The following is a 72,089-nucleotide window of genomic DNA, read 5'->3' as shown; positions in this document are numbered from 1 at the left end:
TCTGCAAGAATATAAATAAACAAATTATACGAAACTATGAACATATTCATATAGCAATATATATCTAAATATCATACCTCCATCATACATAGGAAATATTCCCAAAAATATAGAGAGAAGTCAACACGGTGAACCCTTCTTTATGCATTCGGTTAATTCTATGGTTGCATCACATTTTGTTATACACCTAGGGTTTGTAGCCTCAGACGAGTTTGGAAAGAACCCATCCAAAGTCGTGTATCCCAGTTGCTTAAACCGAAACCCATGATTTCTAATCATACTTATCACGAATATATATAAATTATCTACTAAAATGAATGGCATAATCTGCAAAGCGTCTGAGAAAATCATGCAAAAGAAATAACCTTCTGTAATCAACCAAATTTCAAAGCTCAACAAATGATTATACAGAAACTGGAATTTACATAAATAAAAACCCAAAATTCATTAACAGGTTTGTTATAACTATATTCCATCGAAATCAGTCTAGTTCGAAAAACATTATACAAAATTTATAAAAAATTTATGTCATGTGTTCGATGAGAACATGCAGGAAAAGACCTGAGCTATATCAACCCTGGGGTGGCTCATATAAGCATAAATAAACCAAAACCTCAAATATTACCACAATTCATAATTAATAGCACATCCTAGTCGTAGCCGCAATATCAACTATTACAACTCATGAAACCCTCTGTCACAGAAAGTGGTTCACTGAACCAAGGCACATAAACGAGGTTTCCAACACACTTGGAAAGTGTAGGAAGGAGCGGAGATTAGCAAGGGAGTCACCCTCGACAATGCACAAATCAAACGAGGGTTTCGAACCAGATCCAGAGACATTACCTACACAGCAAGAACTATGAGAGAGGCCACCTCTATAATAACTCGACAGCAACGAAAAACCGTGAAATGTAAGTATGGCTAACCTGTGCGTGAGCTATGTAACCATTGAAGCCACAACCAGACCTGTACGGAACTAGACTGCCTTAACCGAGGAAGGAATGGAAAATAAACACAAAAGGACTCAAAAAACATTATCATTAGTTGAACAGTGGTTACCTCAGAATGTCGGGGCAGTATTCCTTTCTTCAAGACTGCTAAGGACCAAGTTGGACTCTCCATTTTTTTCTAAAATGCCAATAACCCATCAAATAAACTCCAGACTCTCACAACCTACCATCAACAGAAGAAAATACCTAACAACATAATGTGAGCGAAAGTGGGTAGATATTATTATTATAATGATTAATGCATAATAGGAAAAAAATAAATAAATAAATAAATTATACATAGGTAAGATGTTACAAATGGTATTAGATCCCAGCCTTGAATACTGAGACCTCTGGGTTATTCTAACAGTCAATTAAGTTGTGATATTTCTATATATATATGAAATAAAATAAACTGAGTTTTGGTTGATTATGAACAAAGAAGGTGAATTAGCATCAAGGATAAAATGCATAGGAGCCCCAGATCGTCGAGCCAGCCGGAGGTGCCTTATGTAGAGGCCAACCCAAAACTATGGGTGCAATTGGGAGAAGAATTGAGACAGGCTAACGCTGCCTTACTTGAGACAGTACAGCAGCTTCGAGCAGAGATGATGAATCTCAGAATGGAAAATGAATGATTAAGATAGGAGTAGGAGAAGATTCTTAAAAGTTTGTCAGATTGGAAAAATCAGAGAGGACCAGACCCCAGTACAGAAAATAGAGAAAAGACCCCAACTGCTCATAATGAGGAAGATCATGCAAAATCCGCAGAAGGTCACAAAGAAGAAGATGAAGGGTGTTCAGATAACATTTTTGACCAAAGAAAGCCAAAAAGGCCAAAGATAGAATTACAAGGTGAGCTCAAAAAAATTAGACCCTCACTATTCGAAGGAGAGTCAAAAGAAGCAGCGGAAGCTTGGCTAATAGAGATGGGTAAATACTTCCATATTTATGAATATAATGAAAAACTTAAAGCAAGGATGGCAGTTTACCAATTACGTAGAAAATCCACCCTCTAGTGGGAAGAAATTAAAACTGTAAGAAAGATTGATGAAGAACAAGTAACATGGCAAGAATTACAGAAACACTTTAAAGATAAATATTTAACAAAACGTTATTATGACAAAAATGAAAAAGAGTTCCATGAGTTAAGACTGGGAACCCTGACCATGGATGAATATGTAGCACGCTTTACTTCTCTGTTGCGATATATCCCATATATGCAAGAAGAAAAAGCTAAGATCCAGCGGTTTATTAGCAGTTTGCCCAACTTCATGAAAGAAAAACTAGAATTTGACTATCCCAAAACCATGGACAATGCAGTCCGGAAGGCTCGCATCTGTTATCAGTAGATGAAGCAGAGAAATGAGGGATCTAAAGGAGTTTTTGCCAAGAAAATGAGGAATTTTCCACCAAACAGACATCAGAAAACCATACATGGCAGAAACAATCAGCAAAGGACTTTCGGAAAGTTTGCGAGAAACCCACCCAGAACTTAGATATTCACTGAGAATAGACAACCTAAAGGAATTAGTAGAATTGTTACTAAACAGCCATCAAAACTTCCACTACAATGTTGGGGATGCAGAGAAATGCATTATTAGAAAAATTTCCCACACAAAGCTCAAACTGAGCAACTTTCTAACATGCAAGGGGCCTCTATGGTAGGGGATATCGCAAGGAGCATGCCCATGATTAATGTTTCCTTGGATGATCATCAAGCGCAATATCAGCCCACCATGATCGAATGTGAAGATATGATTGATGATCAATCTGTTTCTGTTTTATTTGATCTGGGAGCTAGCCTGAGTTACATTAGTCCTAAAGTGGTAGAAAGACGCCAACTACAAAGAAATAAATATAAACAGTCGTGGCTAGTTCAACTAGTTACTGGAACCAAAAGAAAGGTGTCAGCTAAAATGGACAGCCTATCCAGGTCAATCTGAATATTCTTCCCCTAGGCTCATATGATGTATTAATAGGGATGGACTGGTTAGAAGGTCGATGGTCCCCGGTGGATTGCAAAGAAAATCCCAGAAGTTATCTTACTGAGTCAGGACAGTGGAAGGAAATTCAGGGAATTAAGAAAAATATGAAGTTGCACCCTATTACAGCCAATCATCTCAGAAAATGTATAAGAAAACGGTGCCAGATTTATGATGTCCGGGTAGGGTACAACAATGATAAAAATAAAATGACCTCTTTGGAGAATATCCCTGTAGTCCAGGATTTCTTAAACGTATTCCCTGAATCTATTCCAGGATTACAACCAAGGTGAGACATCAATTTTACCATTGAGCTAGTGCCCGGAGCAGCGCCTGTTTCGAAAGCCCCTTATCGTATGAGTGTTCCAGTGTTGACTAAACTTAAAATGTAGCTGCAGGAGTTGTTAGATAAAGGTGACATATGCTCAAGTGTGTCTCCTTTGGGAGCCTAAGTGTTATCTGTACACAAAAAGGATGGAACCTTACGAGTATGCATTGACTATCATTAGTTGAATAAGTTGACCATTAAGAACAAATATCCTCTACCTCGCATCAATGACTTATTTGAACAAGTGCAGGGAGCTAGTGTGTTCTCAAAAATAGATTTATGGTCCGGATACCACCAAATCATAATAAAGGATGAAGACATTTGTAAACCCGCATTCCAAACTTGCTATGGACATTACGAGTTCGTGGTACTGCCTTTTGGCCTTACCAATGCACCAGCCACATTCATGATCCTAATGCACGGTATTTTCCAACCATTTCTAGATAAATTTGTATTGATTTTTATCGTCGATATACTAATATACTCTAAAAACCAAGAGGAACATGAGCAGCACTTGAGAATGATACTACATATTTTGTGAGAAAACTAGTTGTACACGAAGTTTAGCAAGTGCGGTTTTTACAAAGATCAAATCTAGTACCTAGGCCATGTTATATCAGCAGAAGGGATAACAGTGGATCTAGAGAAAATCAAAACTATTATGGAATGGACCGCACCAAAAAACGTGGCAACCATAAGATCCTTCTTAGGCTTGGCAGGGTATTATTGCCAATTGCCTTCCTAGTGACTTCGCTTCAGAAAAAGGGACGAGCTTTCCACTGGACAACAAAATGCCAACAAAGTTTTTAGCAGCTAAAACAACTACTTACAACTGCTCGTGACTCATTGCTTATGAGTCACGAAAACTGAAGGATTATGAGTAGCGCTACTTTGCCTATGATCTGGAGTTGATCGCGGTAGTGCGTGCAGTAAAGATGTGGCGACACTACCATTTTGGGAACAAATTTCTGTTGTTAATTGACCATAGAGGTTTGACAAATTTCTTTAATCAATCTAATTTAAATTCACGCTAGGCCAGATGGACCACATTCCTAAGTGAATTTGATTTTGACTTGAAACACATCAAAGGAAAAGAAAATCAAGTAGCTGATGCTTTAAGTAGAAAATTACATTGCATCTATGAACTACATTTTAGTCAAGCACAATCTAACCTACCAAGGGTTATCTGAGAAGCCTCCCTCAAGGATCCAGAATAAGCATTCTTATGGTAGCAAGCTTCAGAATCTCAAGAAAGAGGGAAGCAATGTGAGTATGCAATCAATTCTGATAAAATGTTAACATTCAGAAATTGAATTTACATTCCTAATCAGATTTCCATGAAGCACATGATATTATATGAGTTTCATAGGAAACCTTATGCCGCCCACCCAAGATACCAGAAATTATATTCTGCCACTAAGAAAAGCTATTTCTGGCCTGGTTTACGAAAAGATGTGGCTGAATATTTATCCAAGTGCTTAGAGTGCCAATTGGTGAAAGTAGAACATCAGCATCCTGCGGGTCTATTGCAACTACTACCCATTCTGGAATGGAAATGGGAGACCATCACTCTAGATTTTATTATGGGATTACCTCGTACCAGAAAGCAACACGACTCAATCATGGTGGTTATAGACAAGCTGAGCAAGACTGCTCATTTCATTCCTATAAAATCCACCTATAAAACGGTAGAGATTGCAGACATATTTATGAGAGAAATCTTCCGCCTACACGGGATACCCCGAGTGGTGATCTCTGATAGGGATGTAAAATTTACATCCGCTTTTTGGAAAACTCTCTTTGCAGGACTGGGTACCCAAATCCATTTCAGTACTGCTTACCATTCATAGACATATGGTCAGACAGAGCGAGTAAATCAAGTTCTGGAGGATATGTTGTGAATGTTTGTAATGCAACAACCACAGAAGTGGGAAGATTACCTCCACTTGGTAGAATTCGCCTACAATAACGGGCATCACGAATCTTTGGGTATGAGTCCTTTCGAAGTACTTTATAGAAGAAAGTGTCGGGTACCCACAAACTGGAATAGTCCAGATAATAAATTAGCATTGGGTCCCGACATGCTAGCGGAAATGGAGGCTACCGTTAAGAAGGTTCGCCAAAACTTAAAGGCGACACAAGATAGGAAAAAATTGTATGCAGACAAGAAGAGAACTCATAAAGAATTCCAGTTGGGTGATCACGTGTATCTAAAGGTGAAACCTCAGAAGAGAACCTTGCAATGGAAAGGTTGTGCAAAATTGACACCATGATACTATGGGCCTTTCCAAATTTTGGAACGGATTGGGCCCATGGCATATAAACTAGCACTACCAGGCCACATCCAAGAACACAATGTCTTTCATGTGTCCTTGTTTAAAAAGTATATTTACGACCTTCGACATATTATTAACTGGGAAAATATTCAGGTAATGATAAATAGAAAGCAATATGATTAAAGAATTGTTGTTTTGGAATGTTCTGACAACATATTATAAATGTGTAAGTAGAACCCAAGGGAGAATTTCTGGCAGAGCCTCTTCGTATCCTCGATCAGAGAGAAACCACCTTGTAGAGGTGAGCCATCATCCAAGTTAAAGTGCAGTGGAATCACTTTGGCTCGGATGAGGTGTTAAGTTATGGTATGTTCTATGCTTATAACAGTTTACTTCTCTTTCTTATTATATTCCACAGATTAGAAATCACATGTACATAAAGTAAAGTGCAGATAGAACATTAAACGATCAATAGAAAACAAGCCAAGACAAGAGACACAAGATGTGGCGGCTAGCCAGGAACAAACCCCACAATGTGTGGGGAAACCCTTTGATCAAATCTTCTTTTATCTTCAATAATTTAGCAGAGAGAAATAGTACAATAAATCTGATTTATATCAACAGTAGCAAACCCTAGATCAGCAGCATTAGCATTAGCGACTTCATCATCAAAACTAGGGCAGTTGATATCTCGCAAACTGGTCGTCGGATCGGCTTGATTCCACCACCAAAAGTTGCGACCTTCAGACGAGGTCCAGATGAACCTATAGCACAATTTATAAGAGGAGGTTTGATGGTCCATGCTGGCCAAATTTTGGATCTGCAGTTGCAGCTTTAGTTTCAGTAGCTTCCTTCAAACTAGGGCAATCGATATCTCGCAAACCGACCGTCGGATCGGCTTGATTCCACCACCAAAAGTTGCGGCCTTCAGAGGAGGTCCAAATGAAACTACAACATAGTTCAGAAGAGGAGGTTTGATAGTCCATGCTGGTCAAAGTTTGGATCTGCAATTGCAGCTTCAGTTTCAGTAGCTTCCTTCAAACTAGGTGTGAGAAAGAGACTCTTTTCTGCGCAGTAGAGAAGAGCCTCTTTTCTACGCAGGAGAGAGAAAGAGATGTGATGAGATGAGTGAGTACAAGGAAAATTCCTCCTGTATTTATACACAACGCTGATGTTTGAATAGATGCGACTGTTGGGCTTCTGAGCCTACATGAGTTGTAGGTCGGCTTGATAATAATTCCATAATCAAAATAAATTCATATCTCCATAAATACTTATCGGAATGAGATGATGTTTAGATCAATCCTACACCTCTCGATGAGAGGAATCTAATAAAAATATTATCATCCATGAATAAGATGACCCACATGGAGTTTGGCCCTAGTTTCCAATTTAACACTCCCTCTCAACTAGGGAACTCCATCTGCAATCTGTCTGTCGGTCGCTACTATTCATCCATCAAATGCACTACCCTATACAGCTTGACCCTTGCCCCGCTCTGCTCTATTCTGCCTATTCTGCTTTGTCTTGTTCTGCCTTGTACCGATCTGTACTGCTCTGCTCTATTTTGCTCTGCTTTGCTTTATTCTGTTCTGCTCTGCTTTTTTCCGAATTATGAAGAAGAAGAAATGATCAAGGATGCATCATACTGACTAAAAGTCAGTCTCAGAGTATGTACCACTGGTCCTAGACCAGTCTCAATTGACCTGAAGTCAGCGTCATAGTGAGTACAACTCCTACCACTAGTCCCAGACTAGTATCATCCTCCACTGACTCAAAGTCAGTCTCAAAGTGCGTACCACTGGTCCCAGACTAGTCTCAACTGACCCGAAGTCAGCGTCATAGTATGTACCACTCCTACCACTGGTCCCAGACCAGTATCGCAGTCTCAGAGAGTGTGCCGCTGGTCCCAGACCAGTCTCAACTGACCCAAAGTTAGCATCATAGTATGTACCACTCTCACTGGTCCCAGACCAGTACTGCACTGACCCAAGGTCAGTCTCAGAGTATGTACCACTAGTCCCAGACCAGTCTCAAACAACCCGAAGTCAGCGTCATAGTGGGTACAACTCCTACCACTAGTCCCAGACTAGTATCATTGATCCCAGATCAATGAAGGTCATCCTAGTGTAGGGAGTATGGTAGATACAGCGATGCGTCCATCTGTACTATTATGGTCCCTAACTTTATTTCCCTGCTCATTGATCAGATGAGAGGTACTTCCCATGAGTCCCGGACTACATGGGTAGGATGCCTCAACAGGAGAACTTAATCAATCCCATCCTCACAGGAGAACTAATCATCCTGCTACACAAGCGCCATGGAGAACACATCATCTAGGCCTCACAAGAGAACTAATCATCCTACTACATAATCGTCATGGAGAACACATCATCCAAACCTCACAGGAGAACCAATCATCCTGCTACATAGGAGAGTGAATCATCCTGTCCCACAAGAGAGCGAATCATCCTGTCCCACAAGAGAGCGAATCATCTTGTCCCACAAGAGAGCGAATCATCGTGTCCACAGGAGAGCGAATCATCCTGTCCACAAGAGAGCGAATCATCTTGTCTTACAAGAGAGTGAATCATCTTGTCCCACAATAGAGTGAATCATCTTGTCCACAGGGGAGCGAATCATCTTGTCCACAAGAGAGCAAATCATCTTGTCCACAGGAGAGCGAATCATCCTGTCTCACAAGAGAGTGAATCATCTTGTCCCACAAGAGAGCGAATCATCTTGTTCACAGGAGAGTGAATCATCCTGTCCACAGGAAAGCAATCATCCTGTCTCACAAGAGAGCAAATCATCTTGTCCCACAAGAGAGCGAATCATCTTGTTCACAGGAGAGCAAATCATCCTGTCCACAAGAGAGTGAATCATCCTGTCTCACAAGAGAGTGAATCATCTTGTCCCACAAGAGAGTGAATCATTTTGTCCACAATGTGCACCACCAAGGGAGGGTGAGTCACCCTATGGTCGTATGTTGCTCCAGTAGGAACTGCAAGCCCCTGGAGCTCCCAGAGCTCAATGTATGCAACATGCAGAACCCTTTTACAAGAGTCTTTTGACGACTCCAAGTCGTTCAGGAAAATCACAAATATGATCTTTCCCCGGGGCTCTAACAAAGTGTAGCGACCTGTACATCATCTCAGTGCGATGGAGCCTCCTTGCTTATCGACTTACCATATCCCAAATAAGGCAGTATCTGATGTCTATCTGCTGGAGAAAACATTAAATACGATATTCCTCAATACTCGAATCCCATCTCTGGTTGTCATAGAGAATCACAGTGGCATTCATCATGCGTGCTTACTGAAGAGTTTCCACAACCAGGCAACTTCATACGAGGTCATACTCGTAGTTATGTATCTGGTCTCGGTGGTACTTATAATAATCGATTTCTGATTCCTACTCACCCATCACATTGAAGCAGAATCCAAATAGAACCAGCACTGAGAAGTGCTCTAGTGATCCTTCACACTGCCTACCCAGTCAGCATTCAAATAATCATGCAGTTTTCATATTTCCGGCAGTGTATCTCAATACATGATAGATTGTGCCCCGAAGATGTCTCAGAAGATTCTTGGCACCAATACAGTGAGACTCAACCAAATATGAGCTCACCATGCTAACTGTAAAACATATGTCTGGAATCCAACTCCCTCTTACTTCTGCAAATGAGAGGGTCTGCACTTGTCAGAAATAGTCCGTTCGCATAAGGTGTCGTATGAGAGGTCTATCATCCACAACCTTCCAGTAGTGGTTTGGATCAGTTTCACTCCTAGTGAATCTCAGCTTCATCAAATAGCTATCAATCCTCTCATACTACACCCAGGGTGTTTTTCTTCAAGCCATAGGGGGCTTTCTTCCACCTGTATACATGAGATTGCCGTTCATGAATCTCAAACTCCACAGGTTGTTCCAAAATTGTGGCCCTGCTACCTGAGGGAAATGGTCCCCTTGTAAGATTTTCCTTCGTTACTCTCAGACATGTACTTTCATGCTTCTTTTGAATTCAGGCTTCCCAGTCACCATCTAACTCATAGACCTCCAGTGCTATGTGTTAATGGACATGGTCCCTAGTGGACTTCCTACAACCCTGAACTCAAAAACATCTTCGAAAATTCAATTTTCAAACACGTACCTTTCCATTGACGAATGCCACCATAAAACCTTTGACTTCCATTCCCTTTTCGGGATAGGTGGCATCGGCTCCAAGTGTAATCCCACGATTGTTTCCATCTCTACCAAATTAGAGAGTGCACCCTTCTATCCGATGAAGTGCCTTGAAGCACTACAATCAATATGCCAGATTCCCAAAGAATCTAAAGGAGAGGGCCAATACAAGATAACACTTCTTTATCTTATCAGAAACAATATTTGATTCTTCATACCTGGGGTTCCTTGCTTTCTTTGAAGAGTCGACCATTTTTCCTTGATGAACTACATTACCTGTCATTCTTTTGAAGATGTCCCAGGAAAGATCATCAAGTGATGTGTCCCTGCCATTTGGATACTCCTTCTCATAATGGCCGAACTTATTGCAACCAAGGCATCCACCTTTCCTTCCACCCTTAGATCCAAACTTCCCAATGAAGTGATGTTTAGATGGTTCATCAGAAACTTCCACTACGCCATTCTGATAATATGCTCTGCTTCGACTTCACCATTTTTTAACTTAGAAGAGAGATGTGGAACCTATTGATCCTTTTGTCTTTCAGCACATGAAAATATACAGGGATTCCAAATATTCTAAAATGAGATACGTCAGGTTTCTTACCAGTGAACATTTCTTTAGGAGTCTTGGAACCCAATGCTTGATGAAGGCATCGGTTTTGTACATATACGGCAGTGTTTGCAGCTACGGTCCATAGAAACTTCGAAAGTCTTTGATCATGGAGCATGGCACAAACAACTTCCACAATTATACGGTTCTTTCTTTCCGCCACACCATTCTGTTTAGGAGTATTGTAGTCTCCATCTTAAAGCCAACCTCTTGCCATCGCTGAAGGTTACCTTGTCTTCCATTGCTGAGATGGACACCAGGTTCTTTTTGAGGTCAGGTACATATAATACATCTGAATTTCTAGCCTTCTTGAATGGTTTTCCTCTTCCTTGATTTCCAGCACTTCTTTTACCTCTGCTATTAGATTTGCCATGAGAGGGATTTTGATCATCGTCCCGGTGAGAGTCCCTTCTGTCAGGGAACTCCCTTGCATAGTGACCTACTTTATTGCAAATGTAACATCCCCCTTTCCTTCTTGAAGGCATCTAGCCATTAATTCCTCGAAACTAGGGATTACATTATTGTTCAGAAGAGTAGTCCTGAACATGTACCATTTGGATGGTAATCCTCCAAGAGTCGTGAGTGCCATTTCCCTATCAGTAATAGTCTCCCCAATAGATAGGAGATCATTCCTGATCTCGGTGATTCTTAAGAAGTATGCTTGCATACTCTCATCTTTTCCCTTCTTAATTTCCTTCAGCTTATTTCTAAGAAACAAGACTTGATTTGCATCATTAACTTTAAATAAACTCACCAGTATTATCGTAGATTTCCTTGGAGGTGTCCAGGTCGGAGATGTAGGCCACCAAGCGTTTGTCAATAGAGGCTCGGATGATATTCTTTGCTTTGACTTCTCCGGTTTTCCATTTGTTCCGGGCAGCAGCGGATGCATTGGATGGAGGCTCAACAATATTGCCTCTCACATGGTCCAACACTCCTTGATATTCTAGGCTTAGATCGATAGGCAACTTCCATCCGTGATAGTCATATTTCTCACGGAGCTTGTCCTTAGCAGGAAAGAGTGATGAGGACCCCATAATTTTTTAGGATAGCCTTGCCAATCTTTTCTTCGGTGATTGCTCTTGCTCTTGCTCGGGCTTTGTCTTCACCTCAACTCTGATACCATGTTAAGTTATGGTATGTTCTATGCTTATAACAGTTTACTTCTCTTTCTTATTATATTCCACAGATTAGAAATCACATGTACATAAAGTAAAGTGCAGATAGAACATTAAACGATCGACAGAAAACAAGCCAAGACAAGAGACACAAGATGTGGTGGCTAGCCAGGGACAAACCCCACAATGTGTGGGGAAACCCTTTGATCAAATCTTCTTTTATCTTCAATAATTCAACAGAGAGAAATAGTACAATAAATCTGATTTATATCAGCAGTAGCAAACCCTAGATCAGCAACATCAGCATTAAAGGCTTCATCATCAAAACTAGGGCAGTCGATATCTCGCAAACCAACCGTTGGATCAGCTTGATTCCACCACCAAAAGTTGTGGCCTTCATAGGAGGTCCAGATGAACCTACAGCGTAGTTTAGAAGAGGAGGTTGGATGGTCCACGCTGGTCAAAGTTTGGATCTGTAGTTGCAGCTTGAGTTTCAGCAACTTCCTTCAAACTAGGGCAGTTGATATCTCGCAAACCGACCGTCGAATCGGCTTGATTCCACCACAAAAAGTTGCAGCCTTCAGAGGAGGTCCAGATGAACTTATAGCCCAGTTTGGAAGAGGAGTTTTGATGGTCCATGCTGGTCAAAGTTTGGATCTGTAGTTGCAACTTCAGTTTCAGCAGCTTCCTTCAAACTAGGTGTGAGAGAGAGACTCTATTCTGTGGAGTAGAGAAGAGCCTCTTTTTTGTGCAAGAGAGAGAGAGAGATGTGATGAGATGATTGACTGCAAATGAGGAAAATTCCTCCTGTATTTATACATAATGCTGATGTTTGAATAGATGCGACTGTTGGGCTTCTGAGCCTACATGAGTTGTAGGTCGGCTTGATAATAATTCCATAATCAAAATAAATTCATATCTCCATAAATACTTATCGGAATCAAATGATCTTTAGATCAATCCTACACCTCTCGACGAGAGGAATCTAATAAAAATATTATCAGCCATGAATAAGATGACCCACATGGAGTTTATCCCTAGTTGCCAATTTAACATGAGGCTACCTGGGAAGAAGAGGAGGCCATGCGAAAAGCTTATCCTGCACTGTTTACATAGAGGAAGAACACCAGGGACAGTGTTCCTATCGAGGGGAGGGAGTTGTAACATACAGCGAGACATCATGAATTAGTTTAATTTCATTTATGTTATTTAACTATTAAAAATATTGGGCTTAAATAGCCAGAACAAATACTGTTAATTATTAATTAAAAGACTTTGGACCATATTGTTAAAAGAATCAAAGATATAGTTGAACAAACTCCTAAGAACATTTAAAATTGTTCCTTCACCCTTTTTCCTTAAGAGGAAAATGGGGCAAAACCCTGGGGGGGTGGAAGGAAAGAGGATTGTGTTGCATTCTTCCTTGACCTGGCAAACTTAACCAGTGGAAAAGAAAGTTAAGGTAACAAGTTGTGAGGTATGGGACTTGAGGCTGGACAGAGTCCTGACGCCCAAGGTACCAAGTTGTTCCTGATTGGTAGAAGTGGAAGGGCTCGGAGGGGGAATCTGGACGTAATTGCCAGTTCCAAGGCTGGGTGGATAGATCTTCTAATTATTTAATGTATGCATAACGAAAGACAGATAAGTGATACTAACATGGTAATAATTATCATTAGAGTATTTCAAATGTTTATTGTAAATAGAAATAAAATAGCAATAGTGAATGACCTGTCTACTATAAGCAGGAAGTATGGAAATGATTTAGCATTGGTAATAGTCATCCATTAAATTCTAAGTAGAATAGTAAAACAAATAGATGATTTATGCTTTCCTAATGGATACTGAGATACATATAGAACTGTACATCGTCAATTATCAATAAACGCTGAGTTAATAAGAAAAATAGCATTACAGACAATTTTCGATTTAACCTCAAAACATATAAGTGTACAAACAGTAAAGAAAATGCCTATGAATTTTCTACAAGAATATAAATAAACAAATTATACGAAACTGTGAACATATTCATATAGAAATATATGTCTAAATATCAAACCCCAATCTTACACAAGAAATCTTCCCTCAAACTGTAGAGAGAATTCAACACGGTGAACCCTTCTTTGTGCTTTATGTTAATTCTATGGTTGCATCACATTTCGTTATACGCCTAGGGTTTGTAGCCTCAGACGAGTTCGGAAAGAACCCATCCAAAGTCATGTACCCCGGTTCCTTAAACCGAAACCCATGATTTCTAATCATACTTATCACGAATATATATAAATTATTTGCTAAAACAAATGACATAATCTGCAAAGTGACTGAGAAAATCATACAAAACAAATAACTTTCGGTAATCAACCAAATTTCAAATCTCAACAATTGATTATACATCAACTGGAATTTACATAAATAAAAACCCAAAATTCATTAACAGGTCTGTTATAACTATATTCTGTCGGAATCAGTCCAGATCGAAAAACATTATACAAAATTTATAAAAAATTTCGGTCATGTGTTCAATGAGAACACACAGGAAAATACCTAGGCTATATCAACCTTGGGGTGGCTCATATAAGAATAAATAGACCAAAACCTAAAATATTACCACAATTCATAATTAACATCACATCCTCGCCATAGCTGCAATATCAACTATTACAACTCATGAAACCTTCTGTCACAGAAAGTGGTTCACTGAACCAAGGCACATAAACAAGGTTTCCAACACACCTAGAAAGCATAGGAAGGAGAGAAGATTAGCAAGGGAGTTGCCCTAGACAATGCACAAATGAACCAGGGTTTCAAACCAGATCCAGAGACATTACTTGCACAGCAAGAACTATGAGAGAGGCCACCTCTATAATAACTCGACAGCAACAAAAAACCGTGAAATGTAAGTATGGCTTACCTGTGCGTGAACTGGGTAACCATTAAAGCCGCAACTAGACCTGTATAGAATTGAACTGCCTCAGCTGAGGAAGGAATGGAAAATAAACACAAAAAGACTCAAAAGACATTATCATCAGTTGAACAGTGGTTACCTTGGAATGTCGGGGCAGTATTCCTTTCTTCAAGACCGCTAAGGACCAAGTTGGACTCTCCATTGTTGTTCCAAAATGCTAATAACCCGTCAAATAAACTCCAGAACTCTCATAATGTGAGCGGAAGTGGGACAAATATGGCACCTAGAGCCTTAGAGGCAAAATGGCCGAAGATTTTCACAGGGTCACCATAACAGAGTAGAGCACCGAGACAGAGAATAACCAAATGAACTATTCCTTTCGCCAAAACAATCAATAAACCCTCCAGCCAAGCTCAAGCAATCAAGACTGTTAATCATCGCCGATCGAACGGCAGACAGGCAACCAATGCAGTATCAGGACTCCTCCAAGGTAAGGTAGATAGGGTCATTAACACCATCACAGGTGGCGAGGACAAGCACACATGAACCAGACAGGAGGACACCTCGGGACTCTTCAACATTAATGGAGGGTAGCCTACCCGAGATCGATGAAGGCGCGCGAAAATGATACAAGAAGCTGTGGAATGTACCACGTAGGCTACCAACGTGGTGATCTTGTACCAACCCCGCAACTCAAATTCTAACCCCAAATCATAAACGCAATCAAAATTTATTAACGCGGCAATCATACGAGCCCACGATGTGACGAACCAAGGGAAAAAACAAGTTATTATTATTATAATGATTAATGCATAATAGATAAAAGAAATAATTTTTTTTTATACATAGGTAGGATGTTACAAAGAGGAATCAAATATCTCAATGTGCAAACATTTCCTCAAGTTTTTCACTCAAAAAGAAGTTTGCATCTTGAGATATTTGGTCCCTCTTGGCCCTTGATACATCTAGAGTTAAGATGAATCTATGTTGGTTAAATTAAAGTTGTAAAGGGTGAAACTATGCTAGTTAAATTATTTCACATGGACATCAAAATATTTTACTGACTGAAAGTGAAAGTAAAATTATTTTAACACAACTCCTTCACACTAGTGTTTTATAATACTTTTAATTAAAAATAACCAAATATGTATATTCATTTTTGTTTTTTATTATAGGCAAGTTGATATAAAAATAAATTAGTTAACATGGATATTCAAATAGCTTATTTAAGTCGTGTATATATATATATGCTTAAAAGGTATAAAAGTTATCCAACTTCTTCACACTCAAAAGTGAAAATATGAGTTTTTTTTCTTTTTCATTTTAACTTTATCTCTCTAAATTTGATACAGTATTATATTATTTCACATGCACATCCAAATATTTTACTTACTAACAGTAAAATACCAAACATCTATATTCATTTTATTTTTTTTATTATAGCCCACATTGTTTTTTAATTTAGAGAATATTTTGTTTTTTTTTAAGGGACACATATCAACTCTAGGTTGAGCATGGAAGGAATAACACATATCCCTCATACTTAGTTGTAAAATTCACCTATGGGAACAACAATACACCTTATCTTATTGTCCTCATAGTAGGCCTCTATCCATGGAGCCATGGTTAAGTACATATTGTACAAGAACAAGATAGACAACATGGATGAGAAGAGACTCCTCAAAATTTCTTCTAGCTCCAGCCATAAACATTGGTGGCTAAATTGAGAATGGCATGAAGACATTCATTCTCAATTAAACCATTGAGGAACATAGGAAGATGCCATCTTTGCAAGATACCAACAGTATTTTTTTGTATCTGGAGGAATCGACAACTGGGTCGGGCTCATACTTGCATGACATGGGATCAATTCTGACCACTACCACTATACATCTAAGTGAAGCCATATGTATTATAATGCACGGCCCATCGGGCTAGTCAAGGAGATTTGAACCTCAAATCACATAATTCACAAAGACTCCATAACACGACGATCACCAATCGAGCTACCCCTTGAGGACTAATATACCGACAATATTAAAAGTATTATTGTACCTAAATTTAAAGAGAATATATAGTGCAATAAAGAGTTAAAGAATAAAAGGAAACTACGGTACTATGAAGAGGTGGCCAACTAGAATTTAGAGGATCAAAAGTATCTTTCAATTCTCACTAGCAGAAAGAGTAAAATCAGCGTTGTTAAAATACAAACCATCTCCCATGAGTTACATAGTTTAAAGAAGCATGAGGCAATTCCCAAAACACCCTTGAATGCAAGAATCTATCATCTTTATGACACTAAGAAGTTGAAAGAAAAGACACTTTCTCTTATGTATATTCAAATTAGAACTCAATTTCAAAACTTTTATTACAATAGTGACCTTCCTAACTCCATAAGTCATCAAAACTAGGTAATCTTATAGTACTTCTCTTATTTCTTTTTTAGTATAAAGAAATTTAAGTAATTTTCACTTTTTAAAAGGTTTCTTAAACCAATTATGGTCTCAATGGACATTAATAATGATCATTATCATCATATTTTGAATTTATGTAATTAAAAAACACTAAATTATAAGATGAAATAATATAATCACATCAAGGATATTTGAGGACATTGATACCATTTCTTTATAAAAAATAACAATAATATCATCTCAAAATTGTAGTTTTAATAAAGATTAAAACTCATTTTAAAGATAGAGGTGGCAGGAGGGGGAAGGGTGGTTTATGGTCATAAGGAAGTTAAAGTTGTAGAGTATTCATCGGGCTTCGCATGCATGAAAAACAACTAAGCTGAAGATTATTCCATCTATTAGGGGATTCAATTAACGAAAGAACATTGTATAGTTTCTCTCACTATTTTGGGATAATCCCTCTTTCTTATTCAACATTTGGTAAAGGGCTTCTATTAGAGGGTCAAAATTACAAAGTCTTATGAAAAGAATTAGGAATGGTTCTCTTCATTAGCATATTTCCATGTTCTCTGTGATCTCAATAAAGATGTGTACTTATGTGCTAATGAAGGGTGTAAATTAAGATTGGGAAATTTAAAAATCAATGGTTGAATCAGGCCCTCTCCTATTCCTTAGAGCTAAATGGATTGACATTGCACAATTATGAAGGATTTCATTATCAATCACTTATCGTATGACATGTAAATTTTTTTTTTGGTGGGTGAGTTTTGTACAGTATATACCTATAAAACCTTTCTTGTTGTCTAGTTTAGGATCCCTCTAGAAAAATTTGTAATTTTGCTCGATAAGAAGGCTCACATAATTTTTTTGAAGATATATCTATGTACTCCGTGATGTAGAAGAAATTGTAATTTTGTTGGATGAGAGGGTTCACAAAATTATTTTGAAAATATATCTATGTACTACCAGATGTATTTGTCGTGATCCATTTGCAGATTTGCATATAATTACAAAATTTTCATTCTAATAAAATAAAATAACTCATTTCAAATATGAGAATTTTCTAAAAATAAAAAATAAAAAAATTAGTATGTTTAATTTTTCATTTTTAGAAACCAAATATCTTCTTTCTCACATGAATACAAAACTTTTAAATTTATCGCTTTAATTTTATATAATCAATTTGCTTTTAATCGAATCACCATTTAATTTTCCATGATTCCACTTCATCTTAACCAAATAACTATAAGCAAGATAAATATTAAGCACCATGATTGACATACTACATTTTCATCCCCTCTATTGAATATTACATTATTCTTATCCAATAAATAAAATAGAAAACTAATAAATCAATATTAATTTACAACTGTGTGCTTAATAATTACCTTAAAATCATAATTTTAAAAATATCTTAAATTCAAAAAACAAAAACAAAAAACATTCAAATTCCATAATTATACTCAAATATAACTACTCAATCAAAATTTTAAAATATAACTTTATCTAATTCACAATTTAATTATTCTAGCAATATAATTTACAATTTAATTATTCCACTTTTTAAATTTAAATAAATTAATTTCAAATTTTTAATTTACATTATATTTAATTAAAAAAAATAAATTTAAAAATAATTTTGAAAATGTTCATTTATACCACCAAAAAAACCATAAATATTTTAGCATGAACATTTCTATAATCAATAAATTATTAAATTGTTGTTAATAAAAATTTTGGAAAAGCTATATATTGTGTTTATAGATTTGTGAAAAAGAGAGAATGTAATGTTGAAAGAGAATATGTAACGTTGAAGTGAACACTTCTCCCAACTTTAAGAATTTGAAACTTAACCATTAAAAAAAAAATTATTTTTTTTAAAACCATTAAGGAAAATAAAAGAATTAAATCAATTTATTTTTAACTATGTTATATGGCTTTGGTTGATTTTACACTAATAAATATCGCGATCACTATCTTTAATCTATGGTACCTTCCTCGTAAGTAAAAGAAAGCAAAATGTCTACATTTTGCAATGCGTTAAGCTTACCACCTAACTAGAGACCGTGAGAAAGCGAAGTATTTTGCTGCTTATTTTTTCTGAATGGAATTTGAAATTCAAATGGTTATTGCAAAACCGGGGGCTAACAATGCACTCTGGTTGCTTTCTCCAATTAAACTCGGTGCTCACCGAAGTTGTCGGTATCGGAAAAAGATCCCAAATTCCCCAATAGATCACAACGTCTGGTTTATTGGCTATCATCACAGATTAAGTCTCCGTCAGTTTTTGGAAGCTAAACAGGTCGGAGACTACCAAAACAATGGCATATTTGAGGTGGGTTTTTCACCAGCAACTAGCCAAGATCCTCTTCTAGTTACCTGCTGCACTAAATTCCCCAAAAATCCCCATTGAACAACTGGAATAAATCGCCATATCAGTGTATTTTGATTTCTTCTTCATTTTATGCATCTTAATTGTTTATTTTTAGGTTTCTTGTTAGGGTTGTTTAGGTAAACTTGACTTAGTCAAGTTATTAGTGGTTTTCGAACTTCAACTTTATGAGAACCCATGGTTTTTCTCATGGTATTCATCTCTAATGTAGCTTATTTAAAAGCGGAAAGACTCCATGTTAATTAGTCATGATGGCTAGTGGGATCCAACAATTGTGTCATTAGATACCACCACTACCACATATCTAGGTATTTTGTGGTCCTCTAAACTGGTATCAGAGTTAGGTGAATATTAGAGCTGGGATGACCTAGTAGAGTATGTACGCAGAAAGTCATCCTGCAAACTGGTATCAGAGTTATGTGAATTTAGAGCTGGGATGGCTTAGTAGAGTATGTATGTAGAAAGTCATGCAGGATGCTGGAGAGAATATTTGGAGCAAGTAGTCGAGATCAATCAGTGCACATAGTGGATGGTGGAGAGTGGCAAAGAATTTTTTGGTAAAAGTTGTTGGAGCATGAACAAAAAAAAAATGGATGGCAGCGGAAAAATTTAGGGCTAATATTCAGGATGGGCTAATTTTCAATATTTTTTCCAAAAAAAGATTCGCTAATTTTAGTTTTTTCAAAAATAATTCACCCAAATTTTATAGTATAAACTTATTTTACCTTAAATAACACCAAAATTTTATAAAGGCTATATAAAAAATCATTATAAATTTGAATATTTTTACAAAGATATCACCAAATTTTGTATAGTTTGCATATTAGGTACTAGTAAGATTTGCCAATGATTCTAAACTTTGAGATAAATTTCCATTCTTAAATGTTTCTCTAGGCGTTGGTCGTTCTATGGAAGCTGCAACAGCAACTAAGTGCTTTGAAGCGCATTTGCGATAGGAGAGGCATTCTGATTTCCAATAGAATTTGGCATTTGCAGGAAGGCCAACGAGCATTTCAACGGGTTGATGCTTATATGAAGAGTCATTATTCATCTAAATTTGTAGCAAAGGGGTCAAGCTCTCATCGATCTTTAGAAAGACAAAAGGATGGACGAATTATTTTTTCAACCTCTGCTCCAACTAATGACACTTGTCTAGAAATTGATTCAGTTCAACAACCTGTTGCAATCTCGAATGTTGGATTGGAAAAAGAAACAAAATGGAACCCTGGGGATAGAAATATTTTTTCTAGAGTTTTCAAAGTATGCAATTGCTTCAAGATTGCATAAGAGGAACAAACTACGAGTGTGTCTATTGTCTCAACTTTGAAAAAAGAGCTCGTCCAAGTTCATCATTTGGTTCATGAGCTAGAACATGCACAAGAATCCTTACGGAAAGAGGTAGATCGTTCCTTGAAAAAACTTGCAGAGGAGAAAGGCATATGGTAGAGTAAGGAATAAGAGATAATCAAGGAAATGATTCACACTATGGAGGAACTAAACAATGAAACAAAAGTTAGAAATATAATGCTTAGTGATGACGAGGTCAAAGGCTAGGTCATGGTATGGATCAATAAAGTCAGATATCTAGCGAGAAAGTGGTTGTATGGATCAGAAAATGGAGATGGAGTCAATGGTGTTTGAGGATAGAGAAGGAGCCAACATGTGATGAGAGTCGTAGTGGTTTGATAACACACTAAGGGTATTTTGGTCAAAGTTGTGAAATTTTTCCATATGCGGGGGTATTCCCCTAGGAAGTTGTAAGACTTGTTGTTCAAGCATACATGTTGTGCAAGAGCACGGATTGTTGTATGTCCTTAAGACTTTGATTAGGCATACATGTAGTGGAGTTTCATGTGGAGTCATCAAGTTGTAGAATTTTCCACTTGGATAAGTGCCAGGGTGGCAGGTGTAATGGTATTCTAGCTTGAGAGTAGTCGTGAGATGGTTAATGAATGATTGGAACTAGGTTAATCTCCTCGAGTCAAGTTTAAGTGGGAGATTGTTAAGGTGGCTCAGTTAAACTTGGTTAAGTTAGTGGTGTTTTACGAGCTATAAGTTTATGAAAACGCATGGTTTTTCCCATGGTATCCATCTATAATGTAGTTTATCTAAAGGCAGAAATACTCCATGTTAATTGGTCCTAGTGGCCTATGGGATCCCAGCTATGGTGTCTTTAGACACCGCCACTTCTCTCAGTGTTTAGTGATCCTAACACTACCTTCACACCTGCAAACAACTACTTAATAAACTGCAAAGCAACAAAAAAATTTTAATCTAGACAATGCTTGTAGGTTTGAGACAAAAGGAGGCATATCATCCTTTCTAATGACCTCATACGATGTCCAAGGGATTATAGTGTCCACATCTAATGTTATGATCCCATTGGTTGTTTACAAAACACATGAGTATTCACCAAAGGAGTCTCCTAAAGCTTCAAAATCAAGCACAAGGGAAAACACTAGGTATGCCTTTATCTCTATCCCATCCCTAATAAAACCAATGATCTCAAATTTGCAGGTATTTTTGTTACAACAAATAAGTTCTTTCAGCTCCATGAATTCACCTTCAAAGGCAGATAAATTCCATGTTTGTTCCAGGAGTATTGGATCAATGTGGATTCTTTGGCATTTGTCAATTCCCCTGAAATTGTCCCAACCCCTGGTGAGTTGATACCAAAGAGGGCTTTGGTTACTCAACCTCTTGTGGATGGCTTTGTGATCTTTGGCATAGCTTTGGAGACAATTTATGGGATTAATATGGGAGCTCCTAAGATCAGCTCAAACCTGCCACAACGATTCATGCAGTGGTGGGTGTGGGTTTAATTTTCACCCAAAAATAAAGGGTATTTGTTAGAGGTATTAATATCATTTAGTTTTTAAAGGTTATTCGAAAAATTTGTGTTTTTTTAAGTTAAATATACAAATAATAATAATAATAATAATAATAATTTATTTACAATATTCTCATAATTATTTAATTTTCTAAACCATTATAATAAACTTAAAAATAAAAATAAAAATAAAATAAAAAATAAAAAAATTTAAAAATAATAATAGTAAAGGCCAACTATCGTTATTGAAAATGATGGATAGAATCTATTTTTATACTTCTTGCTATGGTAGTGTCATGATCCTAGGGCCTCCTACGGTCACAATGTGCCTTTTGAGCACACTGATTCTTTGAGCGTGTGGCATTGATGTGTTTTAAAACTGCCTAATGTAACACAGTGTTACTTCACCCAAACTATGCCTTACAATGTATTACATGTGTTATTCTCTATATAATATTAAAGTGTGAATTTTCATCAAACATAGAGCAATGTTAGCATTATCACATTACCTTTCATTAATAGGATCATCAGCATCATATGCAAGACATAACGTAATATCAACATCATCATAGAGATGCACAATTTCAATGGAAACGGCCCTCTGGCCTTCTACTTTTACTAAAATACAAAAATATAATGTTTCCCCGAGGCAATGTCTCAGTCCACCATTCCACATAGCCAAATTAATCCAAGCAATACACAAAACCCTATTTCCAAATCCACAGATCCCACCAAGCTACCTGAACACCCTATTGCAAGTTGTTTCCTCCTTAGTGTGGGTCATCTCCACCCCAGCACAGGGCAATTTGGTCTAGTTGCAAATACGCCCTTGAGTCCTACACAACTATAGGCTCGAACTACTTCCCTCAACTCCCCATAATTCCTTACACTTGTTCTAAGTGTCTCAGCTCCAAATGATTTTGTGCGCTGTGTTTGGTTGTGTCTCTACTCAACCAAGTACTCCTTTATTTATATCATTCTATCCCTAATCTCGTGTGGTTCCTCTAATTTGTACTTAGGTCCACTCACTTGTTATATATTGACACACAATCGGCTTGTCCCATCATCTCACTTCATGAATGGGTCGGCTCACCCATTTGTTGGGTGCTTTGGGTCGGTTCGATCCATCATTCCACCTAAACACCTTCAAATTCATCCCACTACACATGTTCCAATCATTTCGTCTCACCTAGTTGATGCGCCCTCTCTCATCTCATCTCACCAGTCACTCAACCACCATGCCACCAAGCCTACATGGATTTCCTGCGAAAATGATGTCGCCCCAAATCAACTTGTCTCATCAAGGTTTTTAAGGGTGTGCCTTGGTTTCTCGGGCCTCACATCCTCCCCCACTCTGAGACATTATCGTCCTTGGAAACCTTGGTACTTCCAACTGATGCTTCTTCTTATAAGCCCTCAAATTCTTCTCCCATCTCCACAAGGACACATGGATCTCCCATCCATTCTCCTCTGGAGCATCCTTCCACTTGACGAAGTACTCTCTCTTTTTGTTGTTGTTAATGCATGAATTCCAATAGCATGTGATCTCCTCAAGATCTAACTCCAGATGATCAACAATTAATGTGGAGGCACGTGATGGCTCCACTCAGTTTGGATCCTCTGTATCCACCCTACCCTTCTTCAACTAGCTGATATGCAACACTAGATAACGGGCTCACAATGGAAAGGCAATTCTAACTTACAGGATACATCACCATTCCACTCCAAAACTCAGAATGGCCCCTCAAACCTCATTACCAATGATCTATACATATTGGTAGGTGGTGGAACTACTCCTTGGTAATCTCAGCGAAGACCATATCATCCACACTAAACTTTGCATCTCTCTTATTCATGTTTTCCTATTAGGATATTTAGACACTTAGGAGTTAGTTAAGTTCAACTTGGCGTAATGTGCCTATTAGGTAAAAGTGTGTTTCTTTAGTAAGCATTAATTTCATTGTGATCTGATAGTCATTATATGTTTTAGACATAGAGTGATCTAATGGCTCATATTCTCCTCGATACTAATGGCTATTGATCCTTATCTTAACATACAATTGGTCCATGACCTATATTTAAATTGCATGGAGGGCCATGGAAGATTATCAATTATGAGAACTCTCTTATGTAAAAAATAAATCATTTGCATTACTAAAATTTACTCAAGTGGCCGCATTGGATGTGTCATGGACTATTTCCCTTTTAGAGGGTTTTAACCACATAAAAATACTAGCATTGTGATTTTCATATGATTGTGTGAGTGGTTATTGAAGTTTTTTGTCCTAAATGGAATACCCTATTTACCCAAACTTGGTATCAGAGCCTGTTTGTATAATTTTCCCATTGGTCACCGAAATATTGAAGCTTGTGTTGCAGCATGATCAGGTGATCAATTTTCGGCTCAAAAATGAAAGTTCCCAGAACTTCTTGAAACCAACTACAAATTGAATAGCTTTCCGATTTGAATCGAATGCAACTTGTTTCACTCAAATCCGACATCGGATGCTCCTAGAATCACGTTCTAATTGTTTTGGGAAACAGGGAAAAAATTGCAGATTGGTTGCAGGTAAGTTGACTGTGTAGTCTATATGCATGACTTGGTAGGTAACTAGGATCTCCATCGGCCAATGAATGGTTAACACTTGGAACAGCGTGATTGGTTGTGGATTTGGCTTGATGTCATTAGTTGATGATTGTGTTGAGGTGGCTCAATGAGGAAGTGCCACGTGGGCCAACCAGTGGCTGCCACATGGCATCCTCATGGCAGCCAAAATTGGATGGAGGGCCGAACAGCACCCCGAGGAATCGAACTCGTGACCTCCCACCAAACAACCATAACACTTACCACTAGACCACCATTTTCCACTTGACATATGTTGCATGTGAATTAAATATAAGGTTGTGGTAATGGTGCATATGGGGAGGGGTCGGGCTAAGCCCTAGCCCCTGGCCACCCCTGCACCACAAGACCACAGGCGAGGAGCCGAGGGCTAGGGCCTAGCCCAGCCCTGTGGTTCGCAGCAAAACCACGTGCCCATATGCAAAGGATCGAGTGCAAACAAGGAGGGGACCAGCGCGAGGGGCCAACCCAGGGTCATACAACCCATGATGTGACCACTAGCGCGTGGAAAAGGAGCAAGCGGAAAAGTGCCGAGGATTGGGGGCCATCCCCAGAGAATATGCGCCCAATGTGACCCAACGCCAAAGGAAAGGGGGCTGGCGGGAAGGGCGCGCGGTTAGCCCAACCCTTGAACCCGTGGCCCATATGTCCATAATTTTCAGCCCTAAGGAATTAGAAAGTGAATTAATGATCCAACAAATTGCACCTGTGGAGCGAAAATTTGTCGCTAAGTTAGTGATTTTCGGGGCGGATTTGTAAGACAATTATCTAGAAAGTTGAAATTGTGGGATTTTTAACAATCAAGTTCATGGAGGAGCTGGTAGCTCATACCTTTCTTATTTTTTTACCAATTTGAGCTCAGAAAGAGTCTACCTAGAGGTTTTTGGATGCTCTGAATCCATTGGTGACCTATGTTTTCTGTTTTGAGCACATCTAGATGGGTTTTTTTGCAGGTTGGAGGCTAAGAGGTGTATGGATCAAGCAGAGTTTGGTAGAATTTCGTGAGGATATTGAGCATGAAGAAGACCTTGTAGGGGTTTCTTCACCTTCAAAATTCATTTGCAGCCGCTGAGAAGAACTTGTAGGGGTTTCTTCACCTTTAGAATTCATTTGCAGCTGCTGATACTTGCAGGGTTCAGTTGTTGGACATTTTTGTCTCTATGTCAGGTTTAGGGAAGCTTGGATATGTCCTTCGTTTTGCATGTATTCTCATTTTCAGATGAGTTCTAGGGTCTTTGTATAAGACTCAGTGTATTGTTGTAGTTTACATGGTGATTGCAGGTTATCATTTTGTTTTTATGTGATGTTTCTCTATAGGAGAACATTTCCTTGAAGGGGAAATAATTACATAGTCATCAGCATACTTTATGTACTTCATTTTCACACTGAAATATGAGTGGTCTAGTCATGTTGACAGACCCGGAGATGTAGCCCAGGAGGGGTGAACTCTATCATCAAACCTTGTGTCATTATCCTTTATGTCTACATGAATTATATGTGTTGTTTATTATGATTAACTTGCACGTGAGAACTAATTCATGCTTGAAGGGACACTAAACAAATATGTTGCTTATGAAGACCCATTTTCATGCTTGCAAAGTGTCAACACGATCCTAGTTTTTGTTTCCTCTAATTTTGGAAAGAGAGGCATAAATCACTTATTCAACTTTCAGTTTGGTATCAGAGCACAAGTTGACCAAGTTGCAATATGGGCAGCAAAAAGAGTATTCAAGAGCTTGAAGAGAGAAATTTGGCTCTTCAGATGGAGAATATAGAGTTGAGAAGGTTGTTGGAGAATGCTCCAAGGCTTGAGGTACATCAAAATCTAAGCATGAGATGTCACCACCTTGTGACAATTGTCGAAGTTGCAACTCCAGAGACAGGTATAACATTCCAATGCATGGAAATTTTGAATACCTGTGGAATCAGTACCCTTGTACATTTTGTGATGCTTCTGACCATTGTGTAGTTGTGTGCAAGTAATGCCTAGTAATGGTTAAAATAATGAATGAAATTCTAGGCATCAAACATAATGACTTTCTTTTGCAAAAAGAGAACCTAAAAGCCTAGGAGAGGGAAGATTTGGGTAGACTTGTTGTAAAGACATTTTGTAAATTGTTTGTAAATACTTGTTGTCATTACCTACTTAGGTACTTTGTAAAGTGAACATCATGGTCACTATGTTCAATAAATAAATGTTTTCATTGATGTATGTATTGGCCTTTTATAAGTCCACATGTTCAAGGACTTTTTAGTGAACGTACAAAGTTTGTCTACAAATTGTCACATGATTCATTGATACAAGTATTCAAGGTGAAACTTGTGTGAATCAAATCATTTTTTTCAAGATTGTATAAGATGATTGTGTTTGTAGACAAGGCCAATGTTGTCATTGAAAATTTTCGCAGCAAGTCTTCATGAGGATGATAAGTGAAGTGCCTTGATTGGGGCTTGAAGGGAACCAATTGAAAATTTTGTAATTCATATTAAGTTTTTGTGTATTTTTGAGTTCCAACCTCTTCATATGAACTAGGGAAGTAAACTTTTGGTGTCCAAAAGTTCCTAGTGAGGAGGTGTGATCAGGTGACCAATTTTAGGCTCAAAAATGAAAGTGCCTAGAACTTCTTGAAACTAGCACCAAAACGAAGAGCTAACCGATGTTATCCAACACAACTCGTTCCACTCAAATCCGACATCAGATGCTCCCATAATCGTGTTCTGATCATTTTGGGAAACCGGTAAAAAAATTGCAGATTGGTTGTAGGTATGTTGATTGTGCAGTCCGTACGCATGACTTGGCAGGTGACTAGGATCTCAATTCGCCAACTAATGTTTGACACTTGGCACAACATGATTAGCTGTGGATTTGGCTTGATTTCATTGGTTGATGATTGTGTTGAGGTGGCCCAATGAGGGAGTGCCACGTGGGCCAACCAGTGGCTTCCACGTGGCATCCTCATGGCAGAAAAAATTAGTTTGGAAGCCAAACGGAACCCTAGGGAGTCGAACTCGTGATCTCTCACCAAACAACCACAAGACTTAACACTAGACCATCGTTTACCACTTGCTCTAGATTGTATGTGAATTAAATATAAGGTTGTGGTAGAGGGGCATATGGGGAGGGGTAGGGCTAAGCCCTAGCCCTTGGCCACCCCTGTGCCACAGGGTGGGGCGTCGAGGGCTAGGGCCTAGCCCAGCCCTGCAATCCATAGCAAAACCACGTGCCCATATGCAAAGGAGGAGGGGGCCAGCCCAAGGTTGTATGATCCACAATGTGACCACCAGCGCACGGAAAAGCACCAAGGATTGGGGGCCAGCCCTACGGTATAGGCGCACAATGTGACCCAGCACCAAAGGAAAAGGGGCCCAGCAGGAAAGGCGGGCGGTTAACCCAACCCTTGGCCCCGTGACCCATATGTCCACAATTTTCAGCCCTAAGGAGTTAGAGGGAAAATTAATGATCTAACAAATTGCAACCTGTGATGGGCGAATTTGTTGCTCAGTTAGCAATTTTTGTGGCGGATTTGTAGGACAGTTAGCCAGAAAGTTGAAATTGTGGGATGTTTAACAATCAAGTTCGTGGAGGAGCACGTAGCTCATAAATTTTTGAGTTTTTCACCAATTTGAGCTCAAAAAGAGGTTGCCTAGAGGTTTTTGGATGCTCTGAATCCATTGGTGACCTCTATTTTCTATTTTGAGCACATATAGATGGAATTTTTTTAGTTTGGAGGCTAAAAGGTGTATAGATCAAGTAGAGTTTGGTAGCATTTCCTGAGGGTATTGAGCATGAAGAAGACCTTGTAGGGGTTTCTTCACCTTCATAATTCATTCGCAGCAGTTGATACTTGCAGGATTTAGCTCTTGGACATTTTTCTCTTTATGTCAAGTTGAGGGAAGCTTGGATATGTCCTTCATTTTGCATGTATGCCATTTTTAAATGAGATCTAGGGTCTTTGTATAAGACTCATTGTCTTGTTGTAGTTTACATGGTGATTGCAGGTTATTATTTTGTTTTTATGTGAGAGTTCTCTGCAGGAGAACGTTTCCTTGAAATGGAAATAGCCACATAGTCATCAACATACTTTATGTACTTCATTTTTACAATGAAATATGAGTGGTCTAGTCATGTTGACAGACCGGAGACTGTCATCAAACCTTGTGTTGCTCTCTTTTATGTCTACATGAATTATATGTGTTTTTCATTATGATTAACTTGTACATGAGATTTAATTCATGCTTGAAGGGACACTAAACAAACATGTTACTTATGAAGACCCATTTTCATGCTTGCAGAGCATCAAGACGATCCTAGTTTTTGTTTTGTCTAATTATGGAAAGAGAGGAAAAAATTACCTATTCCACTTTTAAATCACAGCATTTCTGAAATTTGTTATTTCTATATTGTTTTTCCCTAAATAGACCAATACATTTCATCCAAAATATTGTTTTCAACTATTAACATCTTTTGTTTCATCAAAAAAGGTGTTTGTTTGCCCAATATACAACATTTTTCATCAAATTCAGAGTTCAATGTAGAGCGCAAACAACAAAAAATGTCTTTTTCACTAGCTCCTTTAATTAAAATTACTTTATTTAGTAATAGGTCTTGAGTTCAAATCTCCTTTTAAGTTGTTTTTTGAAAAAGTTCATGCAAACTTAAGTTATTTCATAACTTTATTGTAAAGTGTATTTCACTTGTCATATAAAATTGAATCACTATAAAATAACTTTAATATTCCTTTTTAAGTTATTTTTGCATGCAACTTTCATTTATAAAGTAACTTTATAGTAAAAGTGATTCTCAGATGTTTTATAAAAGTGGGTCACTTCATAGAGTAATCTATTTGTAAAAGTATAATTATAAGCAAAGCTAGTGAGAGAAAATATTTTTTAGTTTTTTAATCATCATCCATCACCATGTGGGCCAATTTCTATCACCATATGGATCTTTTCTACCATTAATGTATTTTTAATAAATGGCATAACCTTTACATCTGAAGTTTGTTTTCAGTGTCAGTTTTTCTAAACATCCTATTTTTCTAAATATTTATATCCAAATAATCAGTTTCATATTTTAAAACTACATTATCATCATACTTTAATATGGCCACTCCAAGTGAACTTTTTCTTACCAATACCAACTACTTCTCATGGAAATCCCACATGGAGGATGTACTAAGAAGTAAAGGATTGTACTGCATTACCTTGGGACAAGAAAATGCCCCCATTAATCCCAATAAGAAATCCAAATGGGATAACAGGAATGACGAAGCTTGTGGATTAACCGAAATGTCCATTTCTCCTAATTTGTAATTTCATATTCAAGAAACTAATGCTCTAGATGAAGCTTGGGAAAAGTTACAAAAAATATTTGGTGAAGCCAACATTATTACATCTCATCTACTTCATAATCAGATCATTACTTTAAGTCCTAATGGTTTATCTTGCATTTAAGATTACTTATCTAAGTTTAGAACACTTAGACATTTGTTTAAAGATTGTAATGTTGATCTAGATGATGAGTGTTGCATATATATTATTCTTTCAAATATTTGTTCTCAATACTCACTTTTTATATCTACATTTTATGCCACTAGAGAAGCTTTAGGAACTACCTACCAAAAACCTTCTCTTGAATTTTTTTGTGAATCTTTTGACGGTGTTAGACCCATCAACATGTCAAGGGGATCTCCCCGATAAGAAGTCCCAATTAGACCTTAGGCCATTTGGTGTAGGAGTCCCAACAGTGGGTCATATGGTAATGCCTTGAACGCAATTTCCTACAAAAGCAAGTAAGATAACTATGTTGGTAGCAAGGGTGTGACAGTTGCAGTGAGTAAAGGAAGGTGCATGAGAGGTTCTAACACATGTGGGTTGAGATGAGTGTGCCCCTTGGCAACCTGTAATAGTACTCAGATGGGAAGGGAACACACGAGCAAAGATACATCAAAAGTTGGAAAGCAAGTTAGCTGGCAATCCAAAGTGATGGTTAAACCAACAACACATTTCAGAAAGATTCATACATACTCATATAAAATAGTCCATACATGCATGCGTAAGAAAGAAAATACATATGCCATTTAGAGTAAACAAGATAGTTGGAATACAATACAACATATGCATGAAACGTGTTGGCTCTTATTATATAAAGAAGTGTAAGTTCCAGTCATACAATACATCCATGTCCAACCACTAGCTCCAATAGTGGAACGTTACAGCCACATCCACCTGCTCCTCCAAAGATATGTACTAGCTCCATGCAGTGGAGAAGCCAAGGCGCGTTACAATACTGTCCACGTTCTCTCCAAGATAGTCTTATCAGAAGCTTAGCTGACCAAAAGCCAATACAATGAGTTATGAGGGAATATTTATAGCAAAGGGTGGGGTGACCCTTGAAATTCCCCTTTGTGACAGTTCAACTACCCTCATGACTCTTCACCTACTCTATCACTGTTACATCCAACTATTGACACTTGACTTACACTTGACATGACTTTACATTACAATGAACATGTACCCATGTGAAACAAAATGGCTTGAGTAAGCCATGCTAGACATCACTCTGACTTAGATAACCATGGAAGTCCAACTCCTCAACATCTTCATGTTGATCTATAGTAACATATTGATGCCAAGATCAGTAGTCCTTGATGGTATCCGTGTGCTCCACGATGACATCCATCTGAAACCTGACTCTTGCCTCCATAGAATTCAGGTAAACTAACCACGCTCCTCTTTCCAACTCATTTGAAAGCATGTGCATCATTGTCTTAAATGTGGCCGGACCAGCAACATACTTGTGCATGATGTCTGCACTAATACGCAAGTCTGGGCTGGTGGCAATGCACATCAACTCGTCAAAGTACGAGTCAAGCTCTAGTCGGACCTGTCTCTTTTTTGTCGCCTGGGTGAGAGTCCCAAGTGATGGGATCACATGTGTGCACACCACAACATCCATACTCTTGAATACTCGTGCATGGGAAGCCTATATGCTAGTGATGAACTGCGAGAGGTTAGTTTCGCATGAAACCATGTATGACTTTTGAAACGAGTTGGGTGAATTACAAGAGGGCTTGTATAGCTATCACTACTTGGTTATCTGTCATCTTGCCTCTGTATGAAGATCTTGTTACTTTTATTCCATGATACGTAGAAGGAAAATATGTCTTGTTCAAAGTGAACCTTGGTGAAAACATACCTTCTCTAATTGGTTGTTTTTGGGTTAACCCTTTTTAGCTCAGTCAAGTAAAGTAAGGTGAGGGGGAAAACCTTAACAAGCACATTAGAGATACAAAACCTACTTCTCTACTAGAACAACCTCTTCTTCTCTCAATAAATCGAGATCCCTCTTCCTCCTCTGAAATGAATAAGTTCTATGCACAGTTATGAAAAAAAATTTAAATTAAAAGTGAAAAAATTCAAAAATCAAAATGAAAATGAATAAGGCAAAAGAAGCGAAAGGCTTCCTACACAGGGAGATGATGCAAGTAACTCCGCCGAGGTACTGAACGGGCTTGCAGGTAGCGAAGCCATGCTTGCATTCCTACGTGACTCCGTTGGGGTACTGTCGAGGCCTGTTGGTAGTGGATCAACACCAGAGATCAAACTAAGACTCTAACAACTATAATGCTTGTGCATCAATATACCCCTCAACCCCAATCAAAACAATTGTGTTGCCTTGGCTTGGAATGTGTGTCAATCGACTAAGAGCTTGGCAGATGCTACATCTTACAATCAAGCTAGTGTGAAACCAAGATGAGCTGAGAACTGAACAATACTTCTGAAGGTGTTAGACTTGCTTCTCACGAACAAGGTCCATTCAGAGAGCTGGATTTCTACCAGTGTGTCACCAAGTGTTGTAGTGGCTACAACCACCCTCCAAAATTTTACCTAATATTCGTTTTGGAGCATCCCTACTAACTTTTCACATTACCTTGTCTTGCTTTGTCAAGTACACAAGCTTCAGTGATTTTCTTGCACAAAGGCAACCTGTCGATCACATCTTGATGCATTCCCCTCACAGGCTGATCACTCGGACTTGGTCCAGCTGCAGGCTAAGCAAATCCCCCAAGAAATTGCACATTTCTGAAGGGAAATCAACCTTCCCTCTAGAAATTGTGCAATCTTGTTTACAGCTTTCTGGGCTCCAGGATTGTACAATTCTTCTAGTCAACACTCACAGTGAAAATTGCACAATTTTCCCCAGCAAGGCTGCTCAGCCCAGAATATGTGAAAATCTGGGCAGCAATCAGCTGCTCTGCCTAGAAAGTATGCAGATCTCTTGGGCATCCAGTCGTGCCCCCAGCTAGAAATGTGCATTTCCTTCAAGCAGTTGAGCAACTGCATGCATGAGCAGTTTAGTTGACTAGTTCCACCCGGGACTGAGGAAACTTGACTTGCATGCATGGCTTGACTTTTTCTGGAATAGCAAAAGGCAAACTTGCAAAAGGCATCCCATGATTCAGGGAGTTATTTTTAGCAGCTACAGGTTACATGCAAAGTTGTTTTAGAAACTTTCCTCCAAGTGTCACTTTTTCCTAGATTTGTGGCAAGCACGTTATGAGCTCAAAACTTATTTATTCGACACAGATTCAGGGAGTTATTTTTAGCAGCTACAGGTTACAGGCAAAGTTGTTTTAGAAACTTTCCTCCAAGTGTCACTTTTTCCTAGATTTGTGGCAAGCACGTTATGAGCTCAAAACTTATTTATTCGACACATCACAACTCATTCTTTCACATCAATCTTAGAGCTCTAATATTCCACAACACATCCAGTATGCTTCGACACATCCATCTCAACTTTTCATGGATAAGTGGCCTCAATTTGTCTTTTTCAACATTTCTGTCTCTTTTTGTGTATTCAATTGTATGAGTGTTGTTTGATTGATTTATTTGAACGCTTGTTGTTGTTTACATGTATACTAGCTTTTCCTAGCTCTATTTCAGTTTTTGTTGTTATCTCACTATTGTCGCATGCATGAAACTGTTCTGATTCGGTGACCCGCTTCACCCACATGCATGTTGATCTGTTTACTGAATATTTCATTCATGTTTGCATGCACTGTCAATCACTTCTACTTTCACTTAGTGTTTCCATGCATTCATTATCATATTTTCTTTCAGTTTCCTATTGGCGAGTCGGGCCAACCTTGGCCCGAACTCTGCCTTCACTAAAAAACATTGTGTAATCTGGGGAAGGAAGGCTCTGCCTTCCTCTCCATAAATTTGCATTTCTACCCAGCACTATCCTCTAGGACTATTTTGCACATTTCTAAGGGACAGTGATTGTTGGCCCAGAAAATTGCGTAATGCAGTCGCTGAGCCTGTAGTCACTCCCAACTAGAATTGTGCATTGTGCAATCCTAGCAGCCAGCAGCCAATTTGGATTATGCATTGTGAAAATCCAGCAACCATTCTTGCCTCCCAGATAGCCCAGACTTTGTTTTGCATAGTTCTGGCAACCAATCACCCAGCCTCCCAGCAGAAATTGCGCAATCTTTCCTATCAGTTCCCCAAGTATGCATGGTGTCATTCCCCAAATTCGCGTTGGTTTTCGCTGACAGATTTCTTGCCATGCATGTTTCTTGTCTCCAGATATTTCAGGTGTCCATCCGTCTCTTAGAAGTACTAGATCAATGGCCTCCAAGGGAACAAGATCACAGGACACTGATGGAAATGCTGTTGGAACAACAGTTGTGCGAGTGTCCTCTAATCTACCAATCTATGAAGATACAAATCTATATCTAGACAAGGACATCAAACTCAAGTGGCAGGAGATTAACGAAACATTTGCAGGAACTTTTGAGGAAGGCCTCAAATACTGCCAGGTGTGCATGAACATTCACAAGTCCAGCTTGTACTAGATTTCATGCAAATACCCCGCGTTCCCATGCACGGACATGATACACTCGATAATCTCTCACACTAATCTCGGGACGATGACCTGGAGCAGTGTTAGTGGGAAAAAGCTTGCAACCTTCTAGGCACAAGATTGTGATGAGATGTATTAGATGTCCGAGCCCGTGACTGTCATGAAGACTCCATTCAGCTTACCCAACAGCAGTGCTAACTCTATAAACATTCTGAAGAACTAGGTAAAGGAGCCAGCTTGATTCATGTTGACACCCAACCAAATCTACAAGACAAATATACTGAGGAAGGCGTACCAATACTTGGTCATATTTTCATGTTGATTGTATGGCCAAGCAAGCACGAAAACCTTCCCACAGAGTTGGGTGATCGCACTGGACCAAGTGGATAGAGAAGGAAAACCATGTAACTGGTCTAACATATTGGATCATCAGCTGAAGGAACAAGTAATGAAGGCTCGACAATTACCCAGAGGTATGCATGCAAAGATTTACTTGTCCACCTACATCCTATATGCAGTCTGTGCCTGACAAGAGTTCCCAGGTATGGAGTGGGCATAGTCACCGGCGGAGATTGTTGTGAACACATATTTCAAGTTGTTGTCTGAATGCAGCTTCAGAGGAGTAATCACATGGTTTTCCAATCATTTTGTCACCCCTGTGTACAAGATGATATTCGAACAGGCTCCACCCTGCATGTCAAAGGAAGCGAAGGAGGAATTGATAGGCATTGCAAATTGGTATGCCTCACCGTCTGGCACCCTCATCTAAATGTTCAACGTAGAGAAGCCTCTGCATGTTCTACCGAAGTTTTCCTTGGACGTACTTTCCATGCAAGAAGTAGCATATCAAATCTAGGTAGGATTGACAGCTAAACTGCATTGGAAGAAGAAGGCACCTTTGGCCTGTTGTTCTATTGTGGATTGGGTTATATGATATTCAAAGTATTAAACAAGCGGATGTCGAATCAGAACTGATGAAGAAGTACCCATTCGACATTTGAAGCTACAATCCTTATGACCCACATTTTATTGTGAAGGATCACTGCACGAGATTTCAGTTCAATTAGATCCATGGGGCATCTCATTGCGCCGATGAGGACCCATGGAGATATTGCTACAATTTCTCTAGACGCAATGAACCTGTCGGCTTCGTTGTGGAGTGGTTAGTGAAGCAACATGAAGCAGCATCATGGAGAGCACTAGTAGCACTAGTAGCAACAGTAGCAGCAATGGCAGCAGAGGCAAGCATACTAGTGAGCGGAAAAGGTAAGAGGAAGATTGTCGATCGCATGGAGGAGGAGAAAAGATGCAAGTTTTGAGTAGATCCACTTGTAGAGAAAGAAATTATGGCTATAGGGCAAAGAGGCACCAACACGACAAGCGAATCACACGAAGGCAGAGGGAGAATAAGTGAATGGAAGAAGCAGAGGAGTTGCATGAGCTGAGGGAGCAACTCCAAAAGGAACAAGAGCTGTGCAAACAGGAGAGGGAAGCGCAACAACAACAAATACAGAAGGGGGCGCAACATGTGAAAACAAATGAATCTTTTGACACTGCTAGACCCACCAACATGTCAAGGGGATCTCCCCGGTAAGAATTCCCAATTATACCTCAGACTGTTTGGTGTAGGAGTCCTAGAAGTGGGTCGTATGGTAATGCCTTAACCGCGATTTCGCACAGAGGCAAGTAAGATAACTCTGTTGGTAGCAAGGGTGTGACAGCTACAATGAGTCAAGGAAGGTGCATGAGAGGTTCTAACACATGTGGGTTGAGATGAGTGCGCCCCTTGGCAACCTGTAATAGTACTCAGATGGGAAGGGAACACACGAGTGAAGATACATCACAAGCTGGAAAGCAAGTTAGCTGGCAATCCAAAGTGATGGTTAAACCAACAACACATTTCAAAAATATTCATACATACTCATATAAAATAGTCCATACATGTATGCGTAAGAAAGCAAATACATATGCCATTTAGAGTAAACAAGATAGATGGAATACAATACAACAGATGCATGAAATGTGTTGGCTCTTATTATATAAATAAGTGTAAGTTCCACTCATAGGAGACATCCATGTCCAACCACTAGCTCCAATAGTGGAACGTTACAGCCACACCTGCCTACTCCTCCAAAGAGATGTACTAGCTCCATGCAGTGGAGAAGCCAAGGCGCATTACAATATTGTCCAAGCTCTCTACAAGATAGTCTTATCAGAAGCTTGGCTCACCAAAAGCCAATATAATGATTTATGAGGGACTATTATAGCAAAGGGTGGGGTGACCCTTGACATTCCCCTTTGTGATAGTTCAACTACCTTAATGACTCTTCGCCTACTTTATGACTGTTACATCCAACTATTGACAAATGACTTACACTTGAAATGACTTTACATTACAATGCACATGTACCCATGTGAAACAAAATGGCTTGAGCAAGCCATGATAGACATCACTTTGGCTTAGACAACTGTGGAATTCCAACTCCTCAACATCTTCATGCTGATCGACAGTAACATACTAATGCTAAGATTGATAGTCCTTGATGGTGTCTGTGTGCTTCGCAGTGACATCCATCTGAAACCTAACTCTTGCCTCCATAGCATCAAGGTACACTGCTCAGGCTCCTTTTTCCAACTCGTCTAAAATCATTCGCATCATTGTCTTCAATGTGGTCGGACCAGCAACATACGTGTGCATGATGTTTGCACTGATGGGCAAGTATGGGCTGGTGGCAATGCGCATCAACTCGTCGAAGTATGAGTCAAGCTCTAGTTGGACCTGTTTCTTTTTCTTCACCTGGGTGAGAGTCCCAAATGATGGGATCACATGTGTGTGCACTGATGAGCACCAATATTGCAACAAGGATGCTGCAACTCCTGGGCTACCAACTTTATTTATCAACCCGGGATTTGTACAAACTTGGAGGTGACAGTTCTATATGCACAAGTAAAAGTGAAGGTCCTACCTATTGTCACTATTCATCTAGCGAAAGACCCCAGGGGTTCCAAGAAATACTTCTATAGAGTCATAAGAAGCTTAATTCTTTGATGGAAGAAGAGCAAATCTATTCTAAGAGAGCTACTCTACTGCAGTAATAAAGAAAACAACATGTAATGCTAAATCACACCATATCCTAATTAACCATTTAAACAGCTATGCTAAGCAAAATTTCTAAATCAATGCTAACCTAATGTTGCTATATAAGTTACAGAAGTAAAGAGCATTAAACCATACTAATGTGTAAGCAAGGAAACTAAACTAAATCTGTTTTCACTTTTTTTGGTTTTTTTTGTGTTTGCGATGATTGGACAATGTTGGAGTTGATTGAACAACCAAATCAAAGCTCAGGAGTGGTAGTGTTTAAATAATACGTAGAACAAATTTTAGGAAGGAGTCAAGCAGAAGAGAAATCAAAGATTGAAATCAGTGAAAGGGAGACGTAATGAAGCAGCAGTGCATAGAAACCGTTGGATCGAGCGGATCAATGAACAAGACTAACGAAAGATGAGCAGCAAAGATCTTATGCAGGGGATTAAGTGGATAGATGGATGGATTGATCAACGAATAAGATTAACAGAAGATGAGTGGCAAAGATATTATCACAGAGATTAAGTGAATAGATGGATGGATCACATCAAGTCACATGCCGGTAGAAGGGTGGAAAACGTGTGAAATGATGGAGCGATCTTCATAGGTGGTAAGCAGTTTCTCACATGCCCTCAAAGCTGTAAGTGGAATTCCTAAATTTTACGCGATTAGCCTAAGTGGGTGACATGTAGCACAGGAAAACCAATTTTCTTGTGTGTTCTTGATCTGATATCAGTCATGCAAGAATCCACACGAGATTGCTTGATAGATGTTCGATCATGCGGGATTAATCAACGGTGGAGATCAGCCAAGCTAGTTGGCGAGCGGGTGATATGATAATCGTTGGATCAAGCAAAACAAATCAATGGTGGAGATTCGGAGTGACCAAAGTCAAACATTGAAATGAATATGTGGCACACGGTCGATGGCGATTGGTCAGGTTTGTTGCAGATCGGACAGTAAGGAAATCTACGAGTATAATTTGATTAAGACGTGATTTATTGGCTTCCGCATAAATTATGCATGAAGGAAGTGCTTAAGGAAGTGAGAATATGAGTGATATCTTATTACAGAAAGAGAGTGATGGGAAAAGACAACGATGAAATGAACCAAGTACTGAATCAAGACGACAAACTCCAAAGCTCATGCAAGAACTAGAAATCTATGTTTTTGGGGTTGCTGAAGGGTCTCTTCCTCAAGTCGTGGTCCCAGAGGGAGGAGGTGAGGCCAAGACACCTTCTGACAACCTTATGGTGATATTTTTCCCCTTGCTAACCTGCTAATTGAAAGAAGGCACAAATGGAAGCAAACTAAAACACAACCAATCTACTATATACTGATGTAATGGAAATGCCACTACTTAAGCAAATGAAAAATTAAACCATGAACCTATGCTAGCATACATGTACAATAAAGAGAAGCCTTGGCTGCTAGGGTTTTGCCCTAACCCAAGAGGTTCAACCCTCTGAGTTAACTCAGTGCTGGCTCAAAGCAAACCTCATTCTTATTATCAAAATAATGGATTACATAAAAAATTGTCACAAGTCTTGTAGCTCGAAAATAGAGTAAAGTTTTACGATAAAAATTTTGAATCCTACTGAGGTCCTAGGCCTCTCTACTTATACATATGAAATCTCCAATGACTTCCTTAAAATTAGGGAGGCTCAACTCCCAAACTCGAGATAAACTAGTTCTTTGACTTTCACTTGCTCGGTTGCCTTCTAGTCCTCATGGTTTGGTTGTTTTCACTCCAAGCTGATGGAGGAATATTCAAATGGAGTGGTGGTAAATGAGGAGGATTTACCTCCTATAATTCCTCTCCCTTGTCCCATTCAATTTTTGGCCAAGGTCTTTACCAAAGTTCCTTGCTTTTATCCTTAAATCCTGCATTAAATGCACATTAGACCACAAAGCAAAATATCCAACTCTAACTCATCTCATAAACAAAATATAATCAAAAGTATGCAATAAGTTGTGGGAATAGTTGGTTTGACTAAGCTAGGAGGTGAATTAAGGCCCATATAATTACCCAATGATGAGGCTCATCATCACCCCCTTATTGAAAGTGTTGCTTATCCTCTGAGCAACTTAGTCAATGTCCATGTTCTTCATGGCTCTGGTAGCCTCTCTGACATCCCATGCATCTGTTGTGGTCTCTTCTTCTTATGCATAGAAGCCTACTTTCCTTTCTACTTCTTCCCACTGCCTCTTTTCATCTTCTTCATTTCTCCCTTCTAGCCTAGGAGTAGTGGTGGGCTGAGTTTTAGGCCTATCCAATTGACCTTCACTCTTTGTATTGATTGCTTATACATAGGTGTCATGTTAAGTGCCTCTCTCAACCTTTGAGGGGAGTGATATTCTTTGATCTTCAAGCTATGTGGCAGTGTGTTCCATCTCCTGAAGTAGGCATGTATACTATCATCTCCTATCAACCTAAACATATCCTCAAAATGTGAAATTGCTTGCTCTTGGGAAGCAAGATATTTACGTGCCAGCTGAGGATCATTTGCATTTAGATTATGGTTGCTGATTAGGGCCATGGGATTTGATTGTTGAGCTCTGATGAAAAGAGGTTTGTTTTTCTCTCTAGCCAATATTCTTTTCATCTCTGCAGCCCTTTACTCTCCATGGTTCATCCATGATGCCAAAGACATTAATTGTAGATCTCCTAGCTTGGCATTAAGATCCCAAACATTCATGTCTATGAGGGTCATGTTGTGCAAGTAAAACTTTGCCATTTTGGCCCTGTCCTCTAGTGTACTTTGATCACAAAGATCAATAAAGTACCTATAGTCCTGAAATGGCATGGTGCCCCTTTGTGCTAGTGTTTTAATCTGAAATTACAGCCATTGTTCTCTGAGGTAAAGAGCATAGGAATCAGCTGGCATCCTACACTTGATGGCCTCTAAGGAGAGGTTGGCCATACATGCTAGTTGGTTTTTCCTTTCCTGCAGTTGTTGTCTCAGCCATGCATTTTCCCTCTCAAGTTGATCTCTAATTATTGCTTCTTTTTCCCTTGGTGTAGGGGAATCTTCAATCTCAATAGGGATTTTTGTTGATATTTGTGGCTTCCCTTGTTTGATTCTTGTGCACTTTCTTGTTATGAAATATAGGGGGGTTTGCCTCCTTCTTTTCCCTTTTTACTTGACTGGGGTTCTAAGAGTAGTGAGGGAAGTTGTTTCCTCCCTCTTAGGGGCCTCTAGAGACACCCTCGGTGACTCCTCCTTGTGTTCTTCCCCTTCTGTTTCAATGCCTTCTTCCTCTATTTTTTTCTTATCTTCTTCCTCTTGTTGTTCTTTCGCATCTCCATTAGTTTCTTCCTTCATTTCCTCCTCTGTTTTAGGATCATCCTCCTTCTCTTCTCCCCCTTCTTGTTTTGTTTCATCATGTTCCTCTGTATTAGTTTCTTCTTCATCCATCTCATCCCCATCTATCTTTGTATCTTATTCTTCTTGTTTTGCCTCCTCCTCACTGACAGATGGACTAACATCATAGGTGAGGGTTTTGATGTTATCCTTTGTTGGTAAGTCTCTGAAGACTAACCATGTTATAGGGATCCTGAGGTTTTGGAGGGCATCCTCAATGAGGATCATGATCAACCCATGGTGAGCCAATTGTTGGGAACTCCCTTCCTTTACTTTGTTGTTGGAGTCTATGAGTGATTGCATCAAGAAATAGGGTATGCTGAGTCTTTGGTTAAATGGTGTTTCTACCCCAAATCTTAATTCTTCAAACATCCTAAATGGTAGCCATAAACAACACTATATCTACCCTCACATGAGATATATTTGATGAGTTGGTAACCTACCTCACTCCATGGGTATGGTAGACTGTCCCTCCTTACTCCATTTTTATCCTCTGTGGGTTCTTCACCTTCTAAAAAGAATTTCCTTTTTGCCACCTGACTATCTGCTTTTTCTTATTTTCTCCATGGAATTCCTAGGGGAAGTGTGGTGACCCTATTGATGAGCTCTGGGGTGAGATCTATAGTGAGCCCTCTAACTATAACAGTGGCATGGATTCTGTTGTGTGGAGTGAGGGAATGAGAAAATTCTTGAGCCACCTCATCATCATACCCTATGAATTTTTCGGAAAACCCCATCCATTGGTGTCTTATAAATATTTCAAGAAATTGGGGGTGTTGTTGTATCCTCACAGTGTTTGTGGGTTCCCTCCTATTAAACCCTCCTTTGATCTTGCTTGTGAGGCTTGAGGAGGAAATGAGAGGTTTGACACAATAATTTTAAATTCAAGAGAAAATAGAGTTTCATGTGTATGTAATTCACCTCCCACAGTTGTTATATCTACTAGCTTTTAGAGCATTCCTAGTTCATTTGTTTGTAAATGGGGATGGATTTTTAGATCCTACCTCTTTAGAATGGTGGCAGTGGAAAATTCTCATGATATTCCCTCTTAAACCCCTCTATGCCTATCCTGTAGACTACCTTCGTGTATCCTGTAGATTGTTCCTATAAGAATTCTCGTGCATGCTCCTGTAGAAATTCTCTTGCAAAACGATGGATCCTTACTTCCGGTGGGTGGCCAGAATTATGAAAATGACTTGAGTGAGGGAGTTTCAAGGAGATGGAGTGCATGAATTCATACAAATGATGTTTTTTTTGCCTTTATATCTTTTCGAGGTGAGGTGGTGTGCTGGCAACAGAGGTACGTTTCCATTTTTGGACCGTTGGTCCCCACTACCACCTCATCATTCCCAATCCTCGTAATCATCTCCCACACCGTAGATTCGTAGTTAACCACTTCTTGTCCTACTCCTCCTCTGTCTTTGAGTTGACTGCATTTATGTGATGGCTAAACGAAGTTGGCCAAGTTAACTGGCCACCTTTTCACTTATAAACCAACTACCTCGTAACCCTTACAACTTTTGATCAAATGATGCATATGAGGGAGTGAGTGGGATACTTACTTATGGACTTGATGCCGTGATGCAGTTGTCGAAGATTAGAGGTGTTGCATTGCTTATTTGTTGCATGGTCATTCTTCTTCCTCCTCTATTTTCTGTTGATGGTTTCTCAGCTTTTGCAGGTGTCTGTGACTGAGGATCTGATATTGCTACTACTGTGGAGCTCCTGGATCTTCTTAGTGAAGACCTGTAGCTGATGATTGATATTTTGTGGGATAAGATGCTATAGGATGTCCTGTAGCTGCTTCTCCCTTATAATTTCTTAATCATGTTGTTGGATGGGGCTGTGAGGATGCCACAATGAATGGACAGAGGGAGTAGGAGTGTGTGTGGAGTAAGCAACATTCAGGTAATGCTCTTACTCTCCTTTGTTTTCCCTTTTTCTTTTTTTTTCATAACTGGCAGAAACTAATCTCTTTTTGTTTTGAATGGTCAGTGCAGGGATGATGGTAATGGATGATGTGAGTGGTTATATCATGTTTAGAATGAATTTTTTGGACCTAACCAACCTACCATTCACCCTCGGATTGCTTCTTGTAGGTTTTCCAATCCATTGTAATTCCTACAGGATCATTCCGTAGGTTTTCAAGGGATCCTGTAGGAATACCGAGGATCCTAAAAAAAATAATGGAATTGATGGAGGGATGCATGGTAAGGAGTGGAGGAGATGAATATATGTGAGGCAGGGTCCCCTTTGGATCTTCTCTTTGCTCCTTGATTGTCTTTTTTGCCCACCTGCAAATACAATTATGTCTGTTTTCTTTTTTTTTTTCTTTTTTTTTCATCATTGCGCCACCTTACGAGGTTTTCAACCCAAAGATGGGACTCAGGTGCCTCATGGAGGTTTTCACTTGAATCCTTATTCTTTTTTCTCTTTTTCAGTGACCTGATGAGGGAGGAGCTGGAACTTGCTCCACCATCATCACTGTCTTATTGATATTGTCAATGAACTCTTGTTTTGATAAATGCTTATTGTACATTTTCAGTCGGTGTTGATTAAAAAGAAATGGAATGGCTTCTTCATCTATAGTTTTGATTTGCGCTGAACCATTATCATGGCATCTTTACACCACATAAGGTTTGAGCCATCTTGTCCTTAGCTTGCCCTTGAATTTTTTATACCTAGAATCATATAACAATGCCCAATCGCCCTCTTGAAATTGCTTCTCCTTAATATGTTTATCATGCTAGATCTTCCTCTGAAGCTGAACTATCTTTGTATGTAGGAGGTCCTGCATTCTAAATTCATCCAAGCCATTCAATTGGAACAATCTTTCTTCCTGTGCATGACTGAGATCCAAATATAGTTGGGCTGCCATCCTCAATGTGTTATATTCAAACTCAATGGAAAGCAAAGCCTTTTTCCCATAGACCAACTCATAGGGTGTAAATCTAGTGGTGGTCTTCCATGTTGTATTATAGGCCCAGGTGGCCTCAACTAGTCTCTCTGCCCAATCCTTCCTGCTACTACTTACTACCTTGGTTAAGATGCTCTCCAGTGCCATGTTGGTCACCTCCACTTTCCCATTAGCTTGTGGATGATAAGGAGTGGAGGTCCTATGATTGATTTTGTGATGGTTGAGTAGTTATTCCATCATGTTGGAGGTAAACTGGCTGCCTTGGTCTATGACTAGCTCTCTAGGGTACCCAAATTTTTAGAATACATTCTCCCTTAGGAACTCAGCCACCTTCTCTTCTGTTGTTGCCTTAATCACTTTGGTTTCAGCCCACTTAGTCAAATAATCAGTGCACACAATAATGTATTGTTTTTTCTTTGAAGGAGGGTTGATAGGCCCAATGAAGTCCATGCCCCACTTGTCAAATGGCTCGAAAGTCACTAGAGGTTGTAGGGGCATTTCATCTCTTGGAGTAGGTTTTCCCATCCTCTGGCACCGATCACACTGACTAATGTACTTTTTCACATCCTGATGAAGAGTGGGCCAATAATAACCCGCTTGTAACACTTTGAATGTTGTCCTCTTTGCTGCAAAGTGACCTCCACAAGGCCCATCATGACAGGTCAGAAGGATGTCAAAAACTTCCTCTTCTCTTACACACCTTCTCAAGATTTGATCTGGGCCAAGTTTGAAAAGATTGCCCCCAATCCAGGTGAAGGGGGTGTTTTTCCTTACTATCTTTCTCTTTTCTTTGGAGGGAAAGTTTGGTGGGAACTGTGCTAATACCAAATAGTTTGCTATATCAGCAAACCATGGGGAGAGAACTGAAATAGAAAACAAATGCTCATCTGGTAATTGGTCATCCACCATTCCTTCTTCACCTGCAGGCAGATTCATCCTAGATAGAAAGTCTGCAACAACATTTTCCTTACCAAGCATATCAACAATAGTTAGATCAAACTGTTGTAATAAAAGCAACCATCGTATAATTCTAGCATTCACATCTAGTTTGTTCAATAAATATTTGATTGCAGCCTGGTCTGTATGCACAAATGTTTGGTAGCTTGTAATGTAATGCCTAAATTTTTTTAATGAATGCATAATAGCCAGGATTTCCTTTTTGGTCATAGTATAATTTAGCTCAGCCTTTGACAGGTTCTTACTGATAAAATAGATGGCATAGGGCAATTTCTCTTCTACCTGACCTAAGGTTGCTCCTATGGATTTGTGTGAGGCATCAGCATGAATATGAAAAGGGAGGGCCCATTTTGGGCCTCGAATAATTGGTGGCATGGTTAACTTACCCTTTAAAATGTCTAAGGCCTCTTGACATCTTTTTGACTATATAAACTCTGAATCTTTGGTCAAAAACCCAAATAAAGGAGAGGCCAACTTGATAAAGTCCTTTATGAACCTTTAGTAGTATCCAGCTAACCCCAAGAAACTCCTGAAATCCCTCTGCTTTTGTGGAGGTGGGACCCTTTGGATGATTTTTATTTTGTTCAGGTCCACTTGCAGTCTTTGTTGAGATATTGAATGACCTAGCACAGTACCTTTAGTCATTAATAATTCACATTTTTCCAGACTTAGAGATAGGTTCATTTCAATGCATTTGTACAATACTTTGCTAGGTTAGTTAGGGATTCTTGAAAATCACAGCCATAAGGTGTAAAATCATCCATATAAATTTCCACCACATCATGCACTAATTCAACAAAAATACTCAAGATTGCTCTCTCGAAATTGGCAGGAGCATTGCATAGGCCAAAAGGAAGGACCCTATAGGCAAAATTACCCCAAGGACAGGTGAATGTGGTCTTATCCTGGTCTTCTAGGCAAATTTGGATTTGGTTATACCCACTGAATCCATCTAGGAAAGAAAACAACTTCTTCCATGCCAGGCCATCTAGCACTTGTTCAATGAAGGGTAGGGGAAAATGATCCTTCTTTGTGGCTTTGTTCAACTCCCTATAATCGACACAAATCCTCCACTTACCATTTTTCTTGGGAATTAACACTAAAGGAGAGACCCACTCACTATCGGAGATACGGTAAATGAATCTTACATCTAGCAGTTTTATCAGTTCTTCTTTGACTATATCTTTAAGAGCTAGATTCATCCTCCTTTGTGGTTGTCGAACCAGCTTGCAACCTTCTTTGATGTATATGTGGTGAGTGCACACTAAGGGGTGTACTCCCTTCATTTCCTTGTAACTCCAAGCGAAGGTTTCTAGGTTTTCTCTCAACATGTTGCATAGCTTTTCCTCTTCAAGATCAGAAAGGGATGGATTAATTTTCAAATTTTTCTCTGGGCAAAATTCTATAGTTTTGACACGGAGTGGGTTGGAATCGGCCAAGCATAAGTCAATTGGATGATTGTTCTATGTTTCCCTTACTTCTTCTTCTAATGGTAACGAACTAGGAGTTGGACTTTGGAGCAGGTGTTCAATTAAGTCAACCTCATCTCGTTGTCCTCCTCTTATGGTTTCTTCCAAAGCATAGAGTTGGGATGAATAATCCTCATCTTCTTCCTCCTCCTCCAACCATACAAGTAAATCATGCTCTAGAGAAGGTTGATCAGGAGGGTATAGGATTAACTGTTTGGACATATGCCCATTCTTAATGGTCATATTCCCAGCTCTGCAGCTAATGTAAGCATCGGTTGTGGCCAACCATGGCCTCCCAAGGATGAGAGGGTAACCAGTAAGCTTAGCCTTAGGCTGGAGAACTAGAAAATCTGCAGGGTACTCCCAGGAGTCAATGGAGACCATCACATCCTCCACAATTCCCTCAGGGGTGACTGTGGAATGGTCTGCAAGTTGCAGAACTGTTGTGGTCTTCCTCAATGACCCTTGGAGGTTGAGCTTGAGCATGGTGTCCTTGGTCATCACATTAATGGCAGCCCCAAGATCGATCAGAGTGTGTGGGACGATGGTGCCATTGATGTGCACATCTACTACAGGGCTTCCAGGGTCCAAATATTTCAGACATATTACCTGCCCCAGCATTAAGTCGGACAGTTGCCTAATGACATTAATGGTAGGGGCATCCCTTTTTCTTCTTCCTAGATGCTTGAAGCATTTCTCCTTAATCAACTTATTGTAAATGGGAACATCTTTTATTGCCTAGAGAAGGGGGATCTTTACACATAGATTTTTCAATTCTCCCAGAAGTTCAGTTTCTTCTGGGGTAGGCTAGAGTGGTTGGGTTAATCTCTCAAGAAAGGGTGGATTTACTTTAAAGTTTCTTTCCTCTCTTTCTTCCTCAACCTCCCTATGTGGAGAGGGAGGTTGGTTATTCGGGAGAATTCTCCCAGATCTTAGGTTGATCTCCTAGATTTTTACAGCATAAGCTGGATATGATGTCTCTCCATTGTATACTTTTTGAGCCTGCCTATTGTTCGGGTTCATATTTGGTTGGGCAGGCATCTGGGGTTGCTTGGGTGGAGCAGAGTGTAGGAGTTGTGGTTGGGTAGGTGGTGGAGGCAATAGAGTGGGAGCATTATTGTATTGGGGCCTCCACCCCTAGAGTGGGGTATTCCACTGAGGTTGTGGCAGAACATAAGGTTGAAACGGTTGGTTGGCTGGCTGGGAATGATACTGAGATGCATAGGACCAAGGAGGGGGTGTAGACCAGGAAGGATGAGCATGGGGTCCCTAAGAAGGTATAGTTGTGGTTTGGTTGGGGTTGTAATATGCATGGGATGAACCTTGCATACCCCGCTGGTATGGTCTAAGCCCAGGAGGTCTCCTTTGGTTGATGTAGCAAAGTTACTTAGTGACCCCTTCAACTCCTTGATATACAACTTTGAGTCTAGGTAAAGAAGGGCACTTGTCTGTGGAGTGGTTTTCTTCACAGACCGAGCAAATCTCAATGCAGTTCAATGGATATTCGTTCCTAGGATGCCTCCTGGTGCATCTAGGGAAAAAGATGGCCAAGGCTCTCTCTGCTTCCTCTTGCTTCCTTTTGATGTTCATGGTATCCAATTTCAAGGCAACGGTTTGCAGCATCTCACTTTTGAAATCTTCCAACATATTTCCAATTTCACCCTTGAGGGATGAGTTGGAAGATGACGTACTGGCCATAGGTTGACAACTCCTACCCTTTTTCCTGGCTACCCTAGAATAGTTTCTAAAGACAGTATTGATATCCTCATAGTGTAATTGGTAGATATCTCCTCCTTCTAACAAATGTAAGGTATCCAGAATATCTTCCCTTACTCCTCTGAGCAGGACCAACTTTAGTGACTTGGGGTCAAATTTGCACCTAGCCCTTTTGTAACTGAGCTGGAATCTTCTTCATAGTCTTCTAAGGATTCATCCTAGCCCATGGTCATGCTGAAAATCTCTTCTTTAGTATCCTTTGACCTACAGTAGTCCTGATATTTGTTGTTAAAAGCTTGTGGCATCTGAGCCCAAGTTGTGATGCTATCTCCAGGTAAACCCATGAACCAGCACAATGTTGCATCCTTGAGGGTAGATGGCAACAGTTTTAACTTTTTCTCATCATCTGTATAGTCATAGTTTCGGCATATAATAGCAAAATCAAATAGGAAAGTGTCTGAGTCCTCTGTGGTCAGGCCATGGAAATGAGGTAGGGCAGAGGGGCTTATATTCTTCATCTTGGTGTTCCAATTGGTTTCCCTGATGGGGAAGGCACCCTCAAGTCTCTCTCTATTCCCTCTGTCATTTTAGTTTTCAACCATTGGTTCAGTAGGAATGGGTTCCTCTTCTTCTTCTTCCTCTGTAGGTTCTTCAAATATGTCAGGTTTCTCACCTAAAGGTTCCTCTAGTTCACAGCCACCGAAGATTAGAGAAGGTTGGCTGTTGGATGCAGTGCGGTATTTGGAAAGAATTTCCCTAAATTGTCCCTATTCCTACGAGGCATGAAAGGAAATGTTTTTGGGTTGGATTTTATAAGATTTTTTTAAGTTGGAAAGTACTTTGCAGAAATGAAATTGTTGATTGAATGAAAACTACTGACAAAAAGAAAAGCTACTTGCTGAATTGAAATTCAACTTGCAGAATGGAAAGGACAGAAGATAATGACAAATGAAAGAAAGGAAGCTACTAGATTACTTTTGCAGAAATAAACTAATGGTATAAAATTGGAGACTAGAAATAGAAGAAAAGAAAGAAATAATCACATTCTACTCAAACACCTCCCCGGCAATAGCACCAAAAAGTGATGAGCACCAATATTGCAGCAAGGATATTGCAACTCCTAGGCTACCAGCTTTACTTATCAACCCAGGGTTCATACAAACTTGGACGTGACAGTGCTATATGAAAAAGTAAAAGTGAGGGTCCTGCCTGTTGTCACTGTTCATCTGGCAAGAGACCCCAAGGGTTCTAAGCCAGACTTCTATAGAGTCAGAAAAAGCTTAATTCTTTGATGGAAGAAGAGAAAATCTACTCTAAGAGAGCTACTCTACTACAATAATAAAGAAAACAACATGTAATGCTAAATCACACCATATCCTAATTAACCATTTAAACAGCTATGCTAAGCAAAATTGCTAAATCAATGTTAACCTAATGCTGCTATCTAAGTTACATAAGTAAAGAGCATCAAACCATACTAATGTGTAAGCAAGGAATCTAAACTAAATCTGTTTTCACTTTTTTTGGGTTTTTTTTTAGTGTTTGCGATGATCGGACAATGTTGGAGTCTGATTGAATAACCAAATCAAAACTCAGGAGTGGAAGCATTTAAATAATATGCAGAACAAAGTTCAAGAAGGAGTCAAGTGGAAGAGAAATCAAAGATCGAAATCAGTGAAAGGGAGACGTAATGAAGCAGCAGTGCATAGGAACCATTGGATCGAGCGAATCAACAAACAGGACTAATGGAAGATGAGAGGCGGAGATCTTATCATAGGATATTAAGTGGATAGATGGATGGATCAATCAATGAATAGGATTAACGAAAGATGAGCGGCAGAGATCTTATCATGGAGATTAAGTGAATAGATGGATGGATCACATCAAGTCACGTGTCGGTAGAAAAGGGTGGAAAACATGCGGAATGATGGAGTGGTCTTCATAGGTGGTAAGCAATTTCTCATGTGCCCTCAAAGCTGTAAGTGGAATTCCTAAATTTTACACGATTAGCCTAAGTGGGTGACACGTAGCACAAGAAAACCACTTTTCTCACACGCTCTCGATCTGATATCGGTCGTGCAAGAATCCACGCGATATTGCGTGATAGCTATTGGATCATGCGGGATTGATCAATGGTGGACATCGGCCAAGCTAGTTGGCGAGCAGGTGATGTGATAGCTGTTGGATCAAGCAAAACAGATTGATGGTGGAGATTTGGAGCACCTAAAGTCAAACGTTGAAATGAATATACGGCACGCGGTCGACGGAGATTGGTCAGGTTTGTTGCAGATCGGATGGTAAGGAAATCTATGTGTATAATCTGATTAAGATGTGATTTATTGGCTTCCACATATATTATGCATGAAGGAAGTGCTGAAGGAAATGAGAATATGAGTGAGATCTTATTACAGAAATAGAGTGATGGGAAAAGATGATGATGAAATGAACCAAGTATTGAATCAAGACAAAAAACTCAAAAGCTCATGCAAGAACTAGAAATCTGTGTTTTTGGGGTTGTTGAAGGGTCTCTTACTCAAGTCATGATCCGAGAGGAAGGAGGTGAGGCCGACACACCTGCTGACAACCTTATGGCGATATTTTTCCCCTTGCTAACTTGCTAATTGAAAGAAGGCACAAATGGAAGCAAACTAAAACACAACCAATCTACTCTATACTGTTGTAATGGAAATGCTACTACTTAAGCAAATGAACAATTAAACCATGAACCTATTCTAGCATACATTTACAATAAAGAGGAGCCTTGGCTGCTAGGGTTGGGCCCTAACCCAAGAGCTTCATTCCTCTAAGTTAACTCGGTGCTGGCTCAAAACAAACCTCATTCTTATTATCAAAACAATGGATTACATCAAAAACTGTCACAAGTCTTGCAGCTCGAAAATAGAGTAAAATTTTACAATCAAAAATATGAATCCTACTGAGGTCGTGGGCCTCTCTACTTATACATCTGAGGTCTCCAACGACTTCCTTCAAATTAGGGAGGCTAGGCTCCCAAACTCGAGATAAACTGGTGCTTTGACTTTCACTTGCTCGGTTGCCTTCTAGTCCTCGTGATTTGGATGTTTGCACTCCGAGCTGATGGAGGAATATTCGAATTGACAGGTCGTAAATGAGGAGGATTTACCTCCTATAATTCCTCTCCCTTGTCCCATTTGAGTTTTTACCAAGGTCTTTTCCAAAGTTCCTTGCTTTTATCCTTAAATCTTGCATTAAATGCACATTAGACCACAAAGCAAAATATCCAACTCTAACTCATCTCATAAACAAAATATAATCAAAAGTATGCAATAAGTTGTGAGAATAGTTGGTTTGACTAAGCTAGGAGGTGAATTAAGGCCCATATAATTACCCAATGATGAGGCTCGTCACACATCACAACTTCCATACTCTTGAATACTCGTGCATGGAAAGCCTGTATGCTAGTGATGAACTATGGGAGCTCTTCATAATTTTGGATCTATATCTGGATACGTGCCTTCAGCTTGACTACATTGGCCCTCATCATCTTAGGCAAGTGAAGTGTGGCTCCCTTGTACTTCATCATCTATGTTTGCATGTCATCAACAGTAGCATGAAATTTCATCAAGATAGGTCCTCTTCTAACACATCGTTGTTGCCATTTGTTGATATGGACGACTGCCTTGTGCATGCTATCAAACTTGGAGTACAATGCTTGCATAACTGTGTCAAGAGACAATACTTCATCTAGTATTGACACTCTGTGAGACTGCACAACTCTATGTTGGGATTCATTGAACGAGATGTTTTGCATCTCTTCTTCCGGCTGATCACCAAGGATCTTAGTGCCTCCTTGGTCATTCGAGACTTACTCATCATCTAGATCCATTTAAGCGAGTGAGTCGACCTCTTTGTGGTGAGGCATGAGGTCAGTGTCTTGTTCCAACTCCTGTTGCTCCATGTTTGCATCCAACTATTGAAGTGCGGGTTCTATCTCATGAGCGAAGTCTTTCCCCTACGATGGTTTGCCATGTTCACCTGATGCCAGTTTTTTTGATGAATCAACTACTTGTACGGGCGCTGCTTCATATGTTTTCACATGTTGCGCCCCCTGTTGTATCTGCTGCTACTGTGCTTCCCTCTCTTGTTTGTGCAACTATTGTTCCTTTCGGAGTTGCTCCCTCAGCTCATGTAACTCCTTCTCTGCTTCTTCCATTCTCTTCTTCTCCCTCTGCCTTCACGTGATTCGTTTGTCGCACTAGTGTCTCTTTGCCTCTATAGCCATAACTTCTTTCTCTACAAGTGGATCTGCTCGAAACTTGCAGCTTTTCTTCTCCTCCATGCGATCGAAAATACTCCTCTTACCTTTATCGCGCACTGGTACGCTTGCCTCTACTGCCTCTGCTGCTACCACTGTTGTTGGTGCTCTCTGTGATTTTGCTTCATGTTGCTTCGATAACCACTCCACAACAAAGCCGACCAGTTCATTGGGTCTAGAGAAACTGTAGCAATATCTCCATGGGTCCTCCTCGGCCCAATGACATGCCCCGTGGATCCAGTTGAACTGAACTCTCGTGCAGTGATCCTTCACAATACAATGTGAGTCATATGGATTGTAGCTTCGGAGGTCAAATGGGTACTTCTTCATCAGTTTTGATTCGACATCCGCTTGTTTGATACTCTGAATCTCATATAACCCAATCCACAATGGAAGAGTGGGCCAAAGGTGCCTTCTTCTTCCAGTGCAGTCTAGTTTTCAATCGTATTGAGATTTGATATGCTATTACTGCGTGCATGAGAAGTACATCCAAGGAAAACTTTGGTAGAACATGTGGAGACTTCTCCACGCTGAACATTCAGATGAAGGTGTCAGACGGTGAGGCATACCAATCTGCAATGCCTATCAATGCCTACATCGCTTCCTTTGACATGCAAGGTCGATCTTGTTCGAATATCATCTTGTACATAGGGGTGACAAAATGATCAGACAGTCGTGTGATTACTCCTCTGAAGTTGCATTCGGAAAACAAATTGAAATATGTGTTCACATTAGTCTCTGTCGGTGACCATGCCCACTCCAAACCCGGGAACTCCTGTCGAGCACTTACTGCATCTAGGATGTAGGAGGAAATGTAAATTTCTACATGCATACCTTCAGGTGACTGTCAAGCCTTCATTACTTGTTCCTTTAGCTGATGAGCCAATATGTCAGACTAGTTACATGGCTTTCCTTCTCTAGCCACTTGGTCGAGTGTGATCACCCAACTCTATGGGAAGGTTTCCATGCTTGCTTGGCCATACAGTCAACATGAAAATATGACCAAGTATTGTTACGCCTTCCTCAATATCTTTGTCTTGTAGATCTGGTTGGGTGTCAACCTAAATCGAGTCGGCTCCTTTAACCAGTTCTTCAGAATGTCTTTGGAGTTAGCACTATCGTTGGGTAAGCTAAATGGAGTCTTCATGACAATCACGGGCTCGAACATCTAATACATCTCATCGTAATCTCATTCCCAGAAGATTGCAAACATCATCCCACTGGCACTTCTCAAGGTCATTGTTGGGTGCAGGAATTACACTTAAGCAAACTCCTCAACACTTAATTTGTCAACCTGGGGGATCCGTAAACTTAGAGATGAAGCACAGGAAATGCCAGAGATGGTATGAATCTTTCTAATATAAATCCATACTTTCCTTAAAGGAAAGATTGCAGAATCAAACTAAAAAGAGAAAAAGGAAACTTGAACCATCAAAATAATCTAAGACTAGAACAAGGAAGAATGCATTTGCAAGAGGGAATTAAAGATAAAGGGCAATCACTATAGCTAATTATTGTTTAACTATTGAGTGTGTGGTTTTCTTTAGCAGAGACACTTAGTAGTCCCATCAGATGGGCCCTTAAACCTGCTCCTTTAGAGATTTCCTTCTTGCACTAATCTGTCATGTATTATCACAGTTTGCTTGCACTAGTGCAGGAACAGAGATTTATGCAGGAGGTATAAATGGTGTCTTTACTAAAGGATTTTTAGTTCCTGAAAGGGCTTGAACTTTTCCAGGTTTAAAGCACTGAGATCCCGTGGTAAGAAACTAGTTCTTACACCGGATCAGAGCTTCCTGCACTTAGCATTTAATTCTTAAAATGAGTGCTTAATTATTGCAAGTGCTATTATACTATTAAATCAAACTGCACACATAAAAAGTGAATGTTTCTGATCTTGAAAGAGTGCAGGAATAAAGAAACAATCAATATACATTTATCCTGTCATAAGCATTTAATGAAAGAAAGAAGATTGTGGGAAGTAGACTAAGAAGGCTTGCTCCATCACACCAACGTGCACTGGTGTAGGTTCATTTCTCCTGCTCGGACCAGGCGGGGAAAACCAATCAAACAAAATTTGCAGAAAAGGAGATATCACACCAACGTGCACTGGTGCAGGTTTATTTCTCCTGCTTGGACCAGGCGGAGGAAAACCAATCAAACAGAATTTGCAAAAAAAGGAGATATCACACCAACGTGCACTGGTGCAGGGTTATTTCTCCTGCTTGGACCAGGCGAAGGAAAATCAATCTGAAATCAAGTGCAAGAAAGGAAATATATCTACCTCACACAACAGATCCGCTTTCACTCAGACAGGAATGCATGTGCTTAAAATTAAATCACACTTGACAATATAAACACAAATCACAGGAAACAGGAAATGGGGTAAACGTGTTGGGTTGGTTGGGCCCTAGCCAACCAGCACGTTTCCCCTTTAAATAAAAACATTTCTCAGTACTTTAATTAATTCATCAGCTCAGATACAGAAATGTGATTTGTGAAACATGAGGCGGAGCTCCCTTTTATTAATTCATTGAGGCAAGTACATACGTTAATACATTGTCCAGCCCATATTTAGGCGATAACAAAATATAGCAACCTGTTACTGCCTCTCTGGCTGTGTCTCTGTTCTATCAAAAAAAACTCTCTTAGTCCTATTTACATTCTACATTATATAGATCTTTGGCCAAAGGCCAAAATAGATCATTCAATCGATTACATAACCAATGCAAAATTTAGCTTTTCGGCCTTTAAACTTAGACAGTTAGAAAAACTAGCTATATCCAATCTCTAGCTTTCGTTCTTCACATATTCGATCTCAGTTACCTTTGGATTGTTCTTGCTTTCGTGGTTGAAGCTGCTCAAAACGAGGCGATTCTATCTCGACTGCCTTTGGATCGATCTTGCTGTCGTGGTTGAAGCTGCTCAAAACAAGGCGATGATCAAGGAGGTTTGGATCTGCTGCAAGGATTTGTTGTGCTGGCAATGGTGCAAGATCCAATCCTGCACTAGGATCAGCGGTCACGGTAAGTACTCTAACTACCAAATAAACATTGGAGATATAGATAAGTTACAAAGAGTGATTAAAAGTAAGAAATCATGTAATAAATGATTAATTAATGCTAAGTTAAATTAAAAGTATGAAAAATAAAGTTTATACGAAATATGTCACCGTGCTTGGACTGGTGCAAGATGAGGGTGTATAAAAGAGGTAAAACAGTGGTAAATGGTTATGATTTAGGAAGGGGAAGTGGAAAAAAGAGAGCAAATTAGGGGGTTAACATCCTCCCATCCCTAAGCTGTTGTGTGTCGTCACACAACTCTTTACCTTTGTAAAAAAACTTCAAATCTTTGGGCATTCCAACTCAATCCTGCTCTGGCATACTGACATCAGTGTGCAATGTTTCAGACTTCTTCTTTCTGATGTTCTTTAGTTTCTTTGTCACCTTTTTAAGTTGCTTGAAACATTATGCAGCTCGGTACTTCCAAACTTTAACTTCTCTTTTCTTTTTCTGGATCTCCGCAGTTAATTCTTCTTTACTTTGTTCTTTATCCTCCTACGCTTTAGCTATGAGCTGTTCTAAGTTCTGCACTTGAAGCTCTAGTTCAACTACCCGAGCAGCAGGAGTTACCAAATCTTCTTCTTTTTCTGTCTCGATAGGGGCTATGTCTTCCTCAGGGACCTCAATATCCCTCATGGTTACATTAGGAAATTCTTCTTCTTTTGGTTCTTCTTCTTATGGTTCTTCTTCTTCTGGTTCTTCTTCTTGCACTGGTTCTTCTTCTTCTGGTTCTTTTTCTTGCACTGGTGCAGAAGGGAATTCAACGTGTGGGGAATGTGGTTCTTTGCCTGCACCAGATTATTTATTCTTTTTTTGGGGCTTTTTAATGAAATCTGCCAACGGATTTTCATCTTTGACCTCTGTAAATTTTGCTGCGTCCGAAAGGACTGATAAGTTGTCTTCTTCGGGGGTCTGTGCTTGTACTGGTGGCGTAGAAGGAGTCTCTTCAATAGGTGCACTAGCTGTCTTCTTATTTGGAGATTGGGCCCTTTCTTATTTTTATTTTTCAGGTCATTTCCTTTTTTCACTGGTGCAAGAAAGACTCCTCTTTACATTCTTACACGGACCCTTGCTTGTGCTGGTGGGGTCCTCTATCTCCTTTCCAGCAGTTGTATTTTTAGGTAGCCATTTTAACAGCACCTCCCAGGTCATGCTTTTAACTTCTAATTGTTTCTGGACCAAAATCTTTATCAGGTCGTGTTAATATAACTTCTTGTCGGCCAGGTCTGCCCGTCCGTCCCGCACAACTTTGGCCATTTTTCCAAGCTCTTAAGCAAAAAATAGGGGAAATTCATCCTCCACCGGATGTGCCGAGCAGCTTCGAAATGCTGCAACATCCTAAAATGGTACACAAAAGTGCGAGAGTACCTTCCCTCACAGGTTACGAATTTCTGTAGGATGAAAAGGAGGTCCTACCATTATCCCAGCAGGGCACTGTGCAGAACTCCTTCCTTCCAATCTAACTTCATCTTCCTGTCGAAGACAAAACGTTGCCATCACTTGCTTTCTAGTTTCTGATTTTTAAACCACTGCTCACAAACTCTTCCGTAACTTCAAATTTCAGAGGCCCAGTTTTTACTCGGCCATTTTTTAAACTTCTGGCAAACTGTAAGGCCACTTCTCTGTCGTGCCCGTCAAACTTTTGACAGAACTGAAGAAAGCCCAAGTCTCACAATAGTGCAAGACTATTGCGATACTCAACAGTCTGTTCTACCCTACTAAGAGACGAGGGTTCGCTTCGAACAGGCGGCATGCTGCTTAATGGCTATGAACAGTCGAGAATTTACATGCAACACCAGGAAAATTGGTTCTTATAGATAGGGATCCAACCATCCACCATCCCTTCCATCTTATCACCCATTCATTCCACTGAAATAGTCGTGGATGCACGACATCTTTGAGATCAGGCCGGATTGGTACTTGCGACGGCGTTTTAACGGCTAGGTGAGGTAATCATTACGAGTGAAGGACATCTAGGATTATGGCGAAAAGGGGTAATTATATCCAAGAAATGGTTAAACACTTCCGCATTCCTTCATAATTCAAAAAAATAACTTAGTATTCATTGCAAAATGATCATGATTCTTAACTTAAAAACACCTTGTACTTTAAATAATTTTCTCCTAGTTAATATGATAGCACAAGTACTCATCGACTAAGTGAAGGGACTTCTTATAAACTTTCATGATGACCACTTTCCTATGATGAAAAGAACAAATTGTACTATGTTTCTGACAAGATGCATGCTTGAACCGCTTAAACTATGATATTCTGCTCGTACCATTCTGCTTGCATTATTATATAGGATGACATGCTTACACTATTGCAAGCATAATATCTGAAAAAAAAAAAAAAAAAAAAAAAAAAAAAAAAAAGAAAGAGGGAAGTTAAATAAAATATGGGCTGGACTTTCAACATGGCTTCCTTAATTTATACTGGAAATTTGCTTCGCCCTTTCTTGATGCTTCAGAGCATATCCTTTTTCTCTTTGTGCGCGAGATCTTGCAATGAATTCATGAGGGAACAAAGAAGTGGGAAAAGGGAAATTTTATAATGGGAAGGAATTCTCTTACAAGGATTCCAGGAATAGTACCACAAGAGGGAATAAACAAAAGTGGGATAGGGAAAAAAATTCAAAGGTAAAGTGGGGTTTTTATGAAACAAACAGGGTAAATTCAGAAGAATATGGGAAGGTTAATCATTCTGGGATTGAAGAAGAAAACTGAGGGAATATTACGAAAGTGGAATATGAAGAAAGGTGGAAAATTTTCTGGAAGGTGTGCCTGCACTGGTGCAAGAAAAATAACTGCAGCGAAAATTAAGTGTTACTTGAATAAAAATATCCATGCTAATTACCCCAATTGTACAAAGGTTGGTTCTGCTGAACTTTCTTTTACTTGGTGGTCGCTAGCATATCTAAATATCAAGCAACATTTTCTTTTTATTAGAAATTTTTTATCTTCCTGCCAGCAAGTTGGTTTTCAGGTTGATCCTTCTGCAATCATGTCAACGAACTAATTTTCATAATTATAGGAAAATGTTTTTTTCTTTACTTTTAAAAAAAATTGTATTATTTTTTTAAGAAGAAGAAGAATTCATGTTTTCAAAAGGTTGGTATTACCATTCACCACTACCATCCTGAATTGCTGTTGGACTTGCTGTGTAAAATCTTTCCTAGCAAGTCGTTGAAGATACTTCTTTAATCTGTGTCCATTTACCAGGAATACTGAATTTTGTCCATCAATAGTTTTAAGTTCCACTGCTCCATTCTCGAATACTCAGAACACTTCATAAGGTCCCATCCAACGTGTATGGAATTTCCCTTTAAAATTTTTAAATCTAGAATCATAAAGGAGCACCCAATCACCTGGTTGGAATTGATTTTTCTGAATAGACTTGTCATGCCACCTTTTGCGTTGCTGCTGAATTAGTATGTTCTGTTGAACAACATCCCTACGAAATTCATCTAACTCATTTAATTGGAGAAGACATTGTTGTTGTGCCTCAGAGAGATCTAGTCCTAACTGAACTGCAGTTCTGAAAGTTTTGATATGGAATTCAATTGGTAACAGAACCTGTTTGCCATATACCAGCTCATATGGTGTATGTCCCATGCTATTTCTCCAAGTGGTTCTGTATGCCCACAAAGCTTTTGGTAATCTTTCATCCCAGTCTTTCCAATGCATATTTATTGTCTTTGTAAGAATGGACTCGATCACTTTGTTTGTGGATTCCACCTGGCCATTTGCTTGCAGGTGATACGACGTGGATTTCCTGTGCCGGATCTTGTATTGCTCCATCACACCCTGTACCAGATTAGAAATAAACTACAGACCATTGTCAGAAACAATTTCTCTAGGCACACCAAATCTAGTAAAGATTTCAGTAAAAAGAAAATCAACAACAACTTTTTTTGTAGCAAAGGAAACAGCTTTAGCTTCTACCCATTTTGTAACAAAATCTATACAAACCAAGATATGATTTTTACTTAATGACGTTGGATTTATTGGCCCTATAAAATCAATAGCCAATTTTTAAAACGGCTCAATCATAACTTGGGGGCATAAAGGCATTTCATTGGTTTGATTAGGCTGGCCCATTCGCTGACAGCTATCACATTGCCTGACATACTGTTTGGCATCCTTAAACAAGGAAGGCCAAAAGTAACCAACACGCAATACTTTATATGTAGTCCGCTTATCAGCGAAGTGGCCTCCACAAGGTTCATCATGAGCAGATTTCAATATGTCAAACACTTCCTCCTCTCTTACACACCTACAGATAATCAGATCTGGACCAGTGTAAAAGAGATCTCCTTGAATCCAAGAGTATGCAGCACTTTTCTGAATAATATTCCGCTTTTCACGAGCAGACAAATGGGGTGGTGTTTTCCCAGTAACCAAGTAATTAGCAATGTCAGCAAAGCACGAAGAATCTATTGACATAGCAAAAATATGTTCATCCGGAAAATAATCATTAACAGGAGTTGCCTCACCAGGATTATCTAATCTAGAAATAAAATCTGCTACAACATTAGATTTTCTTGATCTATCAACAATAGTAATATTAAATTCCTAAAACAATAGTAACCACCTAGTCACTCTACTGCTAGTCAATGGATTGTTCATCAAATATTTAATCGCGGAATGATCAGTATGTACAAATACTTCATATCCTGTAATATAGTGCCTGAACTTATTAATTGCAAAAATTACAGCTAAAAAATCTTTCTTTGTAACTGTTTAATTTAATTCAGCGGAAGAAAAATTCTTACTAATATAATAAATAGCATAGGATTGTTTATTTTTGTCTTGTCCTAAAGCTGCACCAATAGCAAAATCTGAAGCATCAGAGGAAATGTGAAAAGGCAGGGACCAGTTAGGACCTCTCAAAACTGGTGCATGTACTAACTTTTCCTTCAATGTTTCAAAAGACTGTTGGCAAGCTGTGGTCCAAGAAAATTCACTATCCTTAGCTAGAAGTAAAAAAATAGGGGCAGCTATCTTAGAAAAAATTTCAATGAATCTTCTATAGTAACCAGCATGTCCTAAAAAGCCTCTTACTTCCCTTTGAGATTTTGGTGCAGGAAGATGCAAAATGATTTCAATCTTTGTTGGATCAACCTGGATACCTTTACCAGAAATCAAATGGCCAAGTACCACTCCCGCTTTGCACATTAATCTACATTTCTTGTCACTCAAGGCGAGATGGGATTCCTGAAAATGAAGACTCCATATTTTTGAGAGCTTCCTGAAAAGAATCACCAAACACAGAAAAGTCATCCATATAAATTTATACAAATTCTAGATCAGCAAAAATGGCCAAGACTTCCCTTTGAAAGGTAGCTGGGGCATTACATAAACCAAAGGGAAGCACTCTATAAGCAAATGTACCCCATGGACATGTAAAAGTAGTTTTATCTTGATCTTCGGGTGTAATCTGTATCTGGTTATAACCATTGAAGCCATCCAAAAAGGAAAAATATTTCTTTCCTGTAAGGCTATCAAGCAGCTGGTCAATGAAAGGGAGAGGGAAATAATATTTGAGAGTGGCTTTGTTTAATTCTCGATAATCAATACAAATACACCATCTTCCATCTTTCTTAGGTACTAGAACTAATGGATAGACCCACTGATTTTCGGAAATAGTATAGATAAAACCGACATCCAAGAGTTTCTGTACTTCTTCCTTCACAATATCTCTTAGAGCTGGATTCATTCGCCTTTGGGGTTGTCGAACAAGTCGGGTTCCTTCCTGAATATAGATATGATGTGTAAAAGTTTTATGAGGAATACCCTTCATATCTTCATAGCCCCAAGCAAAGGCACTAAGATGGTTTTGTAACAAATTCACAAGCTACTCCTGCTGAGATGAGTCCAAATCTGAACTGATATGCAAGGATTTACCAGGGCTAATCTCAACAAGAGTAGTATCGGGCTCAGGGGTACTCAAGGGAATGGTCAAATGCAGCGGTACAGAAGAATGAGAATCATGATTATCTTGAAAATCTAGGCTGAAAATCTGGCTCAATAGCTCAAAATTAGGCAGTGTCTAGATTATTCAGGAAATCTTGAATCTCATCTTCTTGTGAAGACCCGGTATAATGATGGATAAGGGAAATGGGCTGAGTGTCCTCGTCACTACTTTGATCCAACCATAAAGTATCTCGAAGGTCCTGAATGGATCTGGTAGGGGGTATAAGGTAACTTTCTTCCTAGAATCTCCATACGAAATATACATATCACCAAAACGACATCCAATATATGCATCGGCCGTAGCAAGCCATGGTCGACCCAAGATCAAGGGATGTCCTCCTACTGGGTTCTTTGGCTAAAGCACAATGAAATCAACAGGATATTCCCAAGAATCTAATGAGATGATCACATCATCCAATACTCCTTCTGGCTTAATTTTAGATCTATCTGCTAATTCAAGCACAGTGGGAGTAGGGTGAAGATGAGATAACCGAAGTTGATCCATGGTTTGCTTAGTCATGACATTAATGGCTGCCCCCAGGTCTATAAGAACATTAGAGACAAGGACATTACCAATCTAAACTGAGACAACAGGGTTTCCGGGATCAGTATATTTTTCCATAGACACACATCTTGTCATCAACTCTGCTGCCTACCAACAAATTGAATGGTTTTGGGTTCCAAACTCTTCCTCCCAAGTTTCTTGAGACAGATTTCCTTAATAATATTGGTACAAATGGGGATCTCTTTGATGGCTTGAAGTAAAGGTATCTTCATGAAAAGATTTTGAAGCTCTGATGTCAAGCTAGTCTTAGAAATAGGCTCACTTCTTTCCATTACTAGCCTCCCTGGAAAGGGAGGCTGGTTGGAGGAAGATGGCAAGGATTCAGAGGGTAAGGACTGCTTAGTGATAGCTTTCAGAGAATGGTTAAGAGTTTCCTCTTCCCCTTTCTCTTCAAAAATCATTGTAGGTTGCTTCTGATTTTCTGATGTTACAATCCTTCCCAATCTTAATTGAATATCATGAACCCCAAGTGGAATAGACTGGTACTCGAATGGTAAAGGTGGGTTTGTTACATAGATCATTTTCACTTCTTTATTATTGTTGGGATTGGGCATAGGTTGAGCAGGAAACTGAGGAGGTCGAAAAGGTGGAGGTAAAGGAAACGGTGGAGTAGACTGACTCGGAAGTTGAGGCATTGAATAAGGTGTATGCGTAGATGGATATGACTGCATGGGTGGCTAGTAGGAATATGGAGAATGAGTTGGCCCTCTCCAACCTTGTTGCCATGGTTGAGAAGGTTGCCCATGCTGATATTGATTCCCATACTGCCACTGTTGATTAGTGTTAGGATAAGAATATGAATGTGAATCATAACCAAAATAGTGTGGATAAAATTCAGGAGCCATACCTGCACCTACCTGAGGCCAATTCCTTCTTGCTCCCATAGCATACAAGTATTTAGCTTCAGGTTGTCCCCCTGTAAATACAGCTTTAAGTCCTGGTATAGAGGGACATTTTTCTGTGACATGGTCTTCTGCACAAATAGCACACTTATTAGTTTCTTTCAAATTAAGAGGACACTCTTTAGGAGGATGCTTGTCTCTACATTTAGGACAGAAAATACATAATGACTCTTGTTCCTTCATGAGTTTTTGTTGAAATTTTAAAGAGTCCAACTGTTTGGTAACAGTATTAATTATATCAGTTTTCATATTTTCCATTTTATTTTCTAGTCCAATAATCATAGCATCAGTAGATTCAGTTTTTCTATTTCTATTTCGAGTTCCTCTACCGGATCTATACTGATTTCTTGAAAATTTCCTGCATAATTCACAAATTTGTTCAAAAGTTTGCTGAGAAATATCACCTTGTCCTAACATATTTAAATTATTTCTAGCATTATCAGTAAGTCCTCTTAAAAACAACGTTCTAATAGTACTGGGATCAATCTTAAGTTTCGACCTTTGTAAAATATACAGAAAGCTTTCTAGGTAATCTTCAAGAGTTTCATCATCATCCTGTATGATTGTAAAAATCTCATCCTGCATGTCCCGAGTTTTGCAATATTCTTGATATTTAGACAAAAAAACTCTCTTCATCTGATCCCAATAGGTTATAGTGTTTCCTCCTAACCCCATAAACTAGCGTAGAGCTGAGTCCTTGAGAGTAACAAGAAATAATCTTAACTTCTGAGCGTCAGTTGAATAATCATAACTTCTGCACAGAATATCAAACTCAAATAGAAAAGAGTCTGGACCTTCGTGAACTTTACCATGGAAATGAGGGAGAGCTAATGGTGAAATATTCTTCATTTGCACCACAGTATCAGGGTCCACAATTGGAAACACAAAAGTGGATTGTTCTCCACTTACCTGGTTTTAACCAGTGCCTTCCACATGATCTTCATGGTCCGCCATTGTTTCCCTTTTTCTCTCAATAGGCTGAACCACACCTGAGCTGTTGTCACCAAAATCTAGGTGGATTGTTCCTGCGTGATGGGTTTGAATTGGATTGGGCTTCCTGCTCACAGAAGGAGACCAAATATGAGAATTGTTTTCAGAATTCTTTCGGCCCTTAGTGGGCTTCAAACCCTTACCTTTTCTAGGCATTCATTTCGAAAAGAAAAAAAAGAAAAATAACAAACAACTTCTAATAAAAAATGTTGTTAGAAATCAATTAACGCCAGTAAAATTCCTTCAAAGAAGCTTTTCCAAACAATACTGCAAAAATAAAGAAAAAACTACCTCTATTGTATAATCAAAAAATTCTTTCCAAATCAAATCGCCTCCCTGGCAACAGTGCCAAAATATTGGGTGCAGGAATTACACTTAAGCAAACTCCTCAACACTTAATTTGTCAACTCGGGGGATCCATAACTTAGAGACGAAGCACAGGCAATGCCAGAGATGGTATGAATCTTTCTAATATAAATCCCTACTTTCTTTAAAGGAAATATTGTAGAATCAAACTAAAAAGATAAAAAGGCAACATGAACTATCAAAATAATCTGAGACTAGAACAAGCAAGAATGCATTTGCAAGAGGGAATTAAAGATAAAGGGTAATCACTCTAGCTAATTATTGTTTAACTACTGAGTGTGTGCTTTTCTTTAGCAGTCTCATCAGATGGGCCCTTAAACCTGCTCCTTTAGAGATTTCCTTCTTGCACTAATCTGTCATGTACTATCGCAGTCTGCCTACACTAGTGCAGGAACAGAGATTTACGTAGAAGGTATAAATGGTGTCTTTACTAAAGGCTTTTTACTTCCTGGAAGGGCTTGAACTTTTCCAAGTTTAAAGCACTCAGATCCTGTGGCAAGAAACTAGTTCTTGCACCAGATCAGAGCTTCCTGCACTTAGCATTTAATTCTTAAAATGAGTGCTTAATTATTGTAAATGCTATTATACTGTTAAATCAAACTGCACACATAATAAGTGAATGTTTCTGATCTTGACAGAGTGCAGGAATAAAGAAACAATCAATATACATTTATCTTGTCATAAGCATTTAATGAAAGAAAGAAGATTGTGGTAAGTAGACTAAGAAGGCTTGCTGCATCACACCAACGTGCACTGGTGCAGGTTCATTTCTCCTGCTTGGACCAGGCAGGGAAAACCAATCAAACAGAATTTTCAAAAAAGGAGATATCACACCAAAGTGCACTGGTGCAGGGTTATTTCTCTTGTTTGGACCAGGCAGAGGAAAACCAATCAAATAGAATTTGTAGAAAAGGAGATATCACACCAATGTGAACTAGTGCAGGGTTATTTCTCCTGCTTGGACCAGGCGGAGGAAAACCAATCTGAAATCAAGTGTAGGAAAGGAAATTTATCTACTTCATGCAATGGATCTGCTTTCACTCAGACAGAGATGCATGTGCTTAAAATTAAATCACACTTGACAATATAAACACAAATTATAGGAAATAGGAAATGGGGTAAACGTGTTGGGTTGGTTGGGCCCTAGCCAACCAGTGTGTTTCCCCTTTAAATAAAAACGTTGCTCAGTACTTTAATCAATTCATCAGCTCAAATACAGAAATGTGATTTGTGAAACATGAGGTGGAGCTCCCTTTTATTAATTCACTGAGGCAAGTACATACGTTAATACATCATCCAACCCAGATTTGGGTGATAACAAAATACAATAACCTGTTACCGCCTCTCTGGCTATGTCTCTGTTCTATCAAAAAAAACTATCTTAGTCCTATTTACATTCTACCTTATATAGATCTTTGGCCAAAGGCCAAAATACATCATTCAACCGATTACATAACCAAAGCAGAATTTAGCTTTTCGGCCTTTAAACTTAGACAATTAGCAAATTGGTCATAACCAATCTCCAACTTTCGTTCTTCACAAATTCGATCTCGGTTGTCTTTGGATCGATCTTGCTGTCGTGGTTGAAGCTACTCAAAACGAGGTGATTCGATCTCGGCTGCCTTTGGATCGACCTTGCTGTCGTGGTTGAAGCTGCTCAAAACAAGGCGGTGATCAAGGAGGTTCAGATCTGCTACAAGGATTTTTTGTGCTGGCAACGGTGCAAGATCCAATCCTGCACTAGGATCAACGGTCACGGTAAGTACTCTAACTACCAAATAAACATTGGAGACATCGATAAGTTACAAAGAGTGATTAAAAGTAAGAAATCATGTAATAAATTATTAGTTAAGGCTAAGTTAAATTAAAAGTATGAAAAATAAAGTTTATACGAAATATGTCACTGTGCTTGGACTGGTTTAAGATGAGGATGTATAAGAGAGGTAAAACAGTGGTAAATGGTTATGATTTAGGAAGGGGAAAATGGCAAAAAGAGAGAAAATTACGGGGCTAACAGTCATTGTCTCGGGATCAGTGTGAGAGATGATCCAGTGTATCATGTTTGCACATGGGAATGTGGGGTATCTACATGTAATCTGGTACAAGCCAAACTTGTGAATGTTCATGTACCCCTGATGGTCTTCGAGGCCTTCCTCAAAAGTGCCTGAAAATGTTTCATTGACCTCTTTCCACTTCAATTTGATGTCTCTATCTAGATATAGCTTTGTATCTTCGTAGATTGGTAGACTACGGGAGACTCACTCAACTGTTGTTCCATCTGCATTTCCATCAGTGTCCTGTGATCATGTTCTCTTGGAGGCCATTAATCTGGTACTTCTAAGAGACAGATGGACACCTAAAATATCTGGAGACAAGCAACATGCATGGAAATAAATCTTTCAGCGAAAAACAAATCAAATTCAAGGAATGACACCGCGCATACCTCGGTAACTTATAGGGAAAATTGCACAATTTCTGTTGGGAGGCTAGGTGTCTGGCTGCAAGAAATATGCAAAAATTAGTCTAGGATGTATGGGAGGAAAGACTGGCTACTGGATTTGCACAATGCGCAATCCAGACTGGTTGTTGGTTGTTGGGATTGTGTAATGGGCAATTCCAGTTGGGAGTGACCGCAGGCTTAAGGACTGCATTGCACAATTTTCTGGGCCAGCAGGCACTGTCCCTCATAAATGCACAAAATTGTCCTAAAGGACAGTGCTGGGAATAAATGCGCATTTATGGAGAGGAAGGCAGAGCCTTCCTTCACTAGATTGCGCAATGTTGTTTCAGTGAAGGCAGAATCTGGGCCAAGGTTGGCCTGACTTGCCGACGGGCAACTGAAAGAAAATATGACAGTGAATGCATGGCGACACTAAGTGAAAGCAGAATTTATTAACAGTGCATGCAGACATGAATGAAATATTCAGTGAACAGATCAACATGCATGTGGGTGAAGCGGGTCGCCGAATCGGCGACCGTTCGTGCAAAACAGTTTCATGCATGCGACAGCAATGAGACAGCAACGAAAACTGAAACAGAGCTAGGAAAAGCTAGTATACATGCAAACAACAGCAAGCGTTCAAATAAATCAAGCAAACAAAACTCATACAAGTGAATACACAAAAAGTGACAAAAATGTTGAAAAAGACAAGTTGAGGCCACTTACCCATGAATAGTGGAGCCGGATGTGTCGAAGAGTCCTAGATGTGTTGTGGGATATCAGAGCTCCAAGATTGATGTGAAATAATGAGCTCTGATGCGTCAAATAAATCATTTTTGAGCTCATGACATGCATGCCACAAATCTAGTAAAAAGCGACACTTGGAGGAAAGGTTCTAAAACAACTTTGCATGTAACCTCCAGCTGCTAAAAAAAGCTCCATGAATCATGGGCTGCCTTTTGTATGTTTGTCTTTCTCTATTCAAACTGATCATGCATGCAGCTACTCAACTGCTTAAAGGAAATGTGCATTTGTGGTTGGGGTTGGGCTGGATGCCTAGGATATTTGTGTAATTTATGGGCAGAGCAGATGACTGCTACCCAGATTTACGCAAATTCTAGGCTGAGCAACCTTGCTGGGGAAAATTGCACAATTTTCACTGTGAGCGTTGACTAGCAGAATTGTGCAATCCTAGAGCCCAACAGGCTACCAGACAAGATTGTGCAATTTCTGGAGGGAAGGCCGATTGCCCTCCTAAAATGTGAAATTTCTTAGGGGAGCTTCTTAGCCTGCAGCTAGACCAATTCCAGCTAATCACCTTGTGAGGGGAATGCATCAAGTTGTGATCTGCCTTTGTGCAAGAAAAACATTAAAGATTGTGTATTTGACAAAGAAAGACAAGGTGTTGCAAAAATTTGGTAGGGAGGCTCCAAAACAAAGCTTAGGAAAAAATTTGGAGGGTAGTTGTAGTTGCTACAATAGAATCTTTGATTAGAGAACAAGATAAGCTCTTGCATATTGAAGTGATTAGAATTGTAGGTACATCTTGTTAGGTAAACTTGACTCAGGATAGAGTCAAAGTTGACCAGGTTAAACAGTGATGGTTTTGGGGCACATGGTATTGTGCACCCACGGTATTATGCCCATGGTATTATATGTAATGGAGCTTATAAAAGGCTGGAAGGACTTCATTGTAATGCAAGACCTGGAGGTGAGCAGTGAAGGTTCACTTGGTCGGATTGGCCAGGGTTTTGGCCAATGCTAATGAGATCTTATTAGATTGGGTTTTTCCCCGGATTTGGGGTTTTCCCGGATAAACATTTGTGTTTATGTGTTTATGGTTGTTGCTGGTTATTTCTTATATATATTCCAAAAGAAATATAAAACCAAACATCCAAAGAAGCAACATTATCACAACAAGAAGGAAAATAAGGGTTCCAAAACCTCTCAACTAGCATCTACTCTCAATGGTGACAAAGAACAAAAATCAAAGGGTAAGAAGATTGGAAAACATTGCAAATATTGTGGGAAATACAATCATATAGAATGCAAATGCTTTAAAAATATGGAGACCTTGGAAGTAACAATTAATAAGCACAACATCGATTATGTTTCTTCTTCTAACACATCCTCTCATGAGTATGCACTTTCTACCTCTGATTCCTCCTTCGATGCAACATCTACTTCTTCTTCTAATGAATGGCTTATTGATTGTGGAGCATCATATCATATAGCTAAGGATAAAGCCATTTTCTCTGATCTTAATTATTATAAAACCAATAAAATATTTTTTGGTGATGTTAGATCTCTTAGTGTTGTAGGGTATGGAACAATTCAAGTAGATAATGGTCATTTCAATGATGCATTGTGTTCCAAGTCATTTTTGCAACTTTACATCCACATACAAAATTACTCATTCAAGCGAAGTTAAAATAATAGAATTTTCACCTCACCAAGTTGTAATCAAGTATGTAGAGATCCTAATCATGTGCTTACCACATGAATAGTGGTTGATGTTACCCAGTTGTAGAAGTTTGACAACTTTGGATCTTCATATTTTCCCTTAATTTGTATTGCTCATAGTGATAACTTGAGCAAAATTTTGGCATGAGTGATTTCGTCATGTAAACTATCACTCACTACAACAACTATGTAAACAAAATATGGTGACTATTATTTCTCTAGTTTCTTGCAATGATGGTGTTTATGTTAGTTGTGTTCTCGGCAAACATCATCGGGACAGTTTTGACAAGAATGCCTCTTGTCATGCCTCGACCCCTTTGCAGCTTGTTCACAGGGATTTATGCGGTCCACTTTCTTCTCCTTATCTCTAGATTCAATTACTTCTTAACTTTTATTGATGACTTCTCTAGACACACTTGGTTTTATTTCTTAAAACTTAAGAGTGAGCTTTTTGACTTTTTTTCTCCTATAAGACTCTTGAAAAAAACAATCTAGACATCAACTACAAAGGTTAATAATAGATAATGGAGGTGAATATGTCAATAATAAATTCACAATTTATTGCACTTAACTAAGCATTCAAATACAACATAATGTTGCATATATACCACAAAAAATGGTGTTGTTGAAAGAAATAATCAGACATTAAAATAAATGGCTAATTTTATGATTCAATCTAAGGGATTAAGTCTTCATTATTGGGTGGAAACCATCAAATGTGTAAATTACATAGTAAATTGCACTCCTATAAAGGATTTAAGAAATATATCACCAAAATAAGCATGGACTAAAATTAAGGAAAATGTAAGCCACTTTCATATCTTTATTAGTGTAGCATGGGCTCGCGTTCCTAATGGAAAAAAGGAAAGAATTAAATCCTAAAAGTAAAAAGTGTATTTTTGTTGGACATTTTGAAGATTTAAAAGGTTATAGACTTCTTTAACCTCAATCCAATTAGATGATCATTATAAGAGATGTTAAATTTGATGAATATCTCCTGGATTGCAAGCCTACTTCGATGGTTGTTCCCTCATCAGTCTGTGAGCCATCTTTGACATTTGTGCCACCTTCTCTTCCTATTCTGGTTTCTTCTTCAAATTATGAAAGTGCAGATGAAATCCACCTTTTCCTGCTCAAATTCCTCTAGACGATCCCATTGAATATGAACCCGCACCAACACCATAGCTTCCCAAATGGATTCATTCAACACTTGAAGTAGTTGGTGACCTTGTCAGTGATTCTATAGATCAAGGTCGTACTTGCACACAATTCTAGTGAGCCTCCTTTCTTTTGGCTCAAGTTTCAAATAGTCATGATCTAGAAACATTTGCAGAAGCTTCAGGACATCCAAATTGGGAAGCAACAATGAGTGAAGATTATTGTTCCTTCCTGGAAAACGATACTAGGGAACTTGTACCTCTTCCAAAAGGAAGAAACTTTTTAGATACAACTGGATATACAAGAATAATTATGCATCAGATGGAAGTATTGAAAGACATAAATCATAGTTAGTTGCTAAAGGATTCTCTCAAGTTGAAGGAAATTATTGCAATTAAAAATGTTCCCATGTTGCCAAAATGAATTCCATCTGTGTTGTTCTAGCCCATGTGGCCTCACATGGATGGGAGTTCCATCAAATGGATGTTAAATCTATCTTCTTGCATGGGGATCTACAAGAAGAAATCCACATGGAGCTGTTGAATTTTGTAGCTATGGTCGGTCTTCATAATTAAATGTTTTAGCCCTCAAATATATGTAATACATGTTCTTGATGTTTTCGTCAAAAGAGAGGGAATTTTGAATTTCTAAACATGGATTTTTGTCTCCAAATTTGTCATGTCATCCCTCCTAAAGATCAAGTTGGTCTGCCCTTATATACATGCCTATTCGAGTTCATCCAATCACTATATATACTCATTATACTTCATCAATTGAGAGGAAATTTGGATCACTTATGTTCAAGTGAAAGAGTAGAGAGATAAGGGCATATCAAAGTGAAAGAGCATGTGGAGATTCTAGGCAAAACAAATCTAGGCAGACCATCTTTGAACATATCGAAATTCCCTGAGGCGACAACAGACCGATTCCTAAGGCGAGAGGCCAAGATTTCAAGAGGTTAAGATTTTAGGAGGCCGAATGTGTCTTTGGTTGACCAGGTTTGACCTTGGTATATTTGTGGTCAATTTGAATTTTTTTTTGACTGGAACTTTAGATTGTATCTCTTGTCGAATTAAATGATTTCTATAAGAAAAAGGTTGTTGGGTTTTTCCTCCAAGTGGATTTTCCCAGGGTAAAATATGTTGTCTCTTATTTTTGGTTGTATATCAATTTTTGTTTTATTGTTGAGGATATTTCATGTAATTGTTTAATGATGAAATCTGAATACAAGAGGATTGAAAGTGAAAATCATTAGAAGTAATTAACAGCTAGAATAATTGTTTCAATCCATTCCTATAGGGTTTGTTCTCTCATTATCCCTTTTCATGGAATCATGTTTGAGAATGAATGCCCTAGATTAGGCCCAAATAGCCTTATCCCTAGTCACAGACTGAATAGATTTAGCCCTAAGTACAAGAGGGCTGAAAGGCCTCGGATCAGAAGAAGAACTGAGAAATGCTTAAGCCTTATCTTATGGAAAATTTTGATGAAGGAATCCACGGGCCTAGAAGAGGCCCACGGTCTCTATTATATGATCAAAAGGAATCATAATCTTATGAAGACCAACCATAATATTAATGAAAGAAAAGGCTAGAAGGAAGAGGGTTGAAGCCCTAAGTTCTAAGGGTCTCATTCCATTTGTTAAAATCTCAAAGTGCCTCAAGCAGTCCAGTATGAAGTACCTTAGTGCCTTAGTAAATAGAAAAGATAGAAAAGTTGTCATCTATTGTAGTTTGTTTGCAAAAATGTCTCAGAAAGAGAATATTGACTAATTCCCTTGAAGTCAAGATTGTATTACTAAATTCGAAGGTTCAGGAAAATCCTCAAACCAAGTCACAT

This window comes from Pinus tabuliformis, chromosome 2_2, assembly GCF_031772625.1.
Source record: "Pinus tabuliformis cultivar Carrire ecotype Pingquan chromosome 2_2, CPIR1, whole genome shotgun sequence".
In the NCBI taxonomy this organism is placed as follows: domain Eukaryota; kingdom Viridiplantae; phylum Streptophyta; class Pinopsida; order Pinales; family Pinaceae; genus Pinus; species Pinus tabuliformis.
The sequence above is the reverse complement of the archived record's forward strand: the minus strand, read 5'-3'. Positions refer to the sequence as shown.